The sequence below is a fragment of the Papaver somniferum genome, chromosome 8, assembly GCF_003573695.1.
Source record: "Papaver somniferum cultivar HN1 chromosome 8, ASM357369v1, whole genome shotgun sequence".
Taxonomy (NCBI): domain Eukaryota; kingdom Viridiplantae; phylum Streptophyta; class Magnoliopsida; order Ranunculales; family Papaveraceae; genus Papaver; species Papaver somniferum.
In genome coordinates, this window is record NC_039365.1 from 13,689,084 (window position 1) to 13,761,172 (window position 72,089).

The window sequence follows — 72,089 nt, forward strand, 5'->3', positions numbered from 1 at the left end:
TGATATTATTCGGACTTTCGTCAACGAATGTAAGATGAACATGGCTAAAGCGAAAGCTTGCCAACATATATTTCGAGAAATATATAAGCGAGATGGACTCAGCTCGAAATCTCAAATGTGTATAATAGAAAACTATATCGTAACACAACGTATGTCTCAATATAGGAGATAGAGAAGAAATAGACTTTCCAAGTGATAGATGAGTTTATGTCTCCAGATACCTTTTGTTGATGAAGTTCCACAAGCTCCCCAAAGTAGTGCTTCGTCTTTAAATGATGAACGCTGAGAGATCTAAGCTCAACTACACTATCTATGTCCTAGTCCGAGACATCTATAAATAGGCTAGAAATCAAGACTTATAGTTTTGATCACCAACATTGAAAAACATGTTTGAGATAGCAACGCATGCGAGTTCGACCGAGCAATGCTCTAACAACGTTAAGACCTCATAAGTCCGTGTTTGTAGCAATCTGACTCTATATACAGAAGTGTTATCTCAAACTTCATAACACCAGTTCAGAAACACTTTTACTTGGTTCAAAGCTTGGATTCACTTGAGGATTCTCTCACATCTCTTTCATTGCCTAAATTGTGTATAACTGGGAAACCCTCCTGGACGAACAATTTGATGAACTTTCAGATGAAAGTTATTCAGATGATGAAAACGATGTTGATGAGGAAGTCTCGTAATATATCAAGCTTTTCGCCAATCTTACTAAGAAAAAAAGTCAACGTCTTGCTTGACTAAGTTTTTGACACTCCTCCATGTTAAGAAAACATGCAAGAAAATGAAAAAACTCTTTAAGGGTTATGGTTGTGGATAAAATCTGTTACAATCTCTTCTTAAAAATCGTGAAGAGGATGTGCGTTTAAAAAATTCTGGAATGTGAAAATATTCATCGTAATCTCTTTGTGTTGAAAGAAAAACTTCCAGAATCTGAAGCAAGGTGTGACTCTCAACAAAGTTGTTTCAGTGATAGAGAAAAATCTTTTCTCTCTCAAGAAAAACAATTAGAGGCTGACATAATTGCTGCTCACGATAAGGTCTAAATATTAGAAGAAAACTTGAAAAAGTTTAACTCTAGCTCAACCAAATTATCCACTATGCTGGGAGCATGTAAAAAACATTGTGATACACGAGTTGGGATATAAAGTAATATATTCTCCGAGTATTAGTAAGATTGGTGTTTCTCATGCGAATAACATTTTCTAACAAAATAACCTCATTGATAACAAAAGTGATGATCTATTTGCAGCAGCTGAAGTACCAGATAAGGCTCGTCAACCTCCAAAGACAGCTCGCATGAGATAAGGTAGTAGCATTCCATTCAGTTTCCACTATTCCGGAAACAAAGGTCACCTTGAAAGGAGATGTCGTTTTCGTCTACGGAATTAGAAAATTCATAACATTCTTGTTTGGATGTCTAAAGAAGTGATCAAAACTGTATCTCTTATTACTGGTTTTGATTGTCCAACCTTTAGATAAAGAAAGTGTTGTAATGAGCCAACCTTTGTTTGTAAAGAGAGTACAAAACCTTTTCACAAATGTAACAGTTGTCAAAGGGTTAATGTTATAAGGATAGATGACGATCATCCCAATGAAACAACTGAACTTCGAATTCGTAAGAAAATCTAAACTCAGCAATGAAACATCACCTGATTAAGAACCTCTTATAGATCAACCGAAATTATTTGCCACATTTGTTTTTCAATTCGCTTCTCCTTTAGATCAATCGAAATAATATCTTGTCCATCACTATAATTGAAACCCTAGATAAGAAAAATAGAAATCCTATATCTAGGGCTCCACTGTAGAGATAAACAATGGGGTTATAGGGAAAGTTTATTTAAGAAAAAAAAGAAGGTAGATAATGGAGCTGGTATCAGTGAGATGGTGATGCTCGAGAAGAAGAAGGAATAGAAAGAGTATGAGTGGCTGCTCTTCTTGCTCGGTGAAGAAGGAAGGGAAAAGAAGATAATGTGGTTGCGGGGGGAGTTTGGTTAGCTAAGATATACATAGGGTAGAATTATCTTTGAAGTTGAAAATATTTACTAATATATGGGCGGAAATATGAGGCCTTGTGTTACCATACACACGAACTCTTGTCATGATTTTATTTCAGCAGTTACTATTTGTAACCGGGCCTGGGCCGTTTCAAAATTAGCAACAGCAAGGGCATGTTACTAAAAATTAGTAATTGGATTTTTTGGTTGCGAATTAGTAACGGCTACATGCGCGTTACTAATCTGGGTTACTAATCTGCATGTTTGGTATAGTGAAAGATGGTTCTGCAAAAGGAAAATCTTTCAAACTCTTTATCTATGGTTGAAGAAAGTTTTGGATCGGAAGACTAAAACGTTCCTGGATGAATTCATATCAATAATCATGTATCGGAACTCAAGACCAGTATCAACAGACTCAAGCGTTAGAAAGGCGAAAACGACATCATCATCAGGTAATTCTTGTCCTTCGTCTGTTGATTCGCATGAGACTAACTTGTTCGTTCCTCAAGAAAGGAAGGGAGATAAAGTCAACACTTTTGATGAGAAAAATTCTCATCATGTGACAAATTGACTACTTTTGTTTGTGCCTCCTCCATTTAGACCATGTGAGGATGCACAAGATTCTCAAGAAGACATCTTCTTCTTGACAAAGTGGTCTTTGTTGTACTTTGGTTATTATTCTTTTGATATGTGTAAAAGGAAAAATGATCATCTTACTGTCGAGCCTTTCTTTAGTTAATATGTTCTTTTGATAATTTGAATGATCAGTATCTTTGTTGCAAACAATTAAAAGCTTCGTAAGCGCTCTTCCTTCAAACAGGCAGTTGATTTGTTTTGTTTCAATAAATCTCTTGTGCTCTAAATTTATTTATTGAGATAAGATGTTTTGCCTGAAGTTTTAAACTTGTTATTGATGATCGGTTCAAAACTTTCTTCTGGTTTAGACTCAATTGGTTTATTGGTTCTGAATATCCTTATTCATGTCCACGAACGACCCGTGATCTTGGTCCATGATCAGACGTATGGTCCAAACACTAACGTGTTTGGAAAGACCTATATGTGACCCTAGGGTTTATTCCTAAAAAAACACACACACATATATATATATATACACACACACACACACACACCATTTTTAGGGAATAGTAACAGAAATTTGTTACATCTTATGAGCAGTTACGAATTCGTAACAGGAAACTGCTGTTACAAACTGGTTGTAACATCCAGAAGCTGTTACAAAACGCGTCGGAGATTGTAACTGTCATATAGTAGTTACGAATTGTAACTAGATATGATACTACATGTGCCATCCGTGTGTTTGGGTGGTCACACCTTCATTATTTTTCCACCCTAACCAGGTAGAACTGAGGATATTTCCTTCCTAGGTCACACATGACTTAGTCATTTATCCCCTTGGTCGGACATGACTTAGTCATTCAACCCCTCCATTTCTCTCGACTTATCCAACCAAACCATTCATCCCCTTCACCTCTTTCCTCATATCTTTCAGAAGATGGTTCATCTCCTCCATTAGGGTTTTCACATGTCTTTCAGGAGATAGTTTCAGTTTGAGGGTTTCGATTTGAAGCTGAAGATGTAAGAAATCATATTTGCGTTTCATTTGTTCTTTCAGATATTCTTTTCAATTAGGGTTTCGTTAAGGTTTTGATCTGTTAATGAGATTTTCGATTAGAGTTCCGATTTTATATGAGATTTTTGTTTAGGGTTTCGATTTTATCTGAGATTTTCGATTACATTTTTGATTTTATATATGATATTCTGTTAGGGTTTCGATTAGAGGTTTGATGTTATATGAGATTTTCAATTTCATCTGATGATTTTTGGTAATTATTTTCTAGGGTTTCATTTTTTTTGTTAAATCATTAGGATTTTAGTCATCATCTTTTAGAATTGATTTTAGGGTTTAATGGATTAATGATTTCTTAGTAACATGTAGGCAAATGATGTAAGTAGTTTAATGGTTTATTCTTCAAGTTGTAGTTAACCCTCTCTTTAATTTTGGATATCAGAAGAAAAAAGTAATGCAAAGTCTACGGAAATATGAAGTCCTTTTGCAAAGATACATAGCCATGATGGAACTGGTGCAGTTTCCTCTTAAACAGGAGGCTGGACAGTGCAAAGGGTTTGGTTTTCTAGTTTGCACATGTTGAAGATGCTAGAGATGCTCTTCGTTTGAATGGCAATTATACATTGTGAGTCATGTTTCTGTTAGTTTTCTCTTATCTCATATGCCTTAGCAATAAAACTTAGGAATTATGTAATAGAATAAAACTTAGGGATTTCCTTTCAAGCTATGAATTGATTCGAATGTAGAAAGAACAAACATTATTGTTGAATGTGTGATTGAATCCGTGGGATGGATGCAATGTAAGATTTGCAGGTTAGTTTGAATTCCGACGTATTTCCGGCTGAAGATGTATTGACCATGGTCAATATTGACCAGGTCAAACTAGGAATATTTGACTGGCAGTATTTTTTTTCTTTTTCTGATGTTACTAAAAAACAAATGATTGTTCTAATCCATTTCAAGCGATCTTGTAGTAACAGCTCCAAGATGTTTCAAGCGATCTTGTAGTAACAGCTCCAAGCTGTTTCAAAATGACACGTAATAATGTCTTAGCCCTGTTATGACGTCCCAGTTACGAATAATTCGTAAGTATTGATTTCTGTTATGAAATTCCACGTAGTAATAGCTGGGCTCTGTTACAACCTGCGTTACAACCCAAATTCGTAACAACTAGTAGGCCTTTACCAAAAAAAAATGTAACGCCTCGTTTCGTAACAGAGTGTAGCTGTTACAACCTGATAAGGGCATATTTCATATATATTTAGTGTCAATTCCATGCTAGTATTTGTTGGTTTCTTGCAAATTATTTTATATTACGCTTATTTTCTTTTATTTGTGTTTTATTAGATGAATCATCCAAAAGAAGTGGAAATAGCTACAAAAGTGAAGTTCACAAATGAAGAAGGGACAAAGACCTGGTTGAACTCATTCAAATGGAGGATTTCAAGTTATCATTTTGTAGAGGACAGGAAGATGAAGTCAATGGCGAAAGAACCGCATCGTTCTGAGTTCGTTTGAAGAAGTTATGAGCAAAACAAGAACTTAGAAGACTACAAGGGCGAAATGGTCATTTTAAAGGTCAAGTGCTATTGGCACCCCCACTGTACGTTAAGGTACATTCATTCTGTTAAGGGGTGGACTGTTTCAAGGGAACTGCTAAAGACAGTCATGTCATTTAATGAGGGAGGCTGGAATTCAAATTATGTTAACGACACCCGACCTAATTACTCAAGGCTGCCATCTTCTTCTTCACTCCCATATCACGACCGGTTCAGGGAAGAGTTTTAGATGCTGCTGGTGATGCTCGTGACGTTAGAGATGGTGATGATGACTGTAGTAGCTGTTTAGAAGGGCCCGAGCAACAGAGAAGGAGGTGTTACAGTGGTTTGGTGAACAATGGATATTGCTGCCATTGATGGAGTTGAGTTGTTGATTATCGGCAGTCAAGATTGAGGGAGAATGGAGCTGGTGGTGATGGTAGTGAGAAAGTGGAGCTCGAGATGCTGGATATTTTGATGAAACAAAGAGAAGACGATGAAGATGGTGCCGCTGCTCGGGTTGTGGGCAAAACTCATTATGGAGTTGAGCTTGCCAGTGGTGGTGATTATCGGGCAATGAAGATTAATTGACCAAGCTGATGGTTATGGTTTGATGTGAATGGGACTCATGCTGTTAATGATGATCATGCTCGGTGGTTGTAGTGGGCTCGATGGCTGGTGACTGATGGATATGGAAAGCTCGAGTACAACAGAGATGAACGAGAAGTCAGGGAAGGTAGGGAGAAGGCGTGTTGCATCTGAGGTTTTGGAACCAGTTTTCTTAACCGGAAAAACCTAGCTTCTCGCTGAGATAACAACGGAGGAGATTCCCAAAGTAACTGAAAATACTTACGCGGAATGGAAACATGGGAATTCGGTACAACATCAAACATCGAGTTGGATGTATTATCAATCTAAGAGAAGACACAGCGGTTCATCTTAGTTCCGTTGGAATTGTCGGTCTCTTAGGTTTGGCGATGCCTATATAAGGCTTAGTTTCGAGAAGTAAAATACACAATTTTTGGGAGAGAAAGATACATAAAAGAAAGAGAGAGGAAAGGTTTTATTTTTATCTAGGGTTTAGGGAAAACCAAGTATTTTCTTCTTCTTTTTCCTATACATATTTTTTATGGGTTTCGGTAAATCCATGTGTAGTTAAATTTTACTGGTTTAGGATGATTTCAAAATCTTGCATAATGGAATTTTAATTCTTTTTACGAGTTTATTTTGAGTTGATTTTTCTTGTCAATTGTCTCTATTATTTTTATTGTCTAAGATTATTACTGGGTTATTCAACTGGCCATTTGAGTTAACCTAATGATAATTCTTCTACTAGTATTGGGATTGGTGATACGTGTAATAGTCACTCAATTTCATACACAAGTAGTACATCGCAAAAGCTGACAGGGGGATTATGTTAAGCAATTGTGTATAGAGATGGCACTAGTAAGCAGACCGAGCATATGTGTCTGATGCTAGGATCAACCTAATTCACAAAACGTAATACATTCGATGGGTTACACCTTGAGAGCTTATTCATGGTGGCTCAGATGGATATAATCTGGTAGTCGAGCGCTTCCGTATCCAGTGACAACAGGAATTCCGGGGATAGCAGAGCTTATTGATATTCTACTTTTGGTGATAATAGAAAATTAACAAGGAATAAACGAGTATTTTATGTTCAGTGGCGGCGAATGATTCCTTAATCATCTTTGTTTTCTTATTATCTTTTTGTTCATCTTAAAACCAATCCCCCATTTGTTATTTACTTTATTTTGCTGATCAAATAACCTATCAATTACACAGCTTTGTGAGAACGATCCTTACTACCGCTATATTACTAGTTAATTATTGAGAAATATATCTTGATTAATTTGTTGCACTTACGACACGCGTCGCAACCCTTTTGTGTAACATGTAAATTCTGTTTTTAATCGTCCAAAATGGTGTAGTGTATATATATATATATATCTAAGATAGATTTCCTGATTTCTCAGATATATGTGCGTTCTGAAACCCTATTGGGATATCATGGACTGCACGATGAATGAAAGAAATAAGGAAGATAAATTGAACATGGCAAGTTAATTGAGTTTCATGAGAATCCTCTCACCATAACCTGTTTCTTTGCATGCGATCATGAAGATAACAGACCGATCAGATGTCATCTGATTTGGTTGGAAATCTTCTTCGGGATTTTGGGGTTGTATGTGAACAACTTGCAATTGCAATAAAGAATCTTGTTTTTCTGAAGATCGAACTGAAGAAAACGACTGATGATCTTGCTTTTGTTCGATCTCTAATAGCTGAATATGTTTAAGTCTTTCAGTATGGTTTTAATTTTTTATTATGTCTGGCAAACTTATTTTTTAGAATTTATTCTTATGTTTAAGAAGGATAACTAGGGTTTGGAATAACAATTATTGTGATTACACATAGTTATTTCAATGATTTTCATCTTGCAATGTCTTTAGATTTATTTGTTTGAATTTTAAAGTTATTTGGAAGATGATTTTTGCAATATTTAATCTTTTTGATTTCATATGTTGCAATTTCTTATGAGATATATATGTGTTTACGTTCGTGAACTGTGCTTATCTCATATATGCTTAAAAGTTAAGTCTATTATGTCATTATGCAAATATTGATAAAATATATACTGAACTTTTGAATATTCTGCAGTATTGATCTTTCCCTGATCCACTTTTATACGAAAGTACTGTATATGGATTCGTAAGTTTTCTTATGTTGAGCATTTTCAATTAAATTAATCAATAAGATCCTCTTATGGTTAATGTGTTCGAGTATACTGGATACAAATCCATGTGGTTTGTTAATGTCCAAAGAAATCCTTATTTTCTTGTAAAAGTAAGGTCGCTCATGTTGTTCTCTTTGGAATGACATCAAATGGGGGAAATTTCTTAATTGAACTTGTGCTTAATTGCCATATCTTTGTAGGGAGTGCGGCTGTGGAATATTGTAGGAGTTATCTTGTATCTTTATCAACTCCTAGATGAATACACTAAGTTTCGACTATGTGAAATCATCGAAACAAAGTTGATATGTTCTCTTTTAGTCATGAAGTATCTTCTTGAAAATTTCATTATGATCCCGTAGTTTAGGTACCTTTGCCAATTTATATTGACAAAAGGGGGAGAATTATTTGGTAGTTCACACTACATACATATGGTTTACGGACCATTATGTAAGGGGGAGTGGTTTTCATTGGAAAATGAAGTATTGACTAAAGGGGAGTGATACATATCACCATAGTATTATTTCAAAGTTGTGATACAATTGAACTTTGATTATCTATAGTAATACTATGACACTGTGTAACAATGATTGAGAACATCTGTTTTCTTATTCTTATGGCTATGGATCTTCAACAACAATGATGCTGAGTTGAACACGTTCAGAATCGCTGAAGTACTTGGAGTAACGAAGAATTCAAGGAATTCAAGTAACGAAGAGCCAAGGAACTCAAGCATGATGGATGAGAAGCTACAAAGTTTATTTATTTTGTAATCCATATGTATTGATAGTTTTGTCACTAAAATTGACAAAGGGGGAGATTGTTAGAGAACTTCTCGGTCGAAATCGTAAGCGTTGATATCTCAATCTTGTTTGTCAAGTTTAGTTGATCAAAACTATATACTTGATTTCTAGTCTACTTATAGATATGTCTCGGATTAGGATAAAATGTGTAGTTGAGTTCTAGAATTCACGGCGTTCACCAATTGAAGGCGAAGATCTATCGAGGAGCTTGGAGGAACTTCATCAGCAAAAGGTATGTGAAGACTAAAACTTATCTATCACTCAGAAGTCTATTCTATTCTATATTCTAATGAGACTAAGTCGTATAGCTATATGGACTTTTACATTATACACATTTGATATTTTGAGCTGAGGTTAACTCGCTTATCTATTTCTCAAAATATGTGTTGGAAGCTTTTTGATTTCGCTATGTTCATCATATTCTTGACGATTTTAGTTGGAAAAAATTTATTTGTTGGAAATTACCTTGAACATCTTATAAGATTTGTGTGAGACAGTCATTTGATGTTAGCTTGGGAAGTTTCGTATTGATCATTAGATCACTTGAAAAGTACTTGAAGCTAATGGTACGTTAGAGACTACCATTTTCATCTTCTAAGGATGTTTCAATGATTGAAATGAGAGTTTAGAACGATTACCCATGTATGGATACAACCCGGTATGCATACCTAGTACGCGAACTGCATTATGATGATTCATGTCCGGAACTCTTGTTTGAGTACCTAGTATGAGAACGAGTTTAACTAAGTTGGGTCAGGAACCTTTGTTCGCGAACCTGGTTTGCGAACGGCTTGACTAGGCCAAGGTCCGGAGCTGCTGTTCGCGTACGTGGTTGGCGAACACATTGGTGAAGTTCTAGAATCGGTCATGTATGATTCTTATACTCATGAACTAAAACATTTATGATCTAAGGAATGCAATCTTTGCAAACCATGGATTAACGTTCATGAATCGATTCTTATGTAAGTACTTTGTACGATTACGAATCAAATCGATTTCGACTCAATTTGTTCATGTATATTTCTATGGGATAGTTTGAACAAATCTATTTGAAACACAATTAGATTCATTTGATTATTTTTCATGATTGATTGATCTTCATATTTGATCTAGAAGTGTTATACGAATACGTCTAAGACAAAAGTGTTCGTATGGATAACTTCGATTAACTGTTATTGAGCCAACTAAATATACACGTTTAGGTACGGTAACCCATATCTGAATGAAGGTATATTTTTTTGTGTGTAACAAGCTAAGACCATCTAACAGTGGAGATTGATTGCTTTATTTCTAAGCAGACTTAGCTTGAATCTTAAATCAGGTTTTCACCTAACAGTGAATATTGAATGCTTTGTTACTAAGCTATGTTAGCTTTGATTGAAAGTAACCCCGATTTGAAAGACTATATAAGGGAGAACTCTAGCAAAGGGAAAACCTAATCCCACACTTCTGTGTGTTCCTAGTTGCGTACTAGAGTCGATTCTCCTTTAACCTAAGTTTTTCCAAAACCATTATTAGGTTAACGACTTGAAGACTTCATCGGGATTCATGAACTCAGATCCAACTATTTTCTCTGTAGTGTGTGTTCTGATCTTACTTGTTCTATCTTATTGAATTTTATCTTCTCTAAGATTTACTCGAGATTTATCTCCGATAGGTTAGATATAAAGAGTAATCACAAAATTTCTTCGTCTCAGACTCTTGTGATTCCGCGATAACTTTTACTGTTAATCAGTTGGGTTATTGTTGGGTGACTAATATTTTTCTAGGCCGCTCTTCAGGAGTATAAGACCGGATTATTAATTGGTTCCTGTTCTCCTTGATTTTATCAAAAGACGGAACAAAAACATAATAAAGAATAACAACTCTTAGTTGTGGGTGAGATCAGCTAAGGGAATCAAGTGCGCAGAATCCGACGTGGTTCTAGAGGCGTAAGGAACGCGACTGTACCTTAACCAGTGTGAGACTTGGTTAGGGCTCAACTATATTCTAGTTAGAAGTTAACTTGTAGTAGCGTCTTAATACAGTATGGTGTTCAATCCAGACTAGGTCGCGGGGTTTTTCTGTATTTGCGGTTTCCTCGTTAACAAAATTTCTGGTTTATGTGTTATTTATTTTTCGCATTATATTTTAATATAATTGAAATATCACAGGTTGTGCATAGTTCAATCAGTTGGTAAATCCGACCTTGTATGTTGGATAGTACTTGATTGACACCTGGGCATTGGTCTTTGGTACCGTCCAAGTTATTTCTCATATCAATCAAGCTCGCGGATTTATATCAGTTTGATTTATTTTGAAAAGCTTGGTAATGTCTTAACAAGTTTGGGTCCTGGGGATTCCATTTTTATTGCAATATCATTCTCTCGCAATGCTTAACTTGGCTAACTTGGTTGTGGAGGTTCAGATTGCTTACCTCAGATGAAACTAGCTCAAGAAAGGGGTTTCCGCTAATGAGAACTCTGCAACCAGTGAATCTGATTTGAAAAGACTATCAAGAGACTTGCAATTGATCTCAAAAAATCTTCTGAAGATGGTTTGTTGAGGCTTTAAAGAATCAGACCATACATCTCGTCTTTACTGCACATCCTACTTAGTCAGTCTAAAGATAGTTCCTTAAGAAGCATGGAAGGTTAGCCTCTCTCTCTCTCCAGTTTTGTTTTCTTTTGTTTAATGAAATATTCTTTCCCTCTGAAAGCTTGGTTAAGCTCACTTGTTTTCGTAGTTTATATATATGCCAGTCCTTTTGTTTAGGTTTCCTCATAATTTGTAATTGTTTGGTGCAGTTGTACGCATCACTTCTGATGGCAAGCAAGAGCTTGCTGAAGCTCTTCAGAGAGACAAGTGTATGTTTTTTCTTTTCTTGCAAAGGCCTTACTTGAATTTGACATCCGTATGAAGCCTAGTGTGACCCCAAATTTATTAAACGCTTACTTCATTTGAGCACTTCCATTTAGTACTTGAGATTTTTAGCGATAAGTGCTGGATTGTCTGGGATTAAAATCATTAGATGCTTTTTCCATTGAAATCTGAATACATTAAGGATAATGTCTGATCCTCTTCTAAAAGTCACCATTTGTCATGTAATATGCACGAAACAACAGCATGAGCAAGAGAATAGATGTGAAAAACAACGACTCTTGAACGAAGAAAGACAAAATAGGATTGTACTCCATGATAAAGTATACAGAGGATTAACACATTTGGATACACATCCAGAAGTTGCTTTTTGACTTCTGGAAACAAAAAAGTCAGAAGTTAGTTTGGATAAACAAATTCAGAATGACTTTTAACCTTTTGTGAAAAAAAATGTTTTTGCTTCTGACTTCTGGAGAACCAGAAGTCAAAAGCAGATTTGTATCCGAACACGCTAGTGTTTTTGCTTCTCCAGAAGCATAATAAGTCAATATCAGAAGTCAGAGGCAAAACTTTTTGCTTCAAAAAAAATTAATGGCTTTTTTCTTATAAAAATCATTATGAAATTGTGTTCCCAAACTAACTTTCGACTTTTTTGCTTATAGAAATCAAAAATAACTTTTAGAAGTAGCTTTTCGACTTCTCGAAATCAAAAAACAAGAAATTAATTTAGACGTAAAATTTCAGAAAAATCAGAAACTTCAAAAAACGAAAAAAGTCAACTTTTTGCGAAGCAAAATATGTTCGCTCCTGACTTCTGCTTCTGCTTCAGGCCCTTCAGAAGCACTTCTCCAGCTTCTGGTGGTGGCCCAAATTATTCCGCTGAGTGCTGAAACCGTCTCATTCTCAGTCATCCAAATCCAATAAATCAGTCACGTCTCCAGTTCCTAATTGAAACCCTAACTACTCTCACTGTGAAGTATTCCCATTTCTCCTTGTTTCCATGGGGAAGTTTGAATCGATTCCATCGGAGATCATTTCAGATATATTAAATCTTCAACCCACTGAGTCCATTCTAGAGTGCAAAAGAGTATCAAAACTATGGAGAAATATCGTTCATCATCCATCTTTTTCTCGATCGCACTTACTAAATCTCCTTAGCAATCTCGATTCTTCTGGTGGTAAGTTTAGTTTTTTATTCTTGATGGCTGATCTACATAATTATACACCTTCTGCATTCGAACATCCTTATTATATAGAATATGACGAGACTTCTGCTAAGAAATCATCTCAAAAAGTAACAACATTCAACTTGTACCCTCCGTTTGATTATTACCAAAATATCATTGGTTCCTGCAATGGGTTGATTTGTCTAGATGGTTTAAAGGATGAGTGTCTGATTGTTTATGTTTGTTGTATCTGTAATCCCATCACTAGAGAATGTGTTTTTCTTCCAAAAATTGAGAATTCAGATTATGATAATCATGTTTTCTTGGTCGGATTTGGTTACATTTGCTCAACTAATGAGTACAAGGTCGTTAGAGCTTATAGATTAAAAGAAGAACCCAAATTTGTACAATTTGTGGTTTATACTCTTGGCAGTGGCAAGGGATGGAGAAGTGTAGGGAAGAAAATCGGCATTGGTATGAAATTGTTTACCAGGTTACGTGGTGTGTTTGCAAATGGATCTGATTATTGGAATCTTGGAAAGGGGAAAATTGTTGCTTTTGATCTGGTTGAAGAATTTTTTGTTAAATTACCTCGATTTTCTCCAGGTTCTTTGGATTTCAGACTCGGGGTATTGGAGGATTATCTATGTATCACACACAAAACTGGTGCCAAAAGTGCTGACATTTGGTTATTCAAACAGAAGAATGATAATTCATTTAGTTGGAGTAAAGAGTTCAGTTTAATCAATACAAGTTCATACAATGTTCCGCTTGGCCTTACAAGTAGTGGTACAGTTTTATGCCACGACTCGAGTACGAAATTCTTGCGTCATGACCTAAAATCTTCTTCTTCCAAGAAGCTTTTGGATTTTGGTAAGCAAATCTATCAAGCGATCCCTCATATGAACACTTTGGTTTCGTTGAAAGCATTAGGAGAAGAGGACACAAAAACAATGGAATCTGGTGAAAATGTAGTACAAAAAGCAGAACCCAAGATGACTTTGCACTTCAGTAAAACAGTAAGATGGACACATCCGCATTGACATCATTTTTCAGTTTAGGATGTGTACTTGGATGAGTCCATTATTTGCAGATAATTGTTAGTGTGTTACCTTGGTGTGGATATTTAGCTTGGCTACTTTTGCATCTCTTTCTGACATCGTTTACTTGGATCAAGGTGATGCATATAGTAACGAATTTTGTTCAAGGAAAGAGGCTAACAGTAGATGGTTCCATCCACTGGTTGATGTCGGGGATCCAACTCATAACCTTTAAATTTAATCATCCACTGGTTTCCATCCTAATCCCTGCTTGATAAACTAAGGCAGTAAAAGATTTTTGAATCCTATCTTGTATTTGCGATTTTTCGTTTAACATTGAGAACCTTTTCTTTCTTATATTGCAATCGGATTGAACTTTGTATCCTACTTGTTTAAACTTTTGTTAGTTATCATCTGTTATCTTGTGAGTTCTTTTGCTCCCTAATCGTCAGTAATTGCGAATGATCAGTTTGTGGACTTTAAAATCCGAAGTCTATAAGAAAAGCTTAGCATATGGACTGTTATTATGTCTGTTTTCAGGATAATAATCATCGAGTTCTACAGCCTTTTTAGAATAGATGGTTTTCGTTAGTGAAACTGGTAGAGAAACTGCTAGCTATAACAGGCTTACTGAATTCGTCACAACCTACAGTATCAGTCGCTGCTTTATGGAAGCCAAAAAGGGGCCAGAATAGTGAGGGATACGATCGTTGCTCTGTAACGAGATGATTTAATACCATCAGTTGATATCGTTTTGCAAACTCTGCACCAAAAACTGCTAGAAAGGTTATTATAATTAACCAAAATAGCCGAGGAATTTGATGTGACCTATTTGGTTTTTGGTATTTACATTTTGTCCAGTGTTAGTGTTTGGTCTAACTTTAGTTCAACTTAGGATTTAGTACTTGGAAATAACGTTGACCTTCATTGATCCGTTAAATTTTGACTTCTGTTTACTAATTATTTAAAAATAATAAATAAATTTATTTTAGTTAACATCGTTTACATAGCCGTCAGCTGAGAAGCCCAATTGATGTTCTCTGGCAAATGAAAACTCCAACCAAGCTGATTTAGATTGAAACTTAATGGACAGGCACCACCATCACCAAACTACGAATTAAGACCACCACCAAGCTATAAAGATCAACACCACCCAATATTTTTCATCATTCAAAATAGCTACCACGACCCATAGTACTTTATAAGGTTCATCATCATTCAAAAAATCAGAATTGAGGAAACAAAGATAAACTCTCTAATTGCAATTGATAATGAAAATTCAATACAATTAGGGGAAATTGAGTACAACCCTAACAAACCCAATTCACAAACCACAACAACAGATTCGACAGAAACCCAATTTTTAGAACTTGAGTGAAACCGTAACAAATTCGCACATCAATAATTGATCATCAAGATCCAATACATGAACAAAATCAACATTCTTTGTTACTGAAATTAGGGAAACAAAAAATAAAGAACAACAAGATTCACTAGATTCACCGTACTCTTCTAAACCTAAATTAGATCAGTGAATCTGCAACAAGAACTAATCATTTCTTCTCCTTTTTATCAAAATCAGCCATTGAAACGCTGTAAAATCCCTACTGAAACCCCTAATTAAACTCCTATGCAATTTTATGAAGAACCCAAACTGATACCCAAAGAAGAATCAATACCCTAGCTTAACAAAATTTTATTGCAACTAAATCCTAATCATCTTTGCAAAAACGATTACATAGCCTCTATTTGGTTTCTTCTTTCAGAATCTTCAAAAATCAAACCCTAGATTCTAAATCTCTGCCACAATAGTGTTCTTCATCATTTGATGCAATTGATGCAAAGCTGATATGTCTATACGATGGGTTTCACCAAAAAGAAGAAAAAAAATTTACAGGGGAAAAGAAAGAGATCAAATAGAGAGGTGATAGCCAGGGGCGGAGCCAAGTGTTGACTAACCCTGGCTCTAGCCCCCTCAAAAATTAACAAAACCAGATTAAAGCCCTTAGTTTTATCACGTATTTTATAATTAGTCCACCTGATGTTAACATTTAGTCCCCAAAATTTAAGTAAGTTCATTTTTAGTCCCCTCATTCTCAAACTCTGGCTCCGTCACCGGTGATAGCAGACAACTACAGAAAGAAAGAGTTGAGAGTTCGTGAAAAACAATATAAAGCTCCGTTTGGTTTTGATTGATGCGACTCGTTTTGGACCGGTATGACTCGTCATATTAGGTTAAGGACTTGATTAGTCATTGTTATTAAAGCAAAAGATATTTTGGTATTTACAAATACAATTAACTGAAAATTTGACTTAACAGAGTCAACGCGGGTCGATGTAACTTGGACAAATGTTAGACCAAACACTAACATTGGGAAAAATGTAAGTACCAAAAACCAAATAACCCATTTGATGGTGCAGTATACGGACCAACCATGGTAACAACAAAACAATGCGACACTTCTTCGATTTTGCTACATACTCATAGTCACCCTTAACTATTGTTTAGATATAAACTTTTATACATAAGATTTGATTTGAAAAAGGTGCCAATCTTGTCAGTGTTTTCGTTGAAAGAAATTCAAAGATTTTGGTTGGGTGAGAAACAGATATCCATCCATCTCCATCCAATTGTTCTAGTATATTCAGATATGGTACTTGTGAGAAGACAATAAATCGAAGTGCAGATCACTATATTAATAATTTAAAATCAAGTTGCAGATATATTACGTCCCTTTACATATAAAGATATGTATCTATCACACCAACAGCCAAACACATTGCAAAAACCGTAGCAAAGATGACCTGAATAGCTTCAGACAGCTTAAAAATTACAATTCCCAAACCTAAGCAAACAGAAGCTGCTAATAAGGCATTAAAAAACAGTTGCATCCCCAGGCGGAACTCTTCCTTCCGTTTCTCCTCCTCCTCGGTAGTAATATCGAATTCCTTTGATTTGATTGATGATGAATTGATTTGCTTTACGGTGGTGTTAGTCTCTTTACTGCCTTCAAGAGTTTTTGATTTTGCTTGTTTCTCCTCTCCATCGATTGATTGTTATGCAGATTATCTTTGCCTCCTCCTGATGATTTTCCATCCTATTCCTCCTATATGTTTGTTGTGAAACTGAGAATGAGATTTGAGGGTATATATACGTTTCCACCTTTTTGCTTCCGATGAGAAATCCTTATCGAAATCGAAAAGTGAAGAGTTTAGGTGTGATTATGTTTCGTTGTACAGTTTTGTAGATAAGTACAGATTGGATCGCAATGTGGATTCGGTACCACTTGTTTGAAGGCCCAACTGAAACGTACAAACAATGAGGTTATAAGAGTGAAATGCCTCAAACAACCATAAAAAAAAGTAGCGCTATTCCACTGAATTGGATGGGCACATGGGTAGGCAAAACTAGTTTGTTTTCCACTATGGAAGTATGAAAGCTGTAATCAGGGCTGCTTGAAATTCTTGACTGGCAAAAGCTGTATGCTTTAAGCAGGATTTTAACGTACTCGCAGAAGGATTAAGACACAATCATCCTGCCACTAAATTTTTTCTTTCTTTCAAGATAATAATCTATTTTTGTGGAACCACTGTGCAGCAGTGTTCTAGTTTTACAGTAGAATTGTGTTTGCCTAATTCATACACCAAGGATCTTATTGTTTAGTGTTGAATATAGGAAATCCAGGGGTTACTCCTGATGTTACAAGAGATGCATGCTCATTGGTTCGGTTGATGGCTGCAAACTTGTACTACGATGGAGAGTAGCTTATGTTTGAGGTTGAATGCAGCTCTCTAACCTATACCCATTTCCCTCCTCTATTTCGATTCGCCGCTAATATTGTGCACTAAAGATTCAATTTTGTTTCTATATTTTATTCCATTTCTTATATAAAAAACAAAGGCGAGGAAGTTCAAAAACACGATCTTTTCTCCATGAACTGCAGAACCATAGCTTGATCACAAGCAAAAACGGCGCTCTACTTGTATAACCACGAATAAATGCACCGGAACATTCCTTCTTGATAATGTTGAGAACATTCTTTCTTTATAAAAATCAACAATGCTACATTCACCGGGATCAAATCACGTGAATGTCACCGTATATCACAAAAAAGTGAGGGACCCACCGTGGGACCTATAGCCCACCCCCTGCAAGCTCCCGTGGGTCCGGGGGCTGTGAGAAGCGGGATTTCTTCCGGTGCTCAGTCCCGGTGAATGTAGCATTACTTAGTGTCGAAAATGCTAGATCCACCGTGATTTTCTCACTGTGGAATCACCACAAGACACAGAAAAAAAAAAGAGGCCCACAGAAAATAAAAAACAAAAACCAACCCCCTTTTTTCCAGTGGATCTCAGGGGCTTCTCTCTGTCGGTGATATCACCGAATTTTTTCACGGTGTGTCTAGCACATCCGTAAAGTGTTGAAATCATGTGGGACGATTTGTCCCTCCCTCCCTCCCTCTTTCTTTTTTCTGATCGGTAAAGAATTTTTTATGCTGACGAGTTTTGAACTCAGGTCACTGGTATCATTATCATCACAGTGACTTTACCATTGTACTACAATGGCGATTTGTCCCTTCATTCCTCATATTATCCTTTGGGACCCATATTTTCAGCATTTGGTTTTACTTCCACACAGGACTCCAGCACCCTTACCTGAATAAAATCTTTAGTACAGTCAATATTGATCAGTTTCAATCAACTAATATCAATCAATTGTCAAAATTTTAGCGATACCGGACGCGATGAACTATCCTTTTGTCATTTGGACTATCTTCTATCGACATATCCCTAAGATTAGAGGTGTAAAATGTGCCAGCCCGGCACAACCCAGCCCACAAAGTCACGTGCTTGGCGTGCTACGTGCTGGGCTGGGCTGTGCCAACAATTTAAACGTGTTGTGCTGGGCTGTGCTTTATTAGTCAAAAGCTTGGCACAACATAGCCCACGGGCACAACCCATTTATTCACGTGTTCTGCCGTGCTGTGACGGCACACGTGCTATATGTAATATACCAAAAAGATTATATATATTAAGATAAAAAACATAGGCAACCCACAAGTCTGATTGGTGAACCACCAGTCCAGCTTACAAGTTAAAAAGAAAATGGGGTATACCCCATTAACTAAACAGGAAAAAAAAACAAAAAAAAAAACAGAGCAAATATTCAGCAGAGAACAAGCTCTATACATCCAAAATATGCCATTTCACCAGACTGAACAAAATCTTGTAGTTGTGGGGTAAGAGAAAACATCTGATAAATGTACATCCAAAATATAGCTTTACAAACTAACTGCATCCAAAATATAGCTTTACATAACTGCACATTCCAAGCATAGCTAATCAACAACACAAAAAGTATTTGGCGACCGGTATGAGGATAAGGAATAGTACGAAAAGCAATTACCTTTTTGATTAGCATCCCAGATTTAACATCAATATAATGAGATGTAACACAAATATAAGGAGATCCATTACATCCTGTCCACATACCCGAAGTAAAAGATATACCAGTAGCATGTGAAGCAAATTCAGCAATCAAAAGGTTTTTCCTTCCATCAAATTTCTTCACAATATCAGTTCTAGATGTATTTTTACTAACTTTTTTATAAGCAGGTTGAAGATAAAGTTGAATAAACTCCTCAAAATCCTCATCTTCAGCTAGAGCTAAGGGTTTCTCGGAATTTATAATGAAATCAGCTAATCCTTCTCTCATTCTACTCTGACTATAAGTAAAATTACCTACCCCTACACTACCTAATGTGATTTTAGCTTGCTTAGGATCATTTTCATCTAAGTGTAAGGGCAAACACTTTGCTAAATGTCTAGTTAAGTGACCAGTCCCGCTATTAATCCCAGGTTCATTACTAGTTTTGTAGTCAGTCATACAGTGTTTGCATACATCCCTTAATACCAAGTTTCCCTTAAACATAACCTCTTTAGTTTCAAAATGAGCCCAAACTTCGGAGGTTTTTTTTCTTGTTTTAGGAAGAGAGGAAGGTGCATTCTCCTGACCAGCAGGGACTTCCCGGTTGGCCTCAAGCATATCTAAATCTATAGTACTCAATGGGTTAGTAGATTCACCAGCACCAGATTCCATAGCTTATAAACAAACCTAATATAAATTAGAGAAAAACAGTAAATTTATAAAATAAAAGGGAGTCAAACTAGAGCGATAAGCAAGATTTCAATCTGTGGGACTTGATTTAATAGCTTTCTTCACCAAGTACACTTGAAAATGTCAAAAATAAATGGTGTTAAACCAAGCACATGCAGATCAATAACCTAACCAAGTAATATGTTAGGAAAATAAAAAAAATATATATATAAGTTTAGATCAGTAACCTAAACAGGAATATAATAATATGAATTGATTAATCTGTATTGAAGGCTTCATCTTGTTTGAAGAACACCATATCTGGAAGGCCAAACATAAACATAATATGTTTAGATGGAACACCATACAGGTTAAATGAAGCATTTGGTAAATATGAATTGCAAATAAAAACCAGAAATTAACAAGTAGGAACCCTAACACAAATCGATTAAAACAAAAACAAAAATACAAATCAAACATTTTAACAAACACTTCATGTTTGTATTCTAAAATTAAAATAACAAACACTTCATCACCAAAAAATGCATGAAATCTCTTGAAAAATCACAGGTCTAAACAATACAAAGTCCGATTGAGTAAATTACCAAACCAGAACTCAAAAGACTAACTTAAGAAAAACAAAACGTACCTTGAGCTTCAAATTGCTGAAAAAATCCCACCGAAACCAAATCTTGTCAAGAAAATATAAACAGATTAATTAGACGGAATGAAAATAGAGAGAAAGAGTGCTATCGGAGAGTAAAGATAAAGACATTAGGTTAGATTTGTTAGAAGATTTACCAGCGGCTGCGGCGGTTGTCTGTTTTTTTTTCTTCCCAAGGGTTTGCGAGAAAGAGAAATGAGAACTCAAAATTTCTTTTCGCTTATAATACTAGTCAAACATTGGTCGTATCTAGGTAACGGCATGATAACAGGAGTATTGAAACTAGCTACGTGTTAGTACTTCTAGCTATGCACGTGGTCTGGTTATAGACTTATAGGTAATGGACCGTTAAATAATAAGGGGTTTGACTAGTAGGCCGTGCTTCACGTGCTTTTCGCGTGCTGTGTTTTTACCCGTGTTGTGTCGTGCTCTGCTGTGCCGCATGCTTACACGTGTCGCGTGTTGTGCCGTGCTGATGTGCCTATTTGCCGGGCACAACACAGCACATTAAACAAACGTGTTGTGCCCGTGCTGTGCGGTCACGTGCTGTACCGTACTGTGCTCAAATATAAATGTTCTGTGCTGTGCCATAAACGTGCTGGCCCGGCCCAATTTACATCCCTACCTAAGATAATGATTTATCAGAATCGAGTTGGTAAATGACTCTTTTTAATATGCTACATGCTCCTTAAAATTACGTGGCATCTTTTAACTTGAAAACTATTACAGTATCTAACATTCTGCTTACTATATTAGTGGATAACTGGTTCTTATATATGTAACATGGATCCAAAATAGTACAAAATATATTCGCGTATGTAAATACTGAATGAGCCGAAAGGATCAAACACAACCAAAACTGACAGATATAATATTCCTCTGTTGGTTTTAGGGGACGAATCGGATGTACAAACTAAATTCGTGAGGATTATGGTGCTTGTTTTTATTGGCGGTTCAAAGACCTAAATGGGCAACTATATTATTGTACTACGCCCTTCATTAACTAGAAACAATCATTTGGGTGAGAATAAAAATTTCCTAAAGTGCGGACACAAAATTTAGTGGGTCCCGGTACAAAAGAATAACATGAGACCCAGGGCTTACTCCCCAACCGAGTTGTCTAATTACCAATGTAGGTCTGATTATTCGAGCCATAAGGGAACAAATGGGTGGGGAGAGAATCGTAAATTCTAAGAAGAGAAAGCATGTTTTGTATTATTTGGTTTTTGTGTCAGCAGCTACCACAAAATGTGCTCTCCCTAAATTTTGTGGGGCCCTTCTAAAACAGAAAAAGCGAATGTTGGATCCGTAACAACCAAATTGTGCGTTGAAATCCGGTGGGACCCTTGCAAGGACATTTTCTGACCGGATTCCAAAAAATTATTGAAAGGCGATTTATAAAAATTTTGGCGTCTCATCGTTACTGCATTTAGAGGAGGAAAACAAAGGACCTGAAATCAAAACACCAGCAGATAGAAAATGAAATCTTAGAGGAAGGGAAACCTAGAGAGAGAGAGTTAAGTAGATTCAGGGTTCATAAGAGAGACTTGAGAGAGAATATATTTTCACCTTCTCAATCCATCATGAATTCTACTACTAGTGGTGGAGAGAGTGGAAAGATGATTATCAACATGTTTGATTTTGTGAATTCCTCTTTTGAAACTTTTGATTTTATGGATTCATCTTTTAGTATAGTATGTTTCATTATGGGAATTCATCTACTCCTTTTCTTATTTTCTCCACCGTACTACAGTGGTTCAGTCCACATTTGTTGGTGGTAAGAAGCAATATCTCACTCTAATTCATTTAAGAAACTTCTTAATTATTATTATTAATGGTTAAGTTAATTATTACTTGTTGTTGAGTAGAATATTCTTGATTAGATCTATTAATATCTGTTATTCATTTCTGTAAATCATGAGTCCCTTCCTCGATAGTTTTCCTTGTTATGGTTCCTTAATTATTACTTGATGCTGAGTAAAATGTTGTTAATTGGATCTCTCTGCTATTCATATAAATCATCATTAAGTAATTCTTATCAACTTTTTTCTGCGCATTTTTTTTTTCTGTCATTGGCTTGTACAGGACTCTATGTTAGCACTGTGGTTACTTAATATCAAGATTTTTACACATTTTGAGGTCAACTACATTAGGGCTTTAAAACTTGGAGCGGATCATCAACAGTTTGTGAAAAGGGTAGCAAAACTTACTAAAATCTATCTTTACATAATTATTATTCTATCATGTTTGTGGGGAATGACGATTATTTGACTTGTTAAGTTAATTTGATTCCTAATACGCAGTGTTTGATGGGGATGCTTGTGCTGCTAGTTGGATGTATTTGTTGGATTCATTCCGTTGTCTCCGTCTACTAATGCTATTGCCATCCCGGTAAATTTTCTAGAGTACATGGTGGTGAGATATAAAACGTGTTGTGTTTAGTGTATATTGTAACAAAGCATCATTTGTTTTTTGAATTTTGTACCAGATTGTTATGTACCCATTTGGTACCCTGGCTCTGCTAGCATGCATACGTGAGGGGATGGTTTAAGGGGGTTGGTCGCCACATTGGGACATTTGGTGTCTATGGTAAATGTCTTTGGTGTAATTTTCGTTTTTGAATATTGGATTCTAATGATGTTGGTTTACGGTTAGCTTGTGAATGTGCTAATGCAAGTCAACAATATGCCCATCGATTTCAGGAGGACGTACCTACATTTTCAGACGCTTTTTTGGTGGATATATTCACATCCATGGCTAAGGTGTGTGAGTGAGACTATTTAGTAGTAAATAACTAGCTACGTACGCGCGGTGTTGGCATTATAGCATGATCTTGGATTAATGTAATCAAATTTCTAACTTTCTATCTCTAAATAAATACGTACATTTTTATAGGTGTTTTCTGATTTCCTATGCTTGGTCTTTCAATGGATAATGTATATTTCGGCAAATCAGCAGGTATTTTACTGAAAAGTTAGACAAGAATTTACTTTTACTTGTAGTGTAGTTGGTGGGCTCTGGGTTATGGAAATAGGGTTGAAAAATGATCTGTTTAAAGTCCAACAACCTTTTATGCCGTGTCATATCTATACCAGTGAGTAGGGGTGTGCAACGGACGGACGGTTGCGGATTAGAGGTCATCCGCAACCAATCCGTCAAAGTTGTGATTTTAAAAATCAAACCATGTCCGGTCCAATCACCCGTGGATTTCACATCCGCGGATCAGCAGGTGATACAGGCCTGTTGCAGATTAACCGCGGGTTTACTCAGGAATAAAAAAAGTAAACAAATAAAAATACTAAGTTCTGAAACAAGAAATTTTAACACAAAAGATAGTACTGGTAACACAAAAGAGTATTGTGTTTTTTTCAACGGAAACAAAATGGTACTAATTCTTGCAACAACGGAAGGTAAACTATCAAATGCAACAAGTCCGATGCCAAGCCAATGGAAATTCTTCTGCCAAAAAAGAGTCCTTGGATTTGAGTACTAGTTCATTCAATCCATAATTGATATGTCCGGAATTTCTTTCATAATTTCTTCCGCATCTGTAAAATGAGAAGGAATGTTGCAATTAGATAACATTGAACTATGATCATATAACAAGTACCAATTGACTAAAAAAACTGAATCTGACAGACACCACTATCATATTCTTGCTCAAAACCATGAAACAAAACAGAGCTACGCATAATGCACCATTCCAGAGATGGCCAGAAAGAAGAATAAAATGACTAGAGAGATCAATAAGATATAGACAATCATCTATGACTCGGTATACGTTCTGTTAAGGGAGGTAGAAAAGAAAAAAGATTCCTATACGATGGGCAAACATAAGTGGAAAATGTTAAACTAACGTCCTGTAACAACTGCCAATTCATGACTGCTACACAACCAAAACCAAGCTGGTCAGTCATCAAGACATAAACATATTTTAGTTATAGATACTTTCATGACATTATTTTGAATCATACGAGAGGTCACATTCAGATGCTCGGTATGTTTAACACAAGTATGGCCATATCTATTTCATACTTGCAAGTGGACAGAAATGTAGATCACTTGAAAAATGTGCTTAGACCCATGACCCTAAAAATCACCACAAGCATGTACTCATTATTCACACAGGATAGTCCTGTAATCCAATAGCATGTATAGTGCAGCTACAATTGGTTAAGCCACTGAACATTTAGGAATATAGCTTAACCTAATATAAGAAAGCAGCAAACATTCCCATAACACAGTACATGGTATCTTTCTAAGGAGAAGGAAATGCAATGATGGAGGTGGCATATAGACAGTAAAAAAGAGACTAAGCGCAAGATACACAAATAAAGAAAGCAAGGTTTGAGAATTACCTAAGTCAATTTTTTCAATCCCTTCTAGCATCTCCTCGAAATTGATTGGTTTTTCTTTCAGCCAATCTTCAGCACAGATCAGTGCTTGCACTGTTTTTGGCATCATGAAACTTCGATACTCATTAAGAACACGACCACCCGTGGAGAAAGCTGATTCAGAAGCTACTGTTGATACTTGCATAGCCAGCACGTCTCGATCTATCCTGGACAAGATCTTATACTTGGAAGAGTTAACCTTCCACCAATTCAAAATATCGAATTGTGCATTAAAATCCTCTCTTTTCTCTAACAAATACATATCCAGCTCTGTTTTGCCCTCTACTGTTTCTTGATGTTTTTCAGACTCAACAAATCTGTTGATAGGATTCCGAGGTTCTTGTGAAAGAGAAGTATCAGATTGTATTTCAGCTGTAAGTCTTGAAACCGTATCATCCCATTTATATAATAGTGCATACTCATCAAACATATTTGTTAAAACAAGTTTAATTCATTTCATCATATCATGGACTTCTTGGTCAACTGTAACATGATTCTCTTTCAACAACTCTCTCAAAGCAAATCTAAGATAGGCTTCCTTGCGTCGTGGGTCAAGCAATGCAGCAATGTACAACATTTTATTGATTTTATCCACTGACCAATACTTTTCATATTTCAGAACCATCCAATCAGCCATGTTAGCCAATAATATATTGTCATGTTTAACCCATTCTTTGAATATGTCATTAATAGGAATTACTTCATCGAGGAATAAATTAGATGTAACATAGGTTGATCCAGAAAATTTCAATGTAGCCTCATAGAATATTTTTAACAATCTAACAAATGCACGAGTTGTTTCCCAATCAGAAGCAATAGGCCATACCTTAGGACTTGCTGGTGCTGCTGGTACTGTTGTTTTACCTCTGGTTGGTGCTCGAGGGGGATTAAGAAATTTATATGCATACCCTGATTCTTCAAACTGGTAGAAGGCCTCCTCGTATTTTTCAACAGCAGACAACATATGGTAGGTCGAATTCCATCTAGTCTCACAGTTCAAGCTAAGAAATTTGGTGATGTCAATCTTCCGTTGTTCACAACATTCTCTAAACTTTTTCAATCTTTCTCCTGATCCTCTAATAAACTTAACTGCCTCTCGTATCCTAGAAATAGATTCATTATACAAATCCATACCATCTTTAACGACTAAGGCAAGGATATGTGCTGCATATCTAAGATGCATATGATCTCCTCCCAAAATTACTTCCTTCCATCCCACAACTCTCTTGGACAAATAAGCAACCGTTTCATTGTTAGAATTAATATTATCAACAGTCATAGTGAATACCCTTTCAATCCCCCACTGTAAAAGACAAGATGCAACTGTTTTACCCAATTCCAGGCCAGTATGATCCGTAACTGGACAAAAATTCAATATCTTCTTCTGTAACACCCAATTTTCATCAATATAATGCCTTGTCAACACCATGTAGCTCATGTTTGTAACTGAACTCCACGTATCAGTGGTGAGACTGAACCGTCTTCCATACTTTTTAAACTCAGCCTTCAATCTGTGGTATTCACTCAAATACATCTTCATGCAGTCTCTAGCTTCAGTATAACGAAAAGGAAATTCAAACCTAGGTTCTAGTTGATGAAAAAATTCTTGGAAGCCTTCCCGTTGTACAAGAATAAAAGGTAATTCGCATTTGATGATCATTCTGGTAAGGGATGCTCTACATGCATCTTGGTCAAACGAGTGAGTCACAACAGAATGAGTCTCACCATCATCACTTACTTGAAAGGTCAATTGTTGTTGTCCAGGTGGAGTGAATTGAGGACACTTTCTTTTCTTTATATGGTTGTTCATGTTTGTTGTTCCATAAGTGTTAGAATCCCCTGAAGCATCTTTACCCCATGAGAACCTCTGCTTACAATGGTTGCACTCAACTTTAGGTGGCTTAAGATCAAGACGCTTAGAAAAATGTTGCCAGCAATCTGATTGCTTCTTAGTTCTTACCAGAAGCTTTAGGATGCTTTGAAACTTCAACCTGAGATGGTGTAGCTGTCTCTGTAGTTGTAGCTATGCTCTCGACAGTTGCAGGAGTAGATGTACAAATGCTCTCATTAGGATTGTTAACAGGAATAAAAGGCCCCTGAGTACTTGAAGCCATCTACAAAAAAATTGAACACATTAGGTAATGAACACAATAAGGACAACACATTCTAAGAAATTAAGTCAATTGATCTGTTTCATACAATGTAGAAAAATAAAAATCATATGAAACAAACCTAAATACAATGGACAAGGTGCCAAAATTGGACAGGGTTAATTATAAAATCACACCAAAAGAGTAGCTGACCGCAGTCTACTTGTTAGCAAATTAATTCCTCCAAAAAGTCAGGTGTTACTTGTTAGCATCATCATCGCATGAGTTCCTCCAGGAACTACCCATTCAAATTAGCCTAAATATCTACAAGAGAATCAGCTAAATTTTCCCAACCCCATCTCTTCTTTTCTAGCTTTCAAGTATGTGTGCTCTGTCGCAATCTACATTGTATCTATCTTAGAGAGCCTATATGGTGGGATATGGTGGAAGGCCATATTGATACTTGTTTACAGTGGTAGCTCCGGATACTCATTCTATTGGGATGTCTTCGAAGACTGGGACCTACGGCAGAGGTTTGCCCACATTTTACGGTCCGCGAGTTATAACTCCAAAGGTGTCATTATCCATATACAAAAACTCCAACAAAACAAATTGTTAACAAAAACCCCATTTAATATAAACTGTCTATATTACCCTTCTAGTTTAAATCACCCCAACAAAAACAAAAATCAACCCCACTTTAATTCTTATTATATTGTCACCCCCAACAAGAAATAAACAACCACCAATAAGCACCGCCGCCACCGATAACTACCGCCACCACTTCCGACCACCTCCGACCACCGCCACCGCCACCACTTCCGACCACCTCCGACTACCGACCACCTCCACCGCCGACCACCACCTCCGCCGCCGCCACTGACCACTACCGTCGCCGCCGCCACCGACCACCACCGCTACGCCACCGCCACCACCGACCACCACCGTCGCCACCACCGACCACCACCGTCGCCCGCCGCCGCCACCACTGACCACATCCGACCACCGCCACCGCCACCGACCACACCGCTCCGCCACCTACCACCACCGCTCCGTCGCCGCCGCCCGCCGCCGCCACCGATACTGCGCAATTGCACCACCACTGCCAGCCACCCTACCATCCAGCACCACCATTGTCGACCACCACCGCCACCACCTCCGACCACCACCACCACCACCTATACTACGTAATTGCACCACCAATACCATCCACCCTACCATCCATCACCACCACTGTCGACCACCGCCGACCAAAACCAGCACCACGACCGCCCACCACCACCACCTCCCAAAAATACGATGAAACCGATTTTGGTTTCATCATAAATACGATGAAACCGATTTTGGTTTCATCATAAATACGATGAAACCGATTTTGGTTTCATCTTGGTTTCGTGAGAAATCACCTGCAAGAAATTTTTTAAGAGGTATTATACATCTTCATGGATAGAAATACATTGTTGAAATACGATGAAACCGATCTTGGTTTCATCATAAATAAGATGAAACCATAATTGGTTTCTGCGCTTCAACATCAATACCACCGCCGCCGCCCACCACCATCGTCGCCGAGCAACACCACCAACCAGCCGCCGCCACAAAAAATGAATTTCATTGATCAATATTCAAGAAAATAAGAAAAAAATGATGAAACCAAACAGAAAAATGATGAAACCAAAATTGGTTTCACCAAAAATAGATGAAACCATAATTGGTTTTGTGCAAATGTCTATTCAACTGCAAGAAAATTACAAGAAGTATATACATTGCTGATGTGCCAAAAACGTAGATGCTGCCTACGTATTTTGCTAAATGCTAGTACAAGAAACATTAGAATAGAAGAACAACAAAACACATGGAAATTTAAAAAGTCTATGCAAGATCACAACATTTTATGCTAAACTGCAGTACGGTAGAACTGCATCATCGTTTAGTAAACTCAGTTTAATATTGTGATACAACTCATGGAATTTTGGTAAGATAAAAAAATATATTCAAAGATGATAAATACATGCACAAGAATGAAAATAAAAAAATGAAGAAGTGGAGAAGCTATAAGGAACAAGGATGAGGTTACAAATTACCTGTATCTGAAGCTAGGTAAAGAGAAGACATAACAATATCCTATTTATCTCCTGATATAAACTGATGCATAGGGGCTCCAGATTGGATGCTTTCATTTCACGGGGATCAAGCTTAATCAAGCCAGGAGTGTCATTAATGGGTCCTGGTGCAATCCTATTGACTCTTATATCATAACCAGTGCCCTACTCCAAGGCCAATGACCTTGTCATTGGCATCAATAGCTTCCTATTCAGAGAAAAAAAATGAAATTTCATCACCTGAATCATTTCTATGAAGGTGAAAAGGTATCTTTTGGTAATGAGAGTTGAGGTTAGGCAAAAACATTAGATGCAATTGAAGTTTACTAAAAGGAACTACTACATTGTTTCCAACCTTAGCTGCGGAAACATGAATTTGATACCAAGTTCCCGAAGTTAATTGAATGAACTCAGTGGATGGCTTCTCGTTTGCAGGAAATAAATTGACAAACAAATAAAATTTTATGCCTCTAAGGGAAACAAGAGGAAATTAAACAAGCAAACGGGAGGAATTAACATTCACAAAAACTGATAAAAGTTAAAACAACTCGAATCAGTAAAATAATTTTATAAGTTAACAATCACGTACCTCTGCTATTTGGATTAGCTCTATAATCTAGTAAAATAACAACACAAATTTTGCTTCCTTTAGCAGCCTCTATATGATGGTGATAAACAAAAAATACATAAAGTTAACAAGTCAATATCTTTTATAAGAAACACAACAAAAAGTACTAATTAAAAGAGAAGCAATGTACAACTGAAATATATACTTCCTCACCCTGTTCATTCTTAGATCCTTTAAATAATTTGTCCTCCTCATTGATCAAATCTTGCAGCAAACAAACATACTCATAAATTCCTCATTGATCAAATCCTACAGCAAACAAAAATACTCATAAATAACTCCAAAGTTAATATTATAGTGTTCAAAGAATAACCAACAAGATTGGTTTCATTGACCAATACTCAACCAAATAAGAAAATACAAAGTCGTCGTCGCTGAGATAATGATACCTATTGCATTCTCATGGATACACACTAAGTAAGAGAAAACTTTTTTGTAGAAGCAACAGAAGGAAAGATGGTACAAAATACTTGCTTTGATGCCCATAAAGTGGCAAGTATACTTGAGCCAAACATCATTTCTTCTATGTTTATTGGTTCGAAAAATTCTTTGATAGGAAGTGATTTTACTGATTAAACATATACATATGAAATTAGTGGGACCTCACCAAATAAAATCAACAGGAGCCATATATAAATATGATAACATGGGAACTACTGAAGATACAAACTAATAGAGTTTAAAGATAGCATGCATCTCTAACAATTTCTGGTGTCCTGTGCCAACAATCATACTAGTGATTTAGGAAAAATAAGGAATTATAGAGCATTCCTCATCGATGCCCAACAAGTACAAAACAGAATACGACATTTTCTTTACATTTTAAGCTTAACAAGTGGTTGTACAAGCATCCCCTAATCAACACTTTAAAACCAGAATCCAGTTCTACGGTGGAGCAGTAACATAAAAATTACCATATAATTCAAATCTCTCTAAAAAATAAGTGTTAACTAACATAATCTAATTTTCGTTTCTTTCAAAGAAATCTCAACAACCTAAAAGTAAGTTGAAATCCCGATAAAATATCAAATAAAAGCTCATCTCCATTAAAATTACTATAGATTTTAGCTTTGATTACCAAAATGGAGAGCGCTATAAATTGATGTTAGGTAGAAGAAATTAAAACTGAAATATCAAACACTAAACATTTAAATCCATGAATTAGTAAAAAAACAACAACTTGATCTTAATTAATACATCACAAAAATCAAATGGAACGACTTTAACAGGAGAAAGATGTAATCGAACATGAAAATAGGTTGTAATAAGGTGTTTGCGCCTTCAATTTCATCAATTATGTAAAATTATTCTCTAACAGCAAAGAAAAAGGAATGAAGAAGAGAACTTTACCGAAGATTTTTGCTTTTGCTTAATTAACCTAGGAGAGAGAAAAGAAATTGCAGTCATAATCTCTTCAAAGTTTTGTTGTTGATGGTGGTGCTGGTTAGTAGTGATTCTTGGTAGTGGTGTTGTTGACTATGGCGGTGGTTGGTGATGTAGGAGGAGGAGGAACCGTGAAAATAGAGAAATAGAGACGATAGATCTCGCCGAGTAGAAGAAAATGAACAGGAGGATAGGAATGGTATTTAGAAGTTTAATAAAAACTAAATTTAAAGATTATAAATGGAAATGGGGTTATTGTGTCGTTTTTATTTCAAACAATTTTTATTTATTAAAAATAATATGGTTGGATTTTTTGTATCACTAGTTTGGTCACCTTGGTGTTCTGTGACTAGTTTTGCACATTTTATTACAAATTATACTTTTGTTTGATCATCTTATAAGATTAATTTATTACCATCGTCTAAGCATATATCCATAAGTAATCCACTATATTCTCTTTATTTTTGCAGTTCTTGTACGCGTGGCTTGTTATTAGTGACCTAATCCTGAGGTTTACTTGGACTTACAAGTACATATTTTCCCCTCCACATTATTCCTTTACTGTCTTGGTTTTTGCCATAGGAGAGCTAGTGCGCAGGAGTCGGTGGGCATACTTCCGCACCGAAAAAGAAGACATTGAGATTGACAAAGCCACATCCACACGACCAGGCACACCGTAGTGATGGCCCGTCTCCTTCACATTTTCTGTTTCTTTTCTTTGCCGGAGTTCTAAAAGCTTTTAGTTTCCTTTCCGACATTTCGGGGTTCTTACGTTTGTAGCTCATAGATTTTCGTCTTGGAAACGATTTATGGCAGGTTAAATTGAATTTGCAGTGACCCCAACCTTCTAGTTGTTTTATGCTAAAAACCTTAATCTTCTAGTTGTTTTTCATAGAGCTTGTTTGATTGTGTCAAACGAATCGTGTGAACTGTTTCCCATTGCTCGAAGTTAGAGTATCAAAATTATCCTCGCATTTAGATCAGGTTACTCTGACTTTGGTTTGTAAAACCATCTCAAATTCTTTTGAATGGATGTTTAAAGGAGTTTATGCACCTTGTGCTAATAACACCGAAGAAGTTAAGTTGTTTTGGAGGGAGATTGAGGAGACTAGGGGTTTGTGGAATTATCCATGGGTGATAGGAGGTGATTCAAATGAGATTCAAATGGTATGGCTAAGCTCAATAATTTTCTTTTTAGGCATCACCTTTTTGATTTGCTTTTGATTGGAGCTCCATTCACTTGGAAAAATAATCAAACTCACAGCATAAGAAGTAGGATAGATAGAATTATGCTTTGTGGAAAAGAGGGGGTCTAACAACCACACCCAATATTTCGTTCGGCAATCTGTATGGACTAACTCCGATATAATTTCAAGAGAATCAACTAGACAGTCAGACTCAATCAAGGAAAAATATCCAAGAGTTATATCTCAATTTCTCAATACAATCTGCAAACGAACAGATAGAAATCTGTGAGGCTGATTGATATGAGAAATAACTTGGACGGTACCAAAGACCAATGCGCAAGTGTCAATCAATCTATATCAACAACCAAATGTTGGATTTACCAATTGATTGAACTACTCACAACCTGTGATATTTCAATTATATAAACAAATATAATGCGAAAAAGAAATAACACAGACACCAGAAGTTTTGTTAATGAGGAAAACGCAAATGCAGAAAAACCCCGGGACCTAGTCCAGTTTGGAACACCATACTGTATTAAGACGCTACAGACACTAGACTACTACAAGTTAACTTCGGGCTGGAATGTAGTTGAGCCCTAACCAATTCTCACACCGATTAAGGTACAGTCGCGTTCCTTACGTCTCTGAATCCCAGCAGGACTCTACGCACTTGATTCCCTTAGATGATCTCACCCAAAACTAGAGTTGCTACGACCCAAAGTTGAAGACTTATAAAGAAATCTGTCTCCTATAGATAAGTCCATTCTGATAGATAAATCTGTCTCCCACAGAAGTACCTATGAAGTTTTGTTCCGTCTTTTGATAAATCAAGGTGACATGAACCAATTGATAATCCGGTCTTATATTCCCAAAGAACAACCTAGAAATATCAATCACCTCACAATAACTTAACTATATGGTAGTAGAAGAAGTTATTCTAGAATCACGAAGAATGAGACGAAGAGATTTGTGATTACGTTTTATATCTTACCTATCAGAGATAAATATCGAGCAAATTTTAGAGAAGATAGTACTCAATACGATAGAAAAAGTAAGATCAGAACACGCAACTACAGAGAAAATAGTTGGGTCTGGCTTCACGAATCCCAAATGAAGTCTTCAAGTCGTTAACCTATAATGGTTTTGGAAAAACCTAGCTTAAAGGAGAATCGACTCTAGTCGCAACTAGGACACAAGAAAGTCCTGGGATTATGTTTTCCAATTACTACAGTTCTCCCTTATATAGTCTTTCAAATTAGGGTTTTCTTGCAATCAAAGCTAGCTAGGTTAGCTTAGAAACAAAACATTCAATATTCACCGTTAGATAAAAACCTTATTTAAGATTCAAGCTAAGTTTGCTTAATACCAAAGAAATATCTCTCCACCATTAGATGGTCTTAGCTTGTTACAAACAAATGAAATATACCTTAATTTAGATATGGGTAACCGTACCTAAACGTGTATATTGAGTTGGCTCAACAGTAGTTAACCGAAGTTAGCCATATGAACACTTTTGTATTAACCACATTCATCTAACACTTCTAGATCAAATATGATGATCAATCAATCATGAAATATAATCAAATAAATCTAATTGTGTTACTCATAGAGTTGTTCAATTGTATATATCTCATAAAAGTATATAAGAAACAATTGAAGCAAAATCAGATTGATTCATGAGAATCAATTCATGAACATTAAGCCACCGTTTGCAAAGATTGCATCCCTTAATTTATTAATGTATTTGTTCATGTATGAAATTATACTTAACCGATTTTATAACTTTAACCACTAAGTTTGCAAATGGGTACACAAACTTTAGTTCCGGACCTTGGTAATATTGTCCATTAGTTAGCAAACGGGCACGCATACTGCTGTCCCGGACCGTAACTCAGGGAGAACCGTTCACATAATGGTATGAAAACTTGGTTCGCGGACTTTAACAATTAAAACCGTTCGCATACTGGTACGCAAACTTGGTTTTCGTACCTGAATCATACCACAACAGTTTGCATACTTGTATGCATACTGTGTTATATCCAGACAAAGGTTAATTGTTCTAAACTCCCATTTCATTCATTGAAACATCCATAGAAGATGACAATAGCTGTCTCACACAAACTATTATCTTATAAGTAATTTTCAAGTGATCGAATGGTCAATACGAAATATTCCGAGTCGACATCAAATGATTGTCTCACACAAATCATGTAAGATGTTTCAAGGAAATTTTCGCATGATCTTCTTTTGAATTATTATTTAATTTACAACAAGTAAATTGTTTCCAACTAAACTCGTCAAGAATAATGAGGAACGTAGCTAAAGAAAAAATCTTCACACATATTTTGAGAAATATATAAGCGAGTTAAACTCCTCTCGAAATATGAAATGTGTATAATGTAAAATTATATATAGCTATACGACTTAGTCTCATTAGAAGATACAATAAAATAGACTTCTGAGTGATAGATAAGTTTTAGTCTCCACATACCTTTTGTTGATGAAGTTCCTCCAATCTCTCCTCAGTATATCTTCATCTTCAATCGATGAATGTCGTGAAGTCTAAAGCTCAACTGCACATTCTATCCTAATCCGAGACATAGCTATAAGTTGACTAGAAATCAAGACTTCTAGTTTTGGTCGCCTAAACTTGAAAAACAAGCTTGAGATAGCAACGCTTGCGAGTTCGACCGAGCAGTTTTCTAAGAGTTTATCCTGTTTGGGTAAAGAGTTTACCCTCATGTTACTCAACATGCTCTTACTCGTCCTTGCCCTAATCACAATCCAATTGCTTTGATTTATGAAGGGGTGAAGCATGGTCCTTCTCCATTCTGCTGTGATTATTACTGGTTCTCTAATCCAAAATTTCTCAACAACAATCAGCTTTTGTTTAAAAAAAGGAAAATTCTTGATGGTGTTCTAGTTGCTAATGAACTGATTGATTCAAGATTAAAGGTGGTATGCTTGGTTTGCTTTGTAAAGTTTATTTTGAAAAATATTTTGACCATGTGAATTGGGATTTTCATGATGATATGTTCAGGTTGATGGGATTTGGTGAAAAATGGAGGAAGTGGATTCATTGTTGTGTTGAGTTTGCTAGATTCTCTGTGCTTGTGAATGGTAGTGCAACTGGCTATTTTAAGAATGAAAAAGGCATAAGTAAAGGTGATCCCATCTCACCTTTTTTATTTCTTTTGGTGGGTGAATTTCTTACATCTATGATCAAAAAGTCTCAAGAAAAAGGACTTGTCTCTGGTTTTCAATCTAAAGAAGGTGGTATGATGGTGATTCATTTGCAATTTGCAGATGATACTCTCATCTTTCCAGATGCTGATGAAGAGCAAGTGAAGAATCTTAGGCTTATTCTCATATCTTTTGAGATGCTTACAAGACTAAAATTCAATTTTGCTAAAATCCAGATTTTTGGAGTTGGTTATGAGGGAGATTTATCTGTTTTCTCCTCTCTTTTAGGTTGTTACAGTGGTGTTCTTCCTACTTCTTATTTAGGACTGCCATTAGGTGACAAATGTAGAGGAATTGATAAATGAGAAAAAATCATTGAGAAGTTTATTTCTAAGTTGGCTGGCTGGAAAAAAGACTATTCTTTCAAGAGCAGGTAAAGTCACTCTTGTAAATGGTGTCCTTGCAAGTCTTCCAATTTACTATATGTCTCTTTTTGAGATGCCAGCTTCTGTCATCAAAAAAATAGAAAAAATCATGAGGGATTTTTTGTGGAATGACAACAAAGGAATAAAAAAGATCCATTTGGTAAAGTCGAGTGCTCTTTCAAGAAACAAGAAATTGTGTGTTCTTGGCATTAAGATTCTTAAGAAGGTAAATAAGGCTTCGGTTTCAAAATGGTGTTGGAGGTTTGCTGTGGAAGATAATGCTTTATGCAGGAAGTTAGTTTTTGAGAAATATGGTTGTGATGGAGTCCAGTGTGTTAGAACATATCTCGGTTGAACCCACCAAGCATTGGTATGTCAAGTTTGGTTGTCATATTTTAGTGAATCAAAACTCAATTAAAGAGTCGCTTGATTATATACTAAAGACAACTTCGTATAGGTTAGGCTAGAAAGATTAGGATTATGAGACATACAAGTATTTTTCGAAGACTTGAAGAATGTGAAGAAGTAGCAAGATACATCGACAACATCATACTTCCTCTTGAGGTTAGTAATATTATTACTTGAACTATTTCATTCCTAACGTATCTTTCAAGTCGTGCTATATTGAAAACATAACTGCGAAGCTGTGAATGATTATTATCTAGTATACATAGTGTTAAGGAAGCAGAATAGGAAGTATAACTCTTATCTTTTGAATATCGTATATAAGTGTTTGAGGGTGAAAACTGTTGTAGCACCCTCAAAGCTAGCAGTTGACTAATCCAATAGATTAACTAAATAAAGAGGCACTACGAATCTAAATCAAATACTTAACTTTCAATTAAGAAATCTGCTACAACAACTTAACCCAAAACTAACCCCACTCATAAATATATATACAAGAAATCCTCTCAAATGATACATATATAATAGTCATTTGGTTTACAAATAGAATATACAACATAATAAACATATCAGAATATAACCAACTAACGAAGTCAATTTCTCGGAGCTTTCGCTGCGCAACTCTGATCTGTCTCTGAAACTGAAAGTGGGAATGGGTGAGCACATCATCCCTAAAAGGGGTGCCCCGTAGGAATAACATTTTAACTTTCAAGTAATTATTGAAAATGATTTGAAAACAATTCATGTTTTCCCTAAACGTTAAAGCGCAATCAATTTCACATAGGTAAACAATCATGTATATGGAACTAACTCCTTCCAAACAATATATAATAATGGTGACTTTGTCCCGCACCTAGATAGCTATATGGTGACTAGTCCCGCACCTAGTGATTGCATAAAAGCTCGAATTCATGTAGATATAAATGAAGGAGCAGTATCCTATATACCACAGATGGAAATTCTCATTTCCAAACAATCAAATGGAAATTATTATTTCCCAAACAATTCATAAAGACAAACAAAGCATTACAATTCCTTTCCTAGTATTGGAAAGATTAAAAGAAATCAACAGTACTTTCAGAATTTTAAATAAAACAATGCATGGAATACACAATCAGATAATGCATGAATTTGTTAAAATTAAACTTTGGTAAAAGAAAACAACAATAATCACAAAAGAGTCAAAAGTATTCCCACCTCTTTTGATGACAAGCCACACCTACCTCGAGATCCACGATCCATTGCTTCATCCTTTGAATCGATCGTTGTTAATAGACTAACTGTTAATCATACAAGTACTCTAAGAGTTTAACCAAAAGGCTCACACAAGGCTCATACAAGTTTAACTAATGTTTCTAAGCCCATTATGACTTTACACTTCTTTCAATCTCTACCTTTAATGTATCTAAGGTTTTCTAATTCACTTAGATTGGTTATATAGTTCATTATCTAGGTCTTATGAATATCCACAACTTTGTAGAAGAGACTAAAGTCTAATCGGACCACAAGAAGTCCAAAACATCTAATTAAGAAAACTTTCCTAAGCCCAAGTCCAACAAAGTCATCTAACAGTCACTAACAGTCAAGGGTCAACTGACAGTCAACGTCCAAGGTCAGGTCAAAGTCAAAGGATTCAAGGTCAAACGAGCCAACTCAATGAGTTGAATCAAGGTTTACTGAGTTAACTCAACTCAGTCATGCACACTAATTCAGATAAGAACCAAATCAGTCTAACATCTGACTGACAAGGCATGAGCTAAAGTTACTGACACAACTACAATCCCTTTGCCAAAATAATTCTAGACTTGCATAATAATTCATTCAAAAAATTCAGGATCTAATGAATTACAACCACAATATAGATTACCTGCAAAATGCAGCTCTAAGCAACACTCCTTCAACATTCATCTACCTATAACATTAATACACAAACAACAACAACATTAGGTCTACAACCTGCACCCACAATTCCCTTATCAGTACCACCATTTAGTTCATCAACTACAACTCAACACATCCCCACCAGACTTCACTTGTAATCCAATTCTTTTTAATTCTGACTAATACTACGTCTTCAACCCAACAACACAGTCACCACCATTGTGATCTACTCTACCACTTGTAACTTGAACTGCAGCTACAACCCCACAAAACCATCGGCAGATTACAATTATCAGTCGAACATACACAACTGCAAATCCTATACAGACCGACTTAATTCCATTTACTTCAGCCACCAACGACCGCTGTTACCTCACTACAACATCACTACCAGCTGCCATATAAACTCAGTATCCACCAAATCCATTAACTACAACTATAACATCATCTCCATTCTAATTTCTAAGTAATATCACTATCATCTTAACACAACCAACATCGCCATCATCACAGTTCAAACCAATCCTGCATAACCATAACTCCAGAAACTCTATTCTTAACTTTTCCTTTCAGTTCTTCCAATCAAAAACAACTAACACAACATGTACTCGATTCTATAACACACATCAATGAATATAAATCAATTCAATTAGAAATTAAAGAATTACCTTAGACCCAAATCCAATCTCCGCCAATTACACAATCTTCACTGCTAACTCAATTCAACTCCAATCGATACCAAATACCCGCCTCCTACTATCTCAGTCACTATCTTCTCTATTTTGAATTTCATCTTCAACAGTTTGTCTTTGGAACCCTAATTCCATTAAATTAATCACTGAAAGTTGAGAATCGATAGCTAAGTCTCGTTCCTTCCTCTCGACAGAGAATACACATAATCAATTATATGATTTCAACTTCAATTTCATATAAACTCTAAATTCAATTTCATCTCCCAGAAACCCTAATTATCTTCAATCTTGAATTCAAACACAAAACATCACTTCAACTCCAATTAAATAACAACCCAGTTGTTCTTTGTTCGTTAACAATTCAATTACTAATCAACTCTCCACGAATTCAAACCTAAATTTCAAAACCCTAATTTTGACTCTCTGAATCATCTTCAAAAAGATTTTAGAACTTCAATTAAACATCTACCCATGCTTCCTCATCCAACAGTAGCTCTATATATCATCTTCTTAATCTTCAGAACATCAATCAAAGCTATAAACCTTAATTCAATTCCTCTTGTTTCTATCTTCTTCGAATCTGATTCATTAATTCCACTAAACACTACCAGCATCAGTCACTACTCGATCTAAATCTTCTTCTCTTGATCTCAAAACACAATCTTAATTTCTCCGAATCGACTCATAATCGAAACAGGTGAAGAACGGAGAAGATGAAAGAAGAAAGAAGATGAAAGAAAAGAAAATGAATAACTCTTCTCGATTAGGAGTAGATAAGACCAACGATAGATGCTATTACACACTCTTGCTTCGATAAGGGAAGCTCAGGTCGGCCTATATGCGAAAACACCATTTTGCCCTTCAAATCAATCTGATGATATCTTCTTCGTCAAGTATCTGAATGACACGTTCGAGTAGTCCACTTTGCATAACTTTTCGAGACTTAATCAATGGTATCAGTTTCGTATCCAGATCGTTGTTAGATTAATTCCTATTAGTTATCATTCGTGTTAAACTAATCGAGTTATTATCGGTTAATTAGACACTTGACCGGTCTAATAGTGTTGACGAGCTTGAGGGTCCTTACATTCTTCCCACCTTATTCATTTTCGTCCTCGAAAATCAACCATCCTTCTGGTCTTCAAAAAAACTCCCCACCTTATAGAATAATCCATCTCTTGTCAAAGCGCAAACAACATAAAACAAGGCATAAACCTAAATGGTCTTCTACAACTAAGATTTAAAATTTGTAGCTCTAGGTTCAACAATGCTGATTTAAATTCTCTCAAGTAGGGAAGTCTAATTTCTTATACTAATTTATATTTTATAAGATATCTGTCTCTAACTTCAAGGAAGATTCCTACAAATCTTTCTAAGTGAACTTACAACTATTGGTTTTCCAGATTAAATTACAACATACTTCTATGATCGGTCATCTCTGAATGCAGTTGCCCTGTCAAGGTTGGCCAAGTCCAACAATGCATTCCTACAAACATAGAAAACACAACCTTCGTTATTCCCCAGTGCTGGATTATCTAAGAATTAATTTATTAAGATTATTTAGTCTCTAAACTTTTATCGTAACTGGTGTAAGTCTGATAAATTTTATTTCGTAAAATATATAAATAGTTTACATCATGTAAACAATTTAGTCATCTGAATTTTATTTATTTATTTTGCCAATATAAGTAATCCTAATTCGATTTTACCTCAATTTTATTTATAATATTTGATAATTTTAACTTTGTTGTAGTATCATATATAAATTTTGCCAATATTATCTATCATAAATTTCCTACTAGCCTAATTATTCAATTACTATTATCAATTGTATTATTATCCTCATTATTTTTCAGTTAATCGTCCAATTGGTACACTAAGCCTTAATCTTCTAAATATAACTCTGCATTCACGTAAAGATTTATATAATAGGTTTTATTTATTCAGATTGAATCCGTATACTATATATATCTTGTTAAATACAGTCGTTGGTAATTTAATACGATTTATATCTGAGTCTGCATAAAATTCTAATATGTCTTAATAGTCTTTAGATTTTATTATTAATTAATAAGTATCTTATTCATATACAAATTTATTCTCCTTTTAGTCTAATTTTGTACTAAGCATTCATGTACTATAAATATCACTCCATGTGTATAATTTCGTGATTAGTGAATCATTTATTGGACTAAAGATAGTCTAGGTATAAGATCGTTAAGATGTTTAATTTCTATTTTATACATTATATGATCTCATGTTCTTAATCCTACCGAATAAGTCTTGTATTAGCTATATGGTTTAAACAAAAAACATACAACTCTAATTTGTTATTAGTTAACTTTGGAAAAATTAATCGTAGATAAGCGCTAATAATTTTCCTTAGCTATTTAATCCTAATCATGATTTTATCGCTTATATATTTATAATGAGATTTTAATTTAAGTTAAGATCAACAAAATACTAATTTAAGTTCTAACAATTTAGGTTCGTCATACCAAGTTTCCATTTCAAAAGATGATTGAATCTATTTAGAAAGAAGGATCCTAACTATATATGAATCTATTTTCTTTCAGTTCTAATAGTACACTAAATATCCGAATGCTATTGTTACTACTTCTTATATATTTATTTCATTTTAAAGATTTACTGGATCATTTGTCAGCCTAAAGATAATTTAGGTACACGAGTACTAACAAGTTGAGTCTTTTTAATTTTGTACAATATGTCCTCGCTTTCTTAAATCTAACACCTAATAATTATTATATTAACTATCTAGTTTAAACACAAACATATTTTTCTAATTTGTAATTAATTTCATTTACAAAATTTAACCTTACGTAGATATGCGTTAATAATTTCCCATAACTATTTAATCATAAATATTATTTTTATCGTTATATATGTAATTAATCGAGAAATGCTAACATTACTTTATTAAAATTCTTATTACTTTTATTATCATCTATAATTACTACTATAATATTTTATTATTAACACTGATGGTCGAACTATTATTGTAACTACTCTTACAAATATTATTGAGTTCAAAAATATTACTAACATATACGTAATTATATATTGTTGATTCTACGTATATGTCAAGGTGTTCAGTAAATGTCTATGTGATTTACAAGATCTATCTATAACATTAATCTCACTATTTTTATAGTATTAGATTGGCTACGTGTTCATAATTTTTAGATTAATTATTCACAAATCCCTATTAGCTAAAGTTATTGGTGTACCCTACAATTTTTACTTCATTACACATACTAACAACCAAACAAACAAATCAATCAATCAAATAAATCTTTTAATTATTGATATCTTTTAGTGATTAAGATTTATCTCACAATCCAACCCAGTTCTAAACTAATCTATTCACTAACTGACACTGGCTATTTCTATTTTTTCCCATATAAGATCTAATAGTGAGCTCTGATACCAACAACTGTTTCTGCTGGTTTTGGTAATTTTGGGTGTGTGGGTGAGAAGCGAATCTAAACCCTAAACAATATACTGCACGGGAGTACTTTTGATTCGAGAGATCAATCTGTACAATCCTGGCCTAAACCAAGAAATGGTCGTTCCAAGCTTGCTTCGGTCACAAAGTGAATGAGAAGGGTTGGTCTTAGGGAGGGAAGTGAAGAGAGTGTTGGGACCAGAATAGTTGAATCTGAAGGTGTGGTTTGTTTTATGACTTGTATCGGAAGTAGAACTGGTTAGCCGAATGGAAAGCTACCAGGTGATTTCTAGATACTGTGTGTTGCCGACCAAAAACTTGTTTTTTGGTGGAAATAGGTGGGACCTATTTATACAAGTCATAGTGAAACGTACCTGATGTGATTTGTAGATAGTGGTAAAAAGTGATTCGATTCTCGAACTTGTGAAGGATAACTTTAGACTTAAATTCAAAAATAAATAGAAAACTCACTAATAATTATAACAAACACTGACAAAGTTGGTATCAATATTAAAAGAACACTGAGGCTATGATTCCACTATTTTCCAAGTTTAAGGTGATTTAATCCAATCTTTGTATTCATGCAATTTTCTCGTTCAATTTGATTCTTACTATTGCAACAAGTAGATTTTCAAAATCAATAATTGTAAATACCAAGTATGAAGCATCAAAAGTCTTAAACTAAGCATACTCCATCAAAATAAATCACAATTACTCAAATAAAAATCATATTCGATATTAGTTCAAGGCAAATAATCATAATAAAATTGCAATAAATAGATAAAAGAGAATATACCACTTCTTGTTGGAAAAATAGCTTCCTTTAGCGCCTCAACAATGGGGTTTAGCTCCTCATATTAACCATGTTCTCAAAATATGTTTTTATAGCTGAAAAGTGTACAAGGAGGTGAAAAAGTGATAACACAGCCGATTCGCAACAGTGTAAAGGTGTTGCAGAATCTCTGTTACAAAGAGGAAACAATAGCTAAAGACCTAATGCAATTACTGTTGATAAACGATAGATGGGTTCTGCTGTTGAATAGCGATAGTGTTCTGCGACAGATACTAGTGCGTCAATGTTCTTCGTGTTCTTCCTCTTCAGAAGCAGTAGCAGAATAAGGTATTTTCCTACAACTCGATCTCTGGAGCTCTGTGGTGTTCTAAACTTCTCTGAAAGGCTTTGTATATCTTATATGACTTATCCCCTCTCCTTTTATAGGCCACAACTCGATTAAATCTCCCCCAAAATCTTGGTTTATCTCCACAACAAATTTCAGAGTTTTCTATTTTCTTTCTTCTTTACGCGTCAATCACAAAGTCTGAATTCTTCCAAACCCTTCTAAGGATATAGTGAAATATCAAGGAAGATATCCTCCCTGTTTTTACACATAACTTCCTCAAATAAAACCAACACAGTCCGTGTATCTCTCAAAGACTCTGTTTTGTCTAAACTCGACGGAAACTCCTTCTTTTTCGAATCTGGCCGCCATACATTCCCTGTTTTGGACTAACAGGATTATATCCATCATATTCCACGTCCAACTCCAACAAATTTGCTCCAAAAACACGATCTAAGTCGTGTTTATCTGAAACAGGGCCCGCACCTTCTCCGAGAAGTATTCTTCCATTTTTATCGGCCTGTGGTGGGCCCGGGGATGTGTAAAAATTAAAGCGCAATGAAACGGGCCTACAGTAATACCGCAAGTGCACGGTCGTCAGTTGTAGCTCGTGCAAGTACGGGTCGATCCACAGAGATTGGGAGTGTTTTGTAGTGTTTAGCTATTTGGGCTCTAAATTGCTATTGTTGGGCTTTGATTATCCTTTGAGTAAATTGGGTCTAATGGGTTTGTTTTTAACAATGAAGTGAACTGAGCTTGGGCTCAGTTGGTCTTGAAGTGCACTAGGCTTTGGGCCTTTGAATGATGAACTGAGAACTTGGGCTTTGGTCTCTGAATTAGGCTTTTGATTAAGCCCACAGTTGACTGAATTGGGCTTTGAGTCTTAACCTGAACTGTGGCTGGGCCTTAATGAACTGGGCTTCAGTTTGTACAAACAATGGACAGTGGGCTTCAACTTTTGGTTCAAACCTGGGCTTGGTCTTGAACTGAGAACTAGGCCTTTAGTGGACTGAACTTGAGCTTTGAAGAGGAAGCAGCAGCAGCAGTAGGACTTAGGCCTTAACCAGCTGCAGCAACAGCAGCTGCAGCAACAGCAGCAACAGCAGGGGAAGCAACAGCAGCAGTAGGGGAAGGAAAGCAATGCAGCAGTGCAAGGCAAGGAAGAAAAAAAGGATGGCAGTGAAGCAAAGACAATGAAGCAAAGGCAGTGAAGCAAAGACAATGAAGACAATGAAGAAAACAAGCAGAGAACAATGCAAATGAACCAAGGCCTAAGCCAAGGGCAGGGAAGATGGTGAAGCTAACAGTGGTGACAATGCAAGAGAGTTAAGCATACAAATGGAATGGAAAGGGAATTAGCTTGCTATGAGCACTAATTTCTCCCATTTCTCAATCAAAACAATGCATCCTAAGCATACAAATGGAATGGAAAGAGAATTAGCTTGCTATGAGCACTAATTTCTCCCATTGCACAATCAAATCAATGCTTCAAAGCTCTAACCTAGCATTCCACTTCTTGACAGTGAATTAAACCTAACATTAAACATTTACAGTGAACTAACATGGAATTAAACCTAAAGATTAGACAAAACAGGGGTATAAGCTAAACAGGGCATAACACATCAAAACATAACAGGAATTAAACATGCATTAACATTAAGATTAACACTAACAGGATTATACACTAGGAGAATTGAAAAAACTAAACATCACAACATAAAACTAAAATTGACTTCACACACATTAACAGAAATGAAATTGAACTGAAATTGAAAATTGAACTGAAATTGAACATTAACAGAACTAAGTTCTGGACACTGGCTAGTCCAGCATGAGTCTTTACATCACACCCACAGTCCCAATTTATACCCACAGACCCCATTTCCCCAAAATACAAAATTAGGGTTCTTCACCCAAATCCCAAAATCAAACAACACAGAAATTAGGTATTTGATTCTACCTAATTTGATAGTACAATTTGAACCCATGTTTCTCTCTATTCGTCTCCAGGCTTTCCCTAACAGAAATTAGGGTTTTCTATAAAAATCCCCAAAAACCTAATTTGGACAGTTGAAATTAGGGTTTCGAATTTTACTCACCAAACATGTGATTTGACACTTCAATCGTCGACCCATTATTTTCCTTGTTCACCTGCTCCATCCCATGCTTCAATTGCATCTTTCCAACTCGTCCTATTTTATTGATTTCTTCCCTAGGTTTTTAGAGAGAAATTAGGGAAGAAAACTATATAATAGAAGGTTAGAACAAGGGGGTAATGATGGAGAAAGATAGGGGTGATGATGGGGGAGGTGTGGTGGTGGCAGTGGAGGTGAAGAAGGTGGTGGTACGGTTCTGTTGAATAAGGTGGTGAAGTTGCAGAGAGGGATGGGGGAGGTGAAGTCGATGGTTTTGGGAGAAGGTCTGTTTGGTTGGGTAGTATAGGGTTTGGTTGTTCTAGTGTGAGGCGGGCTCATCAGATTTCGATGTCTTGCAATGCTTAGCCGTGGGGTGTGGAGATGAAGATTGATCTAACGGATAAAAGTGAAGATGCTGGCAGCGACCGTTGGATGCAGATATACAACGAAATTAACGGCGCCAGATGGAGTTAGGTGTTGTAGTGTTAAGCGGAAGTATCTGGGTTTGATGCGCAGGCAAAGAAGCGATCGTTGGATTCAACTACAATCTAATCTGAAGGCTTGGAATTTAGGCACTATGGTGTTTTGCAGGAGCTTCAGATTTTGATGCGCGATGAAGGAGCGACCATCGGATGATGAGATGGATCCAATCCGATGGCTGAAGATGGAGGCGGTTTTGGTTATAGAAAATGGGTTTGGGTAAGGGTTTTGGGCCTTGGGTATGCCAAGCCCATATCTTCTTTAAGAACAATTCTTCCTTCTTGAGCCCATTTCTACTCTTTTGGTCTTGTGCACAACATTCTTCGCGGCTTCCTTGCGTAATTTCTTCCGGCTTTTCACTACTCTTCAACTCTTTTTCCGCTCCGCAAGTTATCCAGACTTTATTTATTACCTAAAAATGCAAAATTAAGTAAGAAAAATATTTATTCTTAAAAACAATGAAAATACAGAATATGGGATAAAATGTAGAATTAATGCACAAAAGATGAGTTAAATGCCAACAAAAAGGGATAAATATATACAATATTAGACACTCATCAAATACCCCCAAACCTGAATTTTACTTGTCCTCAAGTAAAACAAAACTAAGGAAATCCTAACTATACCACTGTCGCTGGTCTCTCGAATGCATTTAGCGTATGCATTAAGCCTTTTAAACCACTAAGTGTCCCTAGTGGACGAGTTGAAGTCTCGTGAAGGTTTGCTTAGAACGTACCTACAAAGTTCTAGGTCAAAATATAAGCTCAGATTCCATCAAATGTGACATGTGCAAAACAGTTTAAGCTCACAGCAAAATGGAGATGTCAATCTAGCTATCGAAGGCACAATCCTAGCACTGATAACAAAAAAAAGGCATGTGATAAGAGTGTAAAGTGTATCTACACATGTGTAAAGAAAGATCTGAAGTTATGACTACTAATCACCAAGAGATAGTTTCTCAGGCTAAGAACTGAGGTCGAAATCTAGCTAGCTGTCCGGACTTTACGAGAATTGTGAATGAGTTGGAGGTATTTCACAATTACTCGCGTTGTACATCAATGGCATACACCCTTCCTTGCTTATTACAAAGAAACAACAAAATGACTCTTTACATGACTCTTATTTACATTGACTATTCTCTTTTATTTTTGGAACAAGAGATGATGAAATTGATAAATACTTGATTTGTTTGTATTTTTCTGATATTATTTTTTTTTTTTTTTTTTTTTTTGAATATATACATCGTTTTTTTTTTTTTTTCACAAGAAACACTTTTGATACATACAAAAGGAAACAAAAGATTACATGACACTTTGCAAGAGGTAGCCCTTTTTGATGCACCCAGTTAAATTCGATGGTTGTCTTTCTTAATGTAACCTCCACCTTCTATCCCAACCAACCAGAACAAGCTAGTCAAGTTTCGTTCAGTATTCTAAAGTGATTGGCAATCGTAACTTCCTATCAAACACCTTGAAGATCGAGGCCATACATGTATTGGTAGATCGTGCGCGTGCAAATTTCTTATCACTATGTGAATTGTGCTAGAATCAGGGTGCCTAAATATCTAGACTAAGACTCCTAATAAAAATACATATTTGCACAAGAGTCAACATTTCAAGGTAAATGAGCTCCATTTTTATGATTTTTCATTTTTTAATTTTTTTGAATTTTGATTTTTAATTTTTTTGGAATTTTTCAATTTTTTCAAAAAGAAGAAGGAGTTCGTTTTCAATTATGGCAAATTATCATGGTATCTACTCTATACCCCCAAACCTAAACTAAACATTGTCCTCAATGTTTCAAAATATGGAAAGAATTAAAATGCAACATATGGAAAGGGACATGCTGAGTAGAGTAAAAGGAGAGAGAATACCCGATTTCGGCGAAAGCAGAATTAAAACTCCGTTATTCAAGGAAAAATCCAACATATTTCAGCCGAGATCATATTGGATTAGCAAAATATATACAAAAGGAACAAAAGGGTTTTTAAGAAATTTTATCTACTGGATTATATACAAAAATTCACCATACACCAAAAGTCTAAAGAGTTGAGGATCAACCCAAAAGAAAAGTGTAAAGGTTTCAACAGCTTCACACAATAATAAGGAGGAAACGCAAGTGAAACTGTGAAACAAAATGAGCTACCCCCAAACCTGGATTTTACAGAAGATATAATTTTGAAAACAAAATCGCGCAGTTTCGGGGTTCATCATGCAAAAGGTCTAGCTCGAAATGAACTGTGCTAGGGACGGGCAAACATGCAATTTCCAACTGTGGTTCCTCAAAGATATTATACTTAGAAGCAAAATAGTCCAAGAGGACTTGGGAAGCATACAGTTCCAATCCTAGATTAGGAATTTTCAGAAAAATTGGTTTTACAATATTGGTACAAACCAAATCTAGGTTGGGTGGAAGGCCAACAGATTGTGACTCATGTAGGAGAATAGGTGCGTCATTATTAATCAAATCAAAATCTCCTAAATCATCTACACATGTCACATCATGCTCACAATCATCAATCAGTTTAGCAAGTTCACACTCAGAATCATCAACATCATCAACAAATTTATTCTCATGCATCGGCAAATCAGGAGAAATATCACAATGTGACCTAGGTAGAGAATCAGACACATCAAAATATTTTCATGCATATTAGTGTCTACAGAAGATTCAACTATTCCTATGTCATGCTCATCTTCACAGAATAATTGTACGAATCCCATGTCAATATCAAAATCATATGAATTACAATGAGTATTAGAAAAAAACATTCATGAAGGTCGAGGGCGAGAAGCCATATGTTATTGAACCAACAGGTTCCACAATATTTTCATGTTCTTCTAACATATCATCATAATCATCATCATGGTAGCATGCATATTGGTCCTCATTAAAAGTGGTGGTGTCTTAGTCGATTCATGTTCCTCTAAATTAGGTTCATATTCAACATTATTTACATGAATGGGACTAGACACTTCATTAGGGACAACATACATTTCCTCATGAATTTCCTCCTTTTGTCGGTGAAGCAAAATCTGATCTAAATGTGCATGAATTCGTGATGTAGATCTATCATAGTCTTGCTTGCAGAGTCTTAAAGCTTCTGTGGTGGAGTCTAAATTCATGGGAGTACAAAATTCTTCATGTTCAAATTGTGGTGAATGGTACATGTGTGCATGGTCATTAGGGTTTACAAAATATTGATCGCAACCCTCAAAGGATTGATTATGGTCCCAATGACTACCATTCTCACAATTTATGGGCATTTCATACTTGGATTTTCTCTAGATTGCCTAAAATTATGCAAAATATGACAATTCTCAACAGGGTGGTCTAAACTACCACATGCGGGACATGCATAGATTTCAGGTTGCCTAAGAAAATTAGATGTGACAGATTCCTCATGTGATTGCATTTCTAAAGCTGTGATTCGAGCTTCTATTTGATCCATAAGTGATGATTGTGTGAGTGAGGCACTAGCAAAATGTTCATTTTCACGTTGCGATGAATGATGCATGTATGAATAGTCATTAGGGTTCATGTATTGCGGCTCGGGACTTTGAAAATGTCCATAATAATTCCTATGACTATTGACATCATGGTCCGTGGAAGGTTCATAACGTGGCACATGCCCATAAGCAAGTTCTCTAAGAGTTTTATTTCCATCCCCAGGAGCAGACCAAAATCCAGACATGATTGGCTCAAAAGCTAAGTAACTATGTTACAAAGCCCAAAATTTGGTTTTTTAAAGGGTTTGGATTTTTGGGAAAAATTTGGTTTTGGTGGGAGACATTTGAAAAAGAAAATTTGGTTTAAATGGGAGAAAGAAATTTGGTTTAAAATGGGAGCAAAGAAAATTTGGTTTTTTTTTTTTTTTTTTTTTTTTTTTTTAAAAAAAGAAAATAAAATTTGGTTTTTGAAATGGGAGCACGCCCACTGTTTGTTTTGTGTCTGCTTTGGCTCCGCTCGGTTGAAAACTTTTGGTGGAACTGAGTCCAAAATCTCGGCCTAGAATTTGGGTACTCGGCCCACTAACGAGTTCAACTAGCGTGATCGGTTACAAGCTCAGCTGGGTTTAAAAACCCAGAATACAAAATTACAAGTCCAAATTAAACAAGCTCACAAAAATTAAATACAAGCCCACAAATTAAACAAACAAGCCCACAAATAAATTATTACAAACCCAACAGAAAATAAGAGAAGCCCAAAAATTGGCTTTAATATTACATGCCCACAATTAAAAAAAATTGGAAGCCCACAATTCGGGTTCTCTTAAATGGGTTACCTTTTAAGCACAGCCCAGCTGCTCTGATATTGTTGCAAAAACCCAGTTGGGTTTTGGTTCTTTTCCTTGGTGGCGTCCCAGCAGAGGAAAAACAGGTTCAGAACAGCAGGTCCAACAGCAAATGAAGTGAAGCAGATGCAGATGCAGATGCAAATGCTATGCAGTGAAATGCAAAAATAGCTAATAAAACTACAAAAAAAAACACAGCACCAATCCCCGGCAACGGCGCCAAAAACTTGGTGGACCCGGGAAGGTGTATAAAATTAAGCGTAATGAAAACGCGGGCCTACAGTAATACCGCAAGTGCACGGTCGTCAGTTATAGCTCGTGCAAGTACGGGTCGATCCACAGAGACTGGGTGTGTTTTGTAGTTTCTAGCTATTTTGGGTTCTAAATTTGCTAATGGGCTTTGAATACCAAAGGGTCTTGAATATCAATGGGCTTTGAATACCCTTTGGAACTGTTGGGCTTGGAATTGAACTTGGGTTTAATGGAGTGAACTGAGCCTTGGGCTCAGTTGGATGAGCCTCAGGTTAAGCTAGGCTTTTCTTGTTCTGAACCTATTTCTGGGCCTTTTGTTGTGAACTAAACCTTGGGCTTTGTAGCTTATGACATGGGCTTTGGTTAAGTTCAGTGGAATGATGGGCTTTTGGTCTTCGAACCTGGGCTTGGTTTGGACTGGTTTGAGCTTGGGATTTTGTATTGCTGTGAGCCAAGCTCAGTTGCAGCAGCAGCAGAAGGGTTGCAGCAGCAGCAGCAGCTGCAGTAGCAGAAGCAGTGCACAGCACAAGGCAAAGAAAGCAGCAGCAGCAGTACTGCACAGCAGCTGCACAAGCAGTGGAAGGGAGGCAACAACAGGGCAAAACAAGGCAAGAGGAAGAAAACAGAGATGGCAGTGAAGCAAAGACAATGAAGCAAAGGCAGTGAAGCAAAGACAATGAAGACAATGAAGAAAACAAGCAGAGAACAATGCAAATGAACCAAGGCCTAAGCCAAGGGCAGGGGAGATGGTGAAGCTAACAGTGGTGACAATGCAAGAGAGTTAAGCATAAAAATGGAATGTAAAGGGAATTAGCTTGCTATGAGCACTAATTTCTCCCATTGCTCAATCAAAACAATGCATCCTAAGCATACAAATGGAATGGAAAGAGAATTAGCTTGCTATGAGCACTAATTTCTCCCATTGCACAATCAAATCAATGCTTCAAAGCTCTAACCTAGCATTCCACTTCTTGACAGTGAATTAAACCTAACATTAAACATTTACAGTGAACTAACATGGAAATAAACCTAAACATTAGACAAAACAAGGGTATAAGCTAAACAGGGCATAACACATCAAAACATAACAGGAATTAAACATGCATTAACATTAAGATTAACACTAACAGGATTATACACTAGGAGAATTGAAGAAACTAAACATCACAGCATAAAACTAAAATTGACTTCACACACATTAACAGAAATGAAATTGAAAATTGAACTAAAATTGAACTGAAATTGAACATTAACAGAACTAAGTTCTGGACACTGGCTAGTCCAGCATGAGTCTTTACATCACACCCACAGTCCCAATTTATACCCACAGACCCCATTTCCCCAAAATACAAAATTAGGGTTCTTCACCCAAATCCCAAAATCAAACAACACAGAAATTAGGTATTTGATTCTACCTAATTTGATAGTACAATTTGAACCCATGTTTCTCTCTATTCGTCTCCAGGCTTTCCCTAACAGAAATTAGGGTTTTCTATAAAAATCCCCAAAAACCTAATTTGGACAGTTGAAATTAGGGTTTCGAATTTTACTCACCAAACATGTGATTTGACACTTCAATCGTCGACCCATTATTTTCCTTGTTCACCTGCTCCATCCCATGCTTCAATTGCATCTTTCCAACTCGTCCTATTTTATTGATTTCTTCCCTAGGTTTTTAGAGAGAAATTAGGGAAGAAAACTATATAATAGAAGGTTAGAACAAGGGGGTAATGATGGAGAAAGATAGGGGTGATGATGGGGGAGGTGTGGTGGTGGCAGTGGAGGTGAAGAAGGTGGTGGTACGGTTCTGTTGAAGAAGGTGGTGAAGTTGCAGAGAGGGATGGGGGAGGTGAAGTCGATGGTTTTGGGAGAAGGTCTGTTTGGTTGGGTAGTATAGGGTTTGGTTGTTCTAGTGTGAGGCGGGCTCATCAGATTTCGATGTCTTGCAATGCTTAGCCGTGGGGTGTGGAGATGAAGATTGATCTAACGGATAAAAGTGAAGATGCTGGCAGCGACCGTTGGATGCAGATATACAACGAAATTAACGTCGCCAGATGGAGTTAGGTGTTGTAGTGTTAAGCGGAAGTATCTGGGTTTGATGCGCAGGCAAAGAAGCGATCGTTGGATTCAACTACAATCTAATCTGAAGGCTTGGAATTTAGGCACTATGGTGTTTTGCAGGAGCTTCAGATTTTTATGCGCGATGAAGGAGCGACCATCGGATGATGAGATGGATCCAATCCGACGGCTGAAGATGGAGGCGGTTTTGGTTATAGAAAATGGGTTTGGGTAAGGGTTTTGGGCCTTGGGTATGCCAAGACCATATCTTCTTTAAGAACAATTCTTCCTTCTTGAGCCCATTTCTACCCTTTTGGTCTTGTGCACAACATTCTTCGCGGCTTCCTTGCGTAATTTCTTCCGGCTTTTCACTACTCTTCAACTCTTTTTCCGCTCCGCAAGTTATCCAGACTTTATTTATTACCTAAAAATGCAAAATTAAGTAAGAAAAATATTTATTCTTGAAAACAATGAAAATACAGAATATGGGATAAAATGTAGAATTAATGCACAAAAGATGAGTTAAATGCCAACAAAAAGGGATAAATATATAAAATATTAGGCACTCATCAGCCTGAAGCTCTACTCTGACGTGTATAAACACGTATTGATCCTCCCTTCAAGTTGGCATATCGAAGTCCCCCTTCTTATCCCATAAAAATCGTCTTCCAACTACTCAAATAATCTTCATGCGAAAAGAATTATTTTCCCGCCATTTCTGGTTTTTAAATGATGACGAAAGGGGGGCGCCCCCTATCCATAGTAGGGGTGCCTTTAGTAGATGTCTTAAGGGGTGTCCTGGGGGTGCCCCTTATCCAAACCAGGGGTCCTAATAGCAAGTGTCCTCCGGGTGCTTTCCGACAACTTTTCGAGCCAATTTTTTTCCAAAAAATGTTTATTGGCCAAAAATACCTACAAATAAATAAAACACCATAATAAGTACAAAAATGAGCCCTAACAATATATAGAATCGAGACAAATCGGACACAAAAATGTGTCTATCAAATACCCCCAAACCTATTATTTGCTAGTCCTCGAGCAAAAATAAAAAATAAATAAAATCCCAACTCACTGTCGTAGGCATCGTCGATTGCATTTAGTGTATGCAATAAGCCTTTAAACCCCTAGATGTCTCTAGTGGCGGAGTGTTGTCTCCGGAGGGCTTACCAGAGGTATACCCACAAAACCTTTATACTCCAGACCCTAGCTATCTACACAGAACCTTGGAAGGCACTAAAGAATCTCCTTGGTTGGCATACTTAGTGACTACAGGAGGAAGTACCCTGATGCGAAATTCCAATTTTTTTACACGAGTTCACACTCAAGCATACTAAAATTCATATAAAGTGACAGAGCTCTACTCAGATAGTCGCATCCAAACTAGAATCAAACAATCACATGGATAGATCAAGAAGATGGATATAGAAAAACATAGATGGTTTTGATGTTTACTAGGTGAACGGTGTTTCTCATATCTGTCTGAAGGCCACTGCCATAATGAACCTATCCTAATGGACTGAGATACCGGTCTGACTAATATCAACACACTGGCATATACAAGGGTACCAGTGGTCGATAATCCTAACTCTAGGTCAACACAACTGGCATATACAAGGGTTCCAGTGGTCGACTTTATTGAATTTATTCCAGTTGGTCTGATGGTCTGGTCTCAATTTTTTTTTTTTTTTTTTTTTGGCTATCTCAATCACTCTATTCACCCTAGCATGGTAACAACTTGAATCGTGAGCCCCACCTAATCACTTAGAGAAACATATTTTAAAAAAAAAAAAAAAAAAATAGAAGTGAAAAGGACTCAACGAGAGGAAACTATCATGTTATTTCTAACACCTGAGCTCTGTGCTTTTATGAATAGACTCTTTAGATGTTTCCATCTAGTCAGATTGGTCCTCAACTCCTACAACCAAAATGCTTCCATCCACTTAGATTGGTAGTGCCATCCTTAATAGGATAAATTTCTAGGCTCTGGAGTTTATTTATTGCAACGAAAAGGTAACAAAAAGTTCTACCCCACCCCCAAACTTAAATCTAACATTGTCCTCAATGTTTCTAATTAAAGAACAGTACCAAAAATATAAGTAACATGAGGAAATAGTAAAGAGAGAAGTCGGAAAGATAGTACCTGGGTGAAGTGTAACCAAAAACCTACAAAAATAATATACAACATACAAAATCGCCTCGATGGTCAATCAAGGTAAACAGGGTCCTCCAGAGGGACCTCCTCAACATCACCTGTAGGAAAAGGCCCTAAAAAGGGCTTCAATCGCTGACCGTTAACCTTCGAAGAACTACTACCATCTGATGTCTCAATCTCAACAGCGCCATGAGAAAAAACAGTACAGACCACAAAAGGACCGGTCCACCGAGAGCGCAACTTCCCGTGGAATAGATGCAAACGAGTGTCATAAAGAAGAAATTTTTGACCTGGAGAAAATGACTTTCATAAAATATTCCTATCATGCACAATTTTCATTTTGTTCTTATACTCCTTAGCACTATCGTATGCATCTCTACGAATCTCGTCCAACTCATTGAGCTGGAGCTTTCTTTGAGCTCCTGCCTCGTCAAGTGAAAAGTTTAAGTTCTTAATAGCCTAATAGGCTCGATGCTCTAACTCAACAGGCAGGTGACATGCCTTGCCAAACGCTAAACGATAAGGTGACATTCCAATGGGTGTCTTAAACGCAGTACGATAAGCCCATAAGGCATCAGTAAGCCTCGATGACCAGTCTTTCCTATTAGGATTAACTGTTTTCTCTAAAATACGCTTAATTTCCCTATTGGAGACCTCTACCTGACCACTAGTCTGTGGGTGATATGGGGCAGCTACTATGTGGGTAATGCCATATTGTTTCATTAGAAGATCAAACTGTCTATTACAAAAGTGTGAACCTCCATCACTAATTATAGTTCGCGGCGTACCAAAACGTGTAAGTATATTCTCTTTCAAAAACTGGACTACGACCCTGTGGTCATTCGTTTTACACGGAACCGCCTCAACCCACTTAGACACATAGTCTACAGCGACAAGTATGTAAAGATAACCAAACGAAATAGGAAATGGACACATAAAATCAATGTCCCACACATCGAAGACCTCAATCACTAAAATAGGGTTCAAAGGCATCATATTTCTACGGGAAATGGTTCCTAACTTCTGGAAACGCTCACCAGAAACACAATGACTATGAGAATCTTTAAACAACGAAGGCCAGTAAAATATACACTGCAAAATCTTAGCAGCAGTCTTCTTAGCACTAAAATGACCCCCACATGCATGTTCATGACAAAAGGAGATAATACTAGACTGGTCACTCTCAGATACACATCTCCTAATAATCTGGTCCGGACAATACTTAAACAGATAAGGATCGTCCCAAAAGAAATGCTTAACCTTTGCTAAAAACCTAGAACGATCTTGCTTACCGCAATGTTGAGTCATTCGACCAGTAACAAGATAATTCACTATATTTGCATACCAAGGTGATTGGGAAGTAGAGAACAATTGTTCATCAGGAAAACTATCCCTTATAGGAAGGGAATTATTAGGGGAACTAACAACAAGCCTAGACAAGTGGTATGCTACCACATTCTCTGCACCCTTTTTGTCTCTAATTTCTGGGAAAAATTCTTGTAACAAAAAGATCCATCTAATCAATCTAGGTTTGGTATCCTTCTTAGACAAAAGGTATTTCAAAGCAACATGATCAGTATAGATTACGATCTTAGAACCTAATAAATAGGATCTAAACTTATCCAAGGCAAACACGATGGCTAGCAATTCCTTCTCGGTAGTTGTATAGTTCATTTGGGAATCATTCAGAGTTTTTCTAGCATAGTAAATCACATGGAGTAATTTGTTTTCTCGCTGACCTAGCACAACGCCTATAGCATAATCTGAAGCATCACACATGATCTCAAAGGGTAGGTTCCAGTTGGGTTCCTGGACTATCGGGGCAGTAGTGAGTAAAGTTTTAAGCTTATCAAAAGCCTTTAAGCAAGCATCATCAAAGACAAACTTAACATCTTTTGCAAGCAAATTGCAAAGAGGTCTAGAAATCAAGCTAAAATCCTTAATGAATCGACGGTAAAAACCTGCATGCCCTAAGAATGACCTAATATCTTTTACGGTTTTTGGGACCCGTAGAGTCTTAATAAGGTCAATTTTGGATTTGTCTGCCTCTATACCCTTTGAAGAAACGATGTGCCGTAAGATAATTCCTGATTCAACCATGAAATGGCATTTTTCCCAATTAAGCACTAAATTCTTTTCCTTACACCTAGTCAACACTAATGTCAAATGATGCAAGCACTCATCAAAAGATGAACCAAACACTGAAAAATCATCCATTAAGACCTCTAAAAACTGTTCTACCATATCAGAAAATATGCTCATCATACAACGCTGAAAAGTCGCAGGGGCATTACATAACCCTAAAGGCATGCGTCTATACGCAAAGGTACCAAAGGGAAAGGTAAAAGTGGTTTTCTCTTGGTCTTCTGGGGAAATAACGATCTTATTATAACTGGAGTAGCCATCTAAGAAGCAATAATGACTATGTCCATCTAATCTCTCTAGCATTTGGTCGATAAAAGGAAGAGGAAAGTGATCCTTCCTTGTAACCTTATTCAATTTCCTATAGTCAATACACACACGCCATCCCGTGGTCACTCGGGTTGGGATTAATTCATTATTATCATTCTGGACTACAGTGATACCTGATTTCTTGGGGAAAACCTGAACAGGGCTGACCCACTTACTGTCTGAAATTGGGTAGATAATACCCGCATCTAACAACTTAAACACCTCTTTTCGAACTACCTCTTTCATGTTAGGGTTCAGTCGACGTTGCATCTCCCTAGCCTACTTTCCTGATCACTATCCAAATCGGAAGCTACAATCACAGCTAAAGTCTCAGATGGGCCTAAAAACACATACTTTAGAGTATCGGGTAGTGGTTTAAGGTCCAACTTCGAGGGCTTTTCTAAATAAGGAATTAGGGTAGTCTCAGAAACTGGTAATGGTTCGAACCTAGCTTTCCATCTATCAGTGTATAACACGGGGGTAGAATCTAATAGAGCATTCACCTGTTCAATAGTGCTATCGCCGTCAAAATCTAAACCAAAATGGGATAAACAACTTTCTAATGGGTCTTCAGACAAAATTTTTGGTAATGACTCCTGAACTAAGGCTTCTATCATGTTCACCTCTTCAACACATGTGTCATCTAGCTCATGAGGTAGCTTACTGACATTAAAAATGTTCATCTCCATAGTCATATTACCAAAAGATAAACTCATCACACGATTTCGACAGTTAATGATCACATTCGACGTAGCTAAAAATGGGCGACCTAAAATCACAGGTATCTGGTTCTCTGGGTCAGGGATAAGTTGAGTATCTAGGACCACGAAATCCACTGGATAGATAAACTTTTCGACCTCAATAAGGACATCCTCAATAACACCTCGAGGAATTTTAACAGACCTATCAGCTAACTGCAAGTGTTATCTGAGTAGGTTTCATTTCACCAAGTCCTAGCTGTAAGTACACATGGTATGGAAGTAGGTTCACACTGGCTCCTAAGTAAAGTAAAGTTTTTTCTACCCGGCGTTTACCTATTGTACAAGCAATGGTAGGGGAACCTGGGTCTTTGTACTTTGCAGTTGTAGTGTTTTGAATAATTCAACTTACGTGACTAGCTAAAAAGGCTTTCTTATGGATGCTAAATTTTCGCTTTCGCGTACACATATCCTTAAGGAACTTGGCATAAGCAGGAATTTTCCTAATTGCATCCAATAAAGGAAGGTTTATGGTAACTTGCTTAAAAACCTCTAATATGTCATTAAAGTTCGATTCCTTCTTTGTTGGTACTAATAGCTGAGGAAATGGGGCTCTAGGCACAAAATCAGACCTCTCAGGAACTGAGTTGGCATCATCAGAAATTTTATCAGTTTCCTTAGCTAGTGGCCCTGAGGAGTGAACTACAGTATGTTCACTATCGGGCATGGTTACCTGATTGTCTACTATTCTACCACCCCTTAGGGTTCTAATAGCATTCAATTGATTCCATGGTTTTGTACCTACTTCATGAACTCCTCTAGTATTGGGATTAGTCTGACTAGGGAACCTACCATTATCTCTCTCACTTAAGGTCATAGCTATTTGGCCGACTTGAAGTTATAACTTAGCAAGGCTTTGAGCATTAGTTTGAAAATTCTGCTTGGTTTCTTGTTGAAAACTAACATGGCTCTGTGCTAACATTTCCTGAATTTTTGCTAACATCTTAATAGATTCCTTTAAGCTAGTCGTTTTATTTTCTGGGCCTCATGTATTCCTAGTGTAGCCAAAACCTGGGGGAGCATTAGAATTATTAGACTGACCCTAACTCTGGCCCTTAGACCATGAAAAGTTCAGATGGTTCCTCCAACCACGATTATAGGTTTCTGAATATGGGTCAAACTTCTGACGATTATCAAACCTAGTGTTATTATATAAAGCATTGGCTTGCTTTTCATTATTCTGGCCTTCCCAAAAAGGCTCTAATCTACCACTAGTGTTACCCACTTCTAAAGCTTCTAACCTTTTCGCTATAGTGATAGACGCATTTATGTGTCTAATGTGTCTCAATTGTATATGTTGTTATTGCTCGATTTTGTATTTATTTTGTTATTTTATGTCTTTGTAGGTATTTATAGAGAAATAAGCTCTTGCAGCAAAAATTGGCTCGAAAAGTGGTGTTTTACACCCCAGGATAAAGTACTAAAGGCACCCCAGAAATGCACCGGAAGCACCCCAAAAATGTGCCGGAGAAACCTCAGAAAAATTACTATTTACGCCCAAAAATTACTATTTGCACCCCATAAGGCAAGTGCTAAAGGGAAACCCGTACAGGATTAGGGGGAGGACATCTTCTTCTCAAATTCAAAACCAATTTTGGCGGGAAAACATTTCACTTCACTGGAAGAATTTCGATCGAATGTTTGGAGGAGTTTTTGTGTGATTCAATCGCCGAAACTTCATGGGTAGTTGTGATATGTCCTAACAGAGCTAGTATGGGTGTTTGTTTCGATCAAATTTGGCTGGATAACTTGGTTTAATCCAAACATGGAGTTGGAGGAAAAAATGAGCTTGCACGAGTTGTGAGGAATTTAAACGTGTACTCCACGTGTTTGGAAGAGTTGATCGATATTCAGGAGCGTGAAGAAGGTATAGAAGGAAAGAAAGACAGCTGCAGACGCGTAGGAAAACGATTTTTGGAAACAATATATTTTCGAGAATAAAAGAAATAATGGGATTAAATAAAGAGATTTTGGGAGATTCAATGTCGCAATTATGTATAAATAGGTTCCTAGGATCACATAGAAGGGGAGGGGAGAGTTTGGGGTCGAGAGGAGAGCTCAGGAAGCGTGAATCAATAGTTTTCAGAACTTTGTTGCTGCTACTCGTGAAGAACAGGGAAACAACGACGGTTCCTTCATCCATCGTAACGGTTTCTTCAAACGCTTTTCACAGTTTCTTCAACTGGTTTGCAACATTTATCTTCATTGTAACAGTTTCTTCATCCTCTTCTACAACATTTATCTTCATATTTGTAACGGTTATCTTCATCATAATAGTTGAGAGTTGAAACAGTCGGTCTGCAACGCGCATGTGCTGTTGCAAATTTCCTGTTTCACTATTTTCTCTTCTTGTAAACACTTTTTGAGCCATGAATACATATTTTGAGTGTGTTTCCAACATGATGAGCTAAACCCAATCTTCCGGGGCGATGGAGGAAGCCATTCTTCCAAAAGTTATGTGGTAAAATTTATTTGAATTTATTTATGCAATTCTTTTATGATTATTTGCACTGAATGAAAATTGAGTAATGATTTTTATTAATTAGTTGTGTTTTATCTTGATGAAGTATGCTTAGTTTAGGGCTTTTGATACTTCATTCTTGCGATTAACAATTGATGTTTTGAAAATCTAATTTAGGCAATGATTAGAATCACAATTTCTTTTGATTGGAGTTATATTGTCTAGAATTGCATGATAAAAATTAACATTAAATTACATGAATTTTGGTGAATGGTGAAATCCTGAACCCCGGTCTCTCTAATATAATCAGTTTTAATTTGCTTTATTTTCTTTAGTTTTAAAATTTAAATCTAAAAGCACAACCTTCACAAGTCTTGAACGAACTCTATTATTTATTACTACAACAACTTTGAAATTACATCAAATTTTTGGCACCGCCGACGCGGACTTGTCTTTAGGCTAGAGTTTTTTAGATTTTTTTTTTAGGTTTTTTTTTTATTTGTTCTTCTTTACGTTTTTGTCTTTTTCTTTCAGATTTTGGAATTTGGAGCGAAAGAAAATTTTGCCAAAACTTTTGGTGAATACTTAAAGACTGGAGTAAAAGGCAAAGCGAAAGGAGCGAAAGAAGAAGATTTTTTTTTTATAAAAAAAGAGAGAAAAAAAAGGGAGACATTTTTATTTTTGTAGATTTTTTAGACTTTCTTTTTCTTTTGCACTTTATATTTTTGGACTTTAAATTTTGGGACATTATTTTTTAAACCCTTCGGAAGGGTGGTTTATATATAAATTTTTTGCAGAGAAGGACGGTGATTACGATATCACCTCGGCCCATCAGGTTCGTACATGACATAGGAGTCGTGACCCGAGTCGACTACAAAGGTTCATCCCCCGTCTGGTACGAGAGGTAAGTTTGTCGAAACACTCGCGAAGCCCTGTCAGCGAGTTACTGTCTTCCTTCGTATGCATATATGTTGAGGACTTGAAAACGACAGCTTTAATTTCCTAGTAAAGGGCAAGGACTTGCCATACAAGATAAGGGTTCGGATTTCATAACCGTTCTCTTCTTGCCCGCCTTAGAAAAACGACACCAAACGCGAACCTAAGCCTAAAATTTTGACTAGAACGAGACCGATAGGGTAACGAGCTTAACAGGAAAGTCATTCGAAACATATTGGTTACTCTTTTAAGCATACTTCGAAGTTCTTGAAGGTTTCTGTAAGTTGAATGCGTGACTGTGCCGCCTTGTAATACCGGTGAGGCCTTGGGTATCAAAGCTCCACCGAGCTTCCCTCGCCTCTATTCAACTTACTTTGAATCAGATTGATTTCAGAGGGGTTTGCTTAAATTGTAACGAATTTCCGTTCGATGGATTAGAAGCTGGTCTAGAAACAATCTAAGTGGAGCCATCATACTTTTTGTTTGCTAGAAATCAGTAGGTTTGCTGTGGTGGAGTCAGTATTGTTTTTGTTTGCATAGAACATCCCTTCCGTTTTAAGACTTTTGTTTTTCTAGTGTATGCCCGAAGTTTTTAAACGGGCTTGGAAAAGAAACACTCTAGGTCGTTTGATTAGTGACAAACCTAGTAGTTCTTCTTGTGAAGGCGGGGAGCTCGAAGACTCTTCTTTTGAGAGCCCCCATTTTTGGAAACTTCAGTTTTGAGAATCTGTCTCTTCGTGAGGAAAGTACCCCTAGTACTCCTAGTCCTTTGGTAGTGCCAGAAATGGCAACTTTGAAAGCTTTGCTAAACCCAACTAGGACCTCTCGTCCGTCTTGTATCAAGTTAGCTGAAACCGAGGAAAATTATGAACTGAAACCTGGGACTTTACAGATGCTCCCAATGTTTTTAGGGAAGGAGAATGAGATCCCCTATTTTCATGTTAGGGAATTTGAGGAAGTTTCTAGTACTCTGAAAACTAAAAACCTAAGTGATGATGCGTTGAAACTTAGGTTATTCCCCTTTTCCTTAAAAGATAAAGCCAAATCTTGGCTGTATAGTTTGGACTCTGAGTCAATTGAAACCTATGACCAAGTTACTTCTGCCTTTATATATAAGTTTTTCCCAAGGCATAAAACATCGTCTATTAGGACACAAATATGTACTTTTGCCCAACAAGAGGGAGAATCTTTATATGGGTACTTAGAAAGGTTCAATGACTTGATATCTCAATGTCCTCATCATGGTTTGGAGAAGGTTAGGTTAGTTCAGATCCTCTACGAGGGTTTAGATTATTCAACAACAACCATGGTTGAGTCCTTATGCACAAGTGGGTTTGACAATAAAACTGTTGATGAAGCAATGACATTTTTGAATGAAATCGCCGATAAGACCGAACAATGGGAAAATAGTAGGGAACCCCAGAAAACAATTCTTCTAAGTAGAGGAAATGTTAATAGGGTAGAAGGATCTCATGAGTCAGATGCCAAAATAGAAGCTATAGCCAAAAGGTTAGAAGCCTTAGAATTAGGTCATTCTAGTGATAGTAGTGGAAGAAATGAGCCTTTTTGGGAAGCCCATGGGGCAGGTCCAAGGTCATGGATAATAAAGTAGGTTGGCGAGGAGATAGGGTGCCTAAGAAGGAAAGATCAGTGCCCCCCACCATGCTCTTTATAACAACACTAGGTTTGATAACCGACAGAAGTTTGACCCATATTCAGAAACCTATAACCCGGGATGGAGAAACCATCCAAACCTTTCTTGGTCCAAGGACCAGAATCAAGGTCAGTCTAGTAATGCTCAGGTTCCGCCAGGTTTTGGCTATACTAAGAATCCTTCAGCTCCGACACAGTTTCAGAACCCTTCGGATAAGAAGATTATGAATTTAGAATAGTCTCTTGCTTTGTTAACTCGTAACACTGTGCAGTTTCAGCAATCTGTTGCTCAAGGTTTAGAAGAAAATAAGAGAATAGGTCAGGCTAACTCTCAGGCTATTTCCGAGTTGAAAAACCAGGTTAGTCAGTGGTGGGCCCGGGAAAGCGTGAAAATTAAGCGCAATAAAAACGCGGGCCTACAGTAATACCGCAAGTGCACGGTCGTCGGTTGTAGTCCGTGCAAGTACGGGTCGATCCACAGAGACTGGGTGTGTTTGGAGTTTCTAGCTATTTTGGGTTTCTAAATTGCTGTTGGGCTTTGAATGGTCAATGGGCTTTGAGTACTAATGGGTTTTGATAACAATAGGCTTTTGATTAAGCCTTTGCTTTCAAAGTAAAAGTAAGATGTGCTTGACCTTTGGCCTTTGGAATGAACTGAGCCTTGGGCTCAGTTGGCTGGATACTGAAATGATCTGGGCGTGGTAGTATTTTGATGTGAACTGGGCCTTTGGGCCTTTGAGGGACTGAACTTCAAATGTAGCAGTGAACCGAGCTTGGCTTTTGAAGTGGGCTTTTGCCTTTCCCTAGCAGTAGCTGTGATCTGGGCTTGGCTTAGTAATGAGCTTGGGCTTTTAGCCTTTGGTTTCAACCCTAACAGTGTGCAGTGGGCTTAAACCAGTGAACCAAAACAGGAAAATGGATTAAGATACTGAAGAAAAGTGCCAAAGAGACAGTTGCACACCAAGGCCTAAGCCAAGGGCGGTGAAGATGAAATAAAGAAAATAAAGAAAATAGTAAACAAAAACAATGGGTTTAAACAGTAACAAGAGTGAACAGTTTTAAACAATGAGAAAAGAGGCAAAACACAACAAAACAGTGAAGAAATAACACTAGGATAGTGAATCCATCTTAACTCATATTATGTACTCATCTATTTACACTAGTCTTGTCCTTGTAATCAGATAAGGAAGAAGTGTCAAATCTATCACTTATCTAAGGTGATTCACCAATGGATAACTCATGCATACCTTACATATCAATTCTAAGCACTAGTTGTCTACTTCAAGCACAACTAGTCAGAGAATTCAAAACAAATTCCAAGGTATTGGTAGGGATTCAATCAATATGGGGGAATTCTAACTACAATGGATACTTGGCATTCACTGTGAGAGCAACATATTGAAGTATCATGGTTGAGATTATCCTAGAATAATTTGATCATTCAAGACAGTATAACAGCATGAATATAATAGAGAATCAGGATTTCATGAACATGACAGTAACACATAACTAGACAGAACAGAACATACACATTAACAGAGAATATACACAGAACAGAACATACACATCTAGGGTATTAACAGAACACAGTTCTGGACGCTGGCTATTCCAGCATGCCCATTACATACACCACAGTCCTCAATTTATACCCAAAGAAATTTCCCTCAAATTACAAATTAGGGTTTTCACCCAAATCCCTAAATCCCAAATTTAAAACAGTAAAATTAGGTTTTCAAGAAATTAGGGAAATGGGTCTAACCCATACCCTATTTCTACCTACTCTCTCTTCTCAATTCTCTCTTAGTCGAAATTAGGGTTTTGGTAAAATTTCTCAAATTTGACAGAAGTTAGGGTTCTCGATTTTTACCTGATTTTATGTAGCAACATCAAATTAAACTCGACCCATTCTTCCTCTGACATTGTAGCTTCATTCCCATGCCTTTTCTAGCTTCTCTAGCTCGATCTATCTCATCAGTCTCTTACCTAGGGATTAGAATAGGGGAGAGCTTGATGGAATAGATAGGTAGAGAGATAGGGTGGTTGTGATGATGTGGTATTTGGTAGTGACAGTGGAGAGTTGGTGGTGGTGGCGGACATGGTGTACGGTGGAGTTGGTGGTGGTACGGCAACATGGTGTCTGCAACTGTCGGGTGTGGAGGAGAAGATGGCAAGAGAGAGAAGGCGAAGTGGAGAAGTGATTAGGTTTTTGGTTTCATTTTGGGTTATATATCCTAGGGTTGTTTCGGTGTTGAGCGGACATATCATTCTTGATGTCCAACGAGATGAGACCGTGTGATGCATGAGACTGAATTGAATCGGACGGTTAAGAGAGGCTGATATTGAGCGACCGTTGGATGTAGAAGCACAACGAAACTGACGGCTCAAGATGGAGTTAGGTGTTGTGGTGTGAAGCGGATGTATCAAACTTTGATGAACAGCAAGGGAGCGACCGTTAAATGTTGAGATGATCCAATCTGACGGCTGAAATCCTATACGGGCTTGGGTAGTGGAAATGGGTGAGGGTTAGGATTTTGGGCCTTGGGTATGCCAATCCCATATCTTCTTTAAAAACAATTCTTCCTCTTCAAGCCCATTCCTAGCCTCTTGGTCTTGTGCACAACATTCTTCGCGGCTTCCTTGCGTAATTTCTTCCGGCTTTTCACCACTCTTCAGCTCTTTTCCGCTCCGCAAGTTATCCAGACTTTATTTATTACCTAAAAATGCAAAATTAAGTAAGAAAAATATTTATTCTTGAAAACAATGAAAATACAGAATATGGGATAAAATGTAGAATTACTGCACAAAAGATGAGTTAAATGCCAACAAAAAGGGATAGATATATACATTATTTGGCACTCATCAGTCAGATAAATGAGTCTTTAAGAGAAAGAGGTAAGTTTCCTAGTCAGACTCAACCCAACCCTAGAGGAATTAATGAAATAGGTGAAAGACCATCTGATCATGTGAATGCTATTAAAACCCTTAGGAGTGGTAGAGAGATAGACAACAAGGTTTCCATGCCTGATAGTGAACATGCTGTAGTTCACCCTTCTGAACCATAAACTGAGGAGACTGATAGAGTCTCTAAAAAGACCAATGAGGGTCATATTGAGCCCAACTTTGTCCCTAGAGCCCTATTCTCACAACTTCTAGTTCCAAATAAGAGGGAGTCCAATTTTAATGACATATTGGAGATTTTTAAGCAGGTAACTATCAACCTTCCACTACTAAATGCAATTAAGCATATTCCCTCTTATGCCAAGTTTCTCAAGGATATGTGTACGCGAAAGTGAAAGATTAATGTCCAGAAGAAAGCCTTTCTAGCTAGTCACGTGAGTTCTATTATTCAGAATACCACTACTCCTAAGTATAAAGACCCAGGGTCCCCTACCATTTCTTGCACAATAAGTAAATACCGTGTTGAGAAAGCGTTGCTTGACTTAGGAGCTAGTGTGAACTTACTACCATATCATGTGTACCTTAAGCTAGGACTTGGTGAGATGAAACCTACCCAGATGACACTTCAGTTAGCTGATAGGTCCGTTAAAATTCCTCGTGGTGTGATCGAGGATGTTCTCATTGAGGTTGAAAAGTTTATTTATCCAGTGGATTTTGTTATCCTAGATACCCAACCTGTCCCTGACCCAGAGAACCAGATACCGGTAATTTTAGGTCGCCCGTTTTTAGCTACATCCAATGCGATCATTAACTGTCGAAATGGTATTATGAAATTGTCTTTTGGTAATATGACTATTGAGATGAACATTTTTTAATATTAGTAAGCTACCCTCCGAACTAGATGACTCGAACATAGAAGAGGTGAACATGATATGAATATTAGTCGAGGAGTCATTACCAAACACTTTGTTAGAAGATCCATTAGATAAATGCCTAGCTCACTTTGGGATTGATTTTGATGATGATAATGTGATTAATGAGGTGAATGCCTTGTTAGATTCGACCCCTTTGTTAGATACTAGTAATGGATGGAAACCTAAAGTCGAACCACTACCAGTTTCTGAGTCTACCTTAGTTCCTTCGTTAGAAGAGCCTCCTAAGTTGGACCTAAAACCATTGCCAGATTCCATGAAATATAAGTTTTTAGGCCCGTCTGAGACTTTACCTGTGATTGTTTCTTCCTTCTTGGATAGTGACCAGGAAAGTAGGCTAGTAACCGTCCTTCAAAACAACAAGGAAGCTTTAGGGTGGACCATAGATGACATTAAGGGTATAAGTCCCACTGTTTGTATGCATCAGATCTATTTAGAGAGTGATACCAAACCTTCTAGGGAGATGCAACGTCGACAAAACCCTAATATGAAAGAGGTAGTTCGAAACGAGGTCCTTAAGTTGTTAGATGCAGACATTATCTACCCCATTTCAGACAGTAAGTGGGTCAGCCCCGTTCAAGTTGTTCCCAAGAAATCCAGTATTACTGTAGTCCAGAATGATAACAATGAGTTAATCCCGACCCGAGTGACCACGGGTTGGCGTGTTTGTATTGACTATAGGAAATTGAACAAGGTCACAAGGAAGGACCACTTTCCCCTTCCCTTCATCGACCAGATGCTAGAGAGATTATCTGGACATAGTCACTACTGCTTTTTAGATGGATATTCTGGATATAATCAGATCGTTATTGCCCCAGAAGAACAGGAGAAAACCACTTTTACCTGTCCCTTTGGTACCTTTGCGTTTAGACGCATGCCTTTTGGGCTTTGTAATGCCCCTGCGACTTTTCAGCGTTGCATGATGAGCATATTTTCTGACATGGTAGAACGGTTCTTAGAGGTCTTTATGGATGATTTTTCAGTGTTTGGTTCGTCTTTCCATGACTGCTTGCATCATTTGTCACTAGTGTTGGCTAGGTGTAAGGAAAAGAATTTAGTGCTTAATTGGGAGAAATGTCACTTCATGGTTCGTTCAGGAATTGTTTTAGGGCATATCATATCTTCTAAGGGTATAGAGGTAGATAAAGCCAAAGTTGACCTGATTAAAACTTTACAGGTCCCAAAAACCGTAAGAGATATTAGGTCATTCTTAGGGAATGCAGGTTTTTATCGTCGATTCATTAAGGATTTTAGCTTAATTTCTAGACCTCTTTGCAATTTGCTTGCAAAAGATGTTAAGTTTGTCTTTGATGATGCTTGTTTAGAGGCTTTTGAGAAGCTTAAGAATTTACTCACTACCGCCCCCATAGTCTAGGCACCCAACTGGAACCTACCCTTTGAGATCATGTGTGATGCTTCAGATTATGCTATTGGTGTAGTGCTAGGTTAGCGAGAAAACAAATTACTTCATGTGATTTACTATGCTAGCAAAACTCTGAATGATGCCCAATTGAACTATACCACTACTGAGAAGGAACTGTTATCCATTGTGTTTGCCTTAGACAAGTTTAGACCCTATCTCTTAGGTTCTAAGATCATCATATATACTGATCATGCTGCTTTGAAATATCTTTTTTCTAAGAAGGATACAAAACCTAGATTGATTAGGTGGATCCTTTTGTTGCAAGAGTTTTCTCCAGACATTAGAGACAAAAAGGGTGCCGAAAATGTTGTAGCAGACCACTTGTATAGGCTAGTTGTTAGTTCCCCTGATGATTCCCTTCCTATACGGATAGCTTTCCTGATGAACAATTGTTCTTTGTTACCCAATTACCTTGGTACGTGAATATAGTGAACTATCTTGTTACTGGTCGAATGCCCCAACATTGGGGTAAACAAGATCGTTCTAGGTTTTTAGCTGAGGTTAAGCACTTCTTCTGGGATGATCCTTATTTGTTTAAGTATTGTCCAGACCAGATTATTAGGAGATGTATACCTGAGAGTGACCAGTCCAGTATTATTTCCTTTTGTCATGATCATGCTTGTGGGGGTCACTTTAGTGCTAGGAAAACTTCTGCTAAGATATTGCAGTGTGGATTCTATTGGCCTTTGTTTTTTAAAGACTCCCACAGTTACTGTGTGACTTGTGAACGTTGCCAGAAATTAGGAACCATTTCCCGTAGGAACATGATGCCCTTGAACCCTATTTTAGTTGTGGAGGTCTTTGATGTGTGGGGTATTGACTTTATGGGTCCGTTTCCTAATTCTTTTGGTAACTTATACATCCTTGTTGCTGTAGACTATGTCTCTAAGTGGATTGAGGCGGCTGCGTGTAAAACCAATGACCATAGGGTTGTGATTGAGTTCTTGAAAAATAATATACTTACACGTTTTGGTACACCGCGAGCTATAATTAGTGATGGAGGGTCGCACTTTTGTAATGGACCTTTTAGGCTTTTGATGAAGAAATATGGTATTACACATAAAGTAGCTACCCCGTATCATCCACAGACTAGTGGTCAGGTAGAAGTTTCCAATAGGGAGATAAAACATATATTAGAGAAAACAGTTAATCCTAATCGGAAAGACTGGTCGTCTAGGCTTACTGATGCCTTATGGGATTACCGAACTGCGTTTAAGACACCCATTGGAATGTCACCTTATCGAATTATGTATGGCAAGGCATGTCACTTACCTGTTGAGTTAGAACATAGAGCTTATTGGGCTGTTAAGCAGATAAATTTTTCACTTGACAAGGCAGGAGCCCATAGGAAACTCCATCTCAATGAGTTGGAAGAGATTCGTAGAGATGCATACGATAGTGCTAAGGAGTATAAGAACAAAATGAAACTTGTGCATGATAGAAATATCTTAAGAAAGTCATTTTCTCCAGGTCAAAAAGTTCTTCTGTATGATACCCCGCTTGCATCTTTTCCCTGGGAAGTTACGTTCTCGGTGGACGGGTCCTTTTATTGTTCGCACTGTCTTTCCTCATGGAGCTGTTGAGATCGAAACACCGGATGGTAGTAGTTATTCAAAGGTTAACAGTCAGAGATTGAAACCCTTTTTAGAGCCCTTTCCTACAGATGATATTGAGGAGGTCCCTATGGAGGACCCTGTTTACCCTTGATTGACCATCGAGGAGATTGTATGTTGTTGTATATTAGTTTTTGATTTCTCTCTTCACCCAGGTACTATATTTCCGACTTCTCTCTTTACTAATTCCTCATGTTACTTTACTGTTTGGTATTTCTCTTTCATTAGAAACATTGAGGACAATGTTAGATTTAAGATTGGGGGTAGGGAAGAAACTTTTTGTTAGCTTTTATTTGCAATAAATAAACTCCAGAGCCTAGAAATTTATGCCTATTAAGGATGGAACTAACCAATCTAAGTGGATGGAAGCATTTTGGTTATAGGAGTTGAGGAACCAATCTGAATAGATGGCAACATCTAAAGAGTCTATTCATAAAAGCACAGAGCTTATGTGTTAGAAATAACATGATAGTTTCACCATATCTCGTTGAGTCCTTTTCACTTCTGTTTTTGTTTTGTTTTGTTTTTAAACTATGTTTCTCTAAGTGATTAGGTGGGGCTCACGATTCAAGTTGTTACCAATGCTAGGGTGAATTATAGTGATTGAGATACAAAAAAAAAAAGAAGAAGAAGAAGAAAAAGAGACCAGACCATTAAACCAACTGGAATAAATTCAATAAAGTCGACCACTGGAACCCTTGTATATGCCAGTTGTGTTGACCTAGAGTTAGGATTATCGACCACTGGTACCCTTGTATATGCCAGTGTGCTGATATTAGTTAGACCGGTATCTCAGTCCATTAGGATAGGTTCATTTTAGCGGAGGCCTTCAGACAGATATGAGAAACACCGTTCACCTAGTAAACATCAAAACCATCTATGTTTTTCTATATCCATCTTCTTGATTTATCCATGTGATTAGTTTTGACTCCGGATATTGATGTCCATAGTGCGACTATCTGAGTAGAGCTCTGTCACTTCATATGAATTTTAGTATGCTTGAGTGCAAACTCGTGTACAACAATTGGAATTTCGCATCAGGGTACTTCCTCCTGTAGTCAATAAGTATGCCAACCAAGGATATTCTTTAGTGCCTTCTAAGGTTCTGCGTAGATAAATAGGGTCTGGAGTAAAGGTTTTGTGGGTACACCTCTGGTAAACACTCCGGAGACAACACTCCGCCGCTAGAGCCACCTAGCGGTTTAACGGCTTGCTGCACGTGCTAAGTGTAGTCATTTTTATTTTGTAGTTTTGATTTGCTCGAGGACTAGCAAATAATAAGTTTGGGGGTGTTGATAGACACATTTATGTGTCTAATATGTCTCAATTGTATGTATTGTTAGTGCTCGATTTTGTATTTATTTTGTTATTTTATGTCTTTGTAGGTATTTATAGAGAAATAAGATCTTGCAGCAAAAATTGGCTCGAAAAGTGGTGTTTTACACCCCAGGATAAAGTACTAAAGGCAGCACCGGAAGCACCCCAAAAATGTGCCGGAGAAACCCCAGAAAAATTACTATTTATGCCTAAAAATTACTATTTGCACCCCATAAGGCAAGTGCTAAAAGGAAACCCGTACAGGATTAGGGGGAGGACATCTTCTTCTTAAATTCAAAACCAATTTTGGCGGGAAAACATTTCCCTTCACTGGAAGAATTTCGATCGAATGTTTGGAGGAGTTTTTGTGTGATTCAATCGCTGAAACTTCATGGGTAGTTATTATGATATATCTTAACAGAGCTAGTATGGGTGTTTGTTTCGATCAAATTTGGCTGGATAACTTGGTTTAATCCAAACAGGGAGTTGGAGGAAAAATATGAGCTTGCACGAGTTGTGAGGAATTTAAACGTGTACTGCACGTGTTTGGAAGAGTTGATCGATATTCTGGAGCGTGAAGAAGGTATAGAAGGAAAGAAATACAGCTGCAGACGCGTAGGAAAACGATTTTTGGAAACAATATATTTTCGAGAATAAAAGAAATAATGGGATTAAATAAAGAGATTTTGGGAGATTCAATGTCGCAATGATGTATAAATAGGTTCCTAGGATCACATAGAAGGGGAGGGGAGAGTTTGGGGTCGATAGGAGAGCTCAGGAAGCGTGAATCAAGAGTTTTCAGAAC

General features: G+C 36.9%; 2 protein-coding genes, 1 long non-coding RNA gene and 1 pseudogene across 3 annotated transcripts; 2 read left to right on the forward strand and 2 right to left on the reverse strand.

The window, feature by feature from the left end:
* The first annotated feature begins 12,748 nt into the window (after positions 1-12,748).
* On the forward strand, positions 12,749-13,756 carry LOC113305127 (F-box protein At3g07870-like). Its single transcript, XM_026554228.1, has one exon. It carries the CDS (start codon positions 12,749-12,751, stop codon positions 13,754-13,756), a length of 1,008 nt encoding a protein of 335 aa, XP_026410013.1.
* A 21,589-nt stretch (positions 13,757-35,345) lies between these two features.
* LOC113305128 lies at positions 35,346-35,849 on the forward strand. The gene has a single exon (XM_026554229.1). It carries the CDS (start codon positions 35,346-35,348, stop codon positions 35,847-35,849), a length of 504 nt encoding a protein of 167 aa, XP_026410014.1.
* Positions 35,850-36,727: 878 nt separating this feature from the next.
* LOC113306835 lies at positions 36,728-39,612 on the reverse strand. The gene is made up of 3 exons (XR_003338864.1): positions 38,182-39,612; positions 37,512-37,594; positions 36,728-36,954 (listed from the first exon to the last, which is right to left on the reverse strand). It is a non-coding gene; the product is annotated as an uncharacterized LOC113306835 (long non-coding RNA).
* A 22,984-nt stretch (positions 39,613-62,596) lies between these two features.
* Positions 62,597-62,696, reverse strand: LOC113307250 (annotated as a pseudogene).
* Between the last annotated feature and the right edge of the window lie 9,393 nt (positions 62,697-72,089).

Excerpts from the sequence above, each read along its gene's own strand:
- LOC113305127 (XM_026554228.1), top strand. The coding sequence starts at position 12,749 with ATGGCTGATCTACATAATTATACACCTTCTGCATTCGAACATCCTTAT.
- LOC113305128 (XM_026554229.1), top strand. The coding sequence starts at position 35,346 with ATGGGATTTGGTGAAAAATGGAGGAAGTGGATTCATTGTTGTGTTGAG.